Source organism: Colius striatus, chromosome 24 (genome assembly GCF_028858725.1).
Source record: "Colius striatus isolate bColStr4 chromosome 24, bColStr4.1.hap1, whole genome shotgun sequence".
NCBI classification, from domain to species: Eukaryota; Metazoa; Chordata; class Aves; order Coliiformes; family Coliidae; genus Colius; species Colius striatus.
This window is the reverse complement of record NC_084782.1, coordinates 883,618-954,535: the sequence shown is the minus strand read 5'-3', so window position 1 is coordinate 954,535 and position 70,918 is coordinate 883,618. Positions and strand designations below refer to the sequence as shown.

The 70,918-nt window shown below is 46.5% G+C and overlaps 2 protein-coding genes across 2 annotated transcripts in view; both read right to left on the bottom strand.

Moving 5' to 3' along the window:
• The window catches only part of MATN1 (matrilin 1), an 18,361-nt gene extending 202 nt beyond the window's left edge, over positions 1-18,159 (bottom strand). Inside the window, exons 1-7 of the mRNA XM_062014550.1 lie at positions 18,072-18,159; positions 13,903-14,249; positions 7,845-8,067; positions 5,219-5,344; positions 4,520-4,933; positions 2,515-2,667; positions 1,469-1,549 (exon numbers count right to left, since the gene is read on the bottom strand). Coding sequence (XP_061870534.1) covers positions 1,469-1,549; positions 2,515-2,667; positions 4,520-4,933; positions 5,219-5,344; positions 7,845-8,067; positions 13,903-14,249; positions 18,072-18,159 — 1,432 coding nt within the window. The remainder of the gene's footprint in view (positions 1-1,468; positions 1,550-2,514; positions 2,668-4,519; positions 4,934-5,218; positions 5,345-7,844; positions 8,068-13,902; positions 14,250-18,071) is intronic.
• Positions 18,160-27,399: 9,240 nt separating this feature from the next.
• On the bottom strand, positions 27,400-54,558 carry LAPTM5 (lysosomal protein transmembrane 5). The gene is made up of 8 exons (XM_062014477.1): positions 54,391-54,558; positions 44,616-44,709; positions 35,079-35,155; positions 33,901-34,029; positions 33,260-33,385; positions 32,631-32,726; positions 29,242-29,334; positions 27,400-28,298 (listed from the first exon to the last, which is right to left on the bottom strand). Exons 1-8 carry the CDS (start codon positions 54,475-54,477, stop codon positions 28,224-28,226), a joined length of 777 nt encoding a protein of 258 aa, XP_061870461.1. The 5' UTR covers positions 54,478-54,558; the 3' UTR covers positions 27,400-28,223.
• Between the last annotated feature and the right edge of the window lie 16,360 nt (positions 54,559-70,918).

Sequence of the window (70,918 nt, the reverse complement as noted above, 5' to 3'; positions counted from 1 at the left end):
ATTGATGGGAGCAAACAGTGTCCATACCCACCTGCACCTGTACATTGACTATGAAAGGAAGAGTAAAAAGTGTGAGGATGATTGGAGTGTGTTTTGAGCAGTTGACAGAGGATTCCTGACCTTGAGCAGGATGGATTGTGTGAAGAGGGGAGCTCTTTGTGACTTGATCTAGGTGGACCAGCTTTGGCAGGGGAGTTGGACTAGATGATCTCTAAAGATCCCTTCCAACCCTTAGCATTCTGTGCTGCTTTGCCTGGAGTTATATGGTGAGTCACAATTTTCTGCTCTTTTCACTAATTGCTTTCCATCATGTGCCTGGAAGCAGCAACCCACTGGGTGAGAACTGCTGATTTGCTCTGACCTTTTGCCCAACTTAAGTCATGGATCTCACTCATTTGGGGGTAAAGAGTAGAAAATACAGTGTACAACTGACATAGCAAAGCACACAATGTGTGAATAAATCAGAACACTGCTTTTAAAGTGATATTCTCTCCCTATTGTCTGCAATGCAAAATCTCCCTAGCCCTGCCTGAGCCACCCCAAGGTATCACAAATTACTCTCCCCATAAGGACTTTGAACCTTAGTCACAACTTTTTCCTTCTTCTTGTTTCTCTTTTAACCACTAATCCATGGTCCTTGTGCAACATGACAAGACACAGCATGGCAGAATGCTGTCCCACAAACTCAGTCCATGTGGGATCCAGCTCACCTCACTGCAGGTATTTGCAGTGAGCAGTTACATGAGAGTTAGTCTCCCAGAACTGAGTTTTAGTCCCCTAGAACTGAGTTTTAGTCCCCCAGAACTGAGTTTTAGCCAGCTAAGAGAATTCAGACCTACCCATCTGACTACTGGACCTATTCATCTGAATTTATCCAGACCAGCAACTCGACAGTCAGGGGTGGTTGGCTGTAGAAGACCCCCTTTCCCTTCAGTCCTGGGGAGGACTTCAGGCAGCCATCTCAGATGTTTGCACTGTAGACATTTACCTCCAAAAAAAGAATCCCATCCATGGAGCTTTAATGGCTGAATTAATCAGCTGCAAGTGTACACCAGTGGCTTTGTCTGCTCCCAGTCCACAGTTAGCTGCTCTCAGCCCTCACATTCTGGCCTGCTTCATGGGACCTGCAGCTTGCAGAGGCAGCAGCAGCATCCCATGCATCATCCCATGCTTCTTTCTTAAAACTGATCTAGACCTCAGTGCTTACAGCTCATTGGTCTCTTGCAATGGTTTGACACAGTCTACTTTGGATCTACTGTTTTCAGTCTCCTTAATCTGTGTCAGACCAGACTGTGGTGCAGGGAATCTTCTTGTTATACACAAACATAACCCAAGTGCCTTGTTTCCCAACTTCCTGAACACCTACCCAACCTCCTTCCCCCACCAGTTAGACATTCCCCACTGGTACCTCTAGAGAAGCACAACTCAACCCACCAAGTTCTGGACAAAGACAGCTTCTGAAGGATATATTTCTGCTGCAATGAATTGATGAGGTCTTCTACTTTTGTCTGGAACTTCACAATAGCTTTACATTCACATGGATCTTCCTCTGTGGATCAGAATATCAAGAGAATAAGTTAAATGGCACAAATAAAAAGGGAGGGAGAGGGATTAAAACAAAGTCACTGAGACAAATGAAGTAAATGAAATATCATTCCTTCTAATTATCTGACTGATCATTTCTGGCTTTAACCTCAGATAACTAGAGAATTTCACATCTCCTTGTTATTTAGGGCAGGCTCTGTACACAAAAAGTCTTTCCCAGTTTCCTGAAAATCTACTGAGCTCTACTACTGGTCCTTAAAGTTTGCCCCCAAAGTTTGAATGTGACCAAATGCAAAGTGCTCAAACACAAGTGCCCCAAATAACATTTCTTTTCTCCAATGACATCACCTGATTTCTTATTCTTGTTTTGTGAAATGAAAATTGGAAGCACTGTTTGTTTACCAGCTGGGAGTCAAATCTTGTTTGGGCTTTGTTTCAGTGCTCCATTTCTTGAGCAGGCAAAGCAATGTGCATGAATCAGTTTGCTAATCTAAGTCAATAGCTGCCATATGTCCTTCAAGAACAATTAACTTAAAATGGAATAGGAGCAAAAAAAGGGTCCTGAGATGACTGGGAAAAGGAAAGAGATGTTTACAAGATCACATTGAGTCTGCTCAACTGCCCAGTAAATGGAAGGAGTAAATAGGAGAAGGAGTTTTTAAGGGAAAGGATATCACCTGCACAAAACCACAACAGGTTCTGGCAAACAAATCCTTCATCCAAAATACATTTTTACTCTTTTGGATGCTGCAGCCTGGATTTCTTTGCATTCTCAAAAGATATTTGGATATAATATGTTGGGTGTTTTGATGTAGCTCCCATCACCTTGTCCTAGGGTGGACTCCTACTCTTTAAAGCAGCCATGGCAAAGAGAGTCTCTATTTTGCAACCCTGGAGACACAGGACCCTGGGGGTTGTTGTCCTTCTCTGTGACTAAATCCCCCCTTTCCCTCAATCCCCCACTCTCACCAATGCAGATTTTCATTTGTAGCTTCTTCCCGATCCTGCTGATGGTTCTGAAGTCAGCTGTGTAGAAGTAGTGCTCAGCTACTGGTTCTGAAGCAATTTCCCTCAGCTCATCCTCAACTGCGTTGCCAACTCCCACAGCAAACATCCTAAAGCCTGTGAGCAACAGGAGCCTGTCAGTTGGACAGCCATGGAGCATCTTGCTGCTATGGTACCAACCAACTCAGTTTGTACATCCTTGCTCACCTTCTGTGCCCCAAGTCTCCACACAGCTCTCCAGAAGTTAACTGGGAAATTAACCCCTTTACCCTCTACTATGATAGACTTCTCTCAGATCAGTCACTCAGGATTCCAAAATGGGGGATTTTTTTTGCAGGAAAAGTCTTACTAGAATTATCCAGACAATAACAGCTATCACCAGAGCAATGGTGTGGAGATACAAGAAAGGCCAAGTGATCGTAGCACCCTGAGAGGATTGTGCATTCAACCAACATGGAAGTGATAATATAGGAAAAGGAAACAGTGGAAGCTTTCAAAATAGCCTACAGCCACCATTAATCAGCCTATGGCAAAGTCCCCTGTGCCATGGAGACCTGTAGCCACCATTCATCAGCCTCTGTAGTGGCCAAGTCCCCTGTGCCATGGAGACCTGTGGGGCAGCAAGGCTGGAACTGAACCTCTTTCTACAATTGCAACTCATATAGTCTGTCAAGATCAACCCACAGCACAAGTTAGGGAGATGTCCAGGTCCTGTGGTTCACTGCCCAGAGACTAATTAGCCACCTCAGGCTTAATAATTGAACTGAACTGCAGTTTTCCTATTGACTGCAATAGTGATACTAATTAACCTCTGTTTTGGAATATTTATCTCTACTTGTCCATGTCTAGACTCTGGTAACATTTTCCCCTCCTCCCCTTTTTGCCTTGTGTTTCTACCCCCGAATGGATCCACTATTTCTTTTGATCAAAGATCACCTCAAGTTTGGACTCTAGTTACAACCATCTTATTGTTTATTCCACTGAAATAACTTGTCTGTGTAGGGACAAGGGAGGAGAATTAAACAAGGCAAAAAGCTTTATCATCACAGGGGAATAAATCCTACAGATGCAGTTTATAAAGACCTTTTGGTTTTTAAGAGCTGAACGTGCACAGAACGTGTCAACTTGCTTCGTGTACAGCAGCTTGTCATGAGTCTGTGCCTGGCCTTTATTATTATGTGCCTTTAGTCCCATCTAGTGGTAGAGACCGAAGCCAAAAGGAAGGAGAGGATTTAGCAGCTCGTGAGTGTATTCCTATGGGCTGCATCCATCTACACAGAGAGAGATGTCAGGAGACTGGGAACTTGCTCAGCAGGTCAGCAAAGGGGCAGATCTCAAGACAGTTGTACTTCATTGTGTTTAGACATATAAATACATCAATATGTAGCCACAGTGCACTTGTAATATTCCAGTAGATGCTGAAGAAAGTTTATTATTGATGTGTCTGGGATTTGGACAGGGAGCCCACAGATGAATCCCTTAATCTATGTTTCTACTTTATTGTTTTTAAGGCTGATACAGCCAAGCCACACTTGAGCCCTGCAACTCCTGTTATTCTTCAAGGGGCTCTCTGATGCTTGTCTTTGCCTCACCATGAGTGCTGCAGATGCTGACCTGACTTTCATCACCAACATCAGATAACTCCTCAGCTTCTCCCTGAGGTTTCCTCTGTGTTTGTGTGCATGCCATTGCATCCTGCCCAGCAGAGAGACCTCCAGCAGACAGAGAGACTATGGGAACAAAAGCCAGCTGCTGGCAAACCAAGACTCATCTGAACCCCAGTCAGAGTTTCTCCAAGTTCTTTATGAGTGTACAAGGGCAGTCAGGCAACATTCTCAATAAAGTTACTCTGTAGTAACTGGTTTCTATGCTAAGAGACATCTCCAGGGGAAGGGCCATACTTGGGCTGATGCTAGATCAGGACCTTATCCAAGAGAGAAACAAGCCCTTGAGAATTCAAGAGACCTACCTAAGTCTTTGGCTTTCTTAGCAGCATCAGTGATGTAATCTTGTGACCTTCCATCAGTGAAGACAATGCCCACCTTGGGGACCCCAGGCCTAGCTCCATTGGCGATGGAAAAGGAGCTGTCAACGAGGTACTTCAGAGCCTGGCCTGTCATGGTTCCTTTCTCCATGTAGGCCATTTTCTTGACTGCTGCTTTGATGTCCTTCTTGGTCTTGAACTGCCCCAGTGGAAACTCCTGTCTGACAGAGCTGGAGTACTGAACCAGGCCAACTTGGGCCTGTTTGTCTGACACCTCCAGCGAGTCCACAATTTGGTTGATGAATTTCTTCACCAGCTCAAAGTTCTCGGGCCTCACACTCTTGGAGCCATCAATCAGGAAAACAAGATCCAGAGCAGATCCTAACCCACCACTGCAAGCTGAAGCAAAACATGAGAAGAGGGCAAAAGAAGAAAGCAACTAAGACCCCAGTTAATTATGCAGGAAAAACCTAACTCTAGTTTCATTTTATCACTAATGAAATAGCTTTAATCAATCAAAACTCAACAATTCACACTAATGTTTCCACAATAGTTCTTGGTTATTAGTGCAGGGTTTCCTCTTCTGCCTTTTCTGAGCACAGCTTCTCCCCTGCCTCAAACCTATCCCCAGCACACCACTGCAGATCTCAGCTGGGCTCAGGGCAAATGAAACCCATCACATACCACTGCAGGTCTTCCCGTCGCTGTTGAGTGTGAAACCCTCTTTACAAGCACATTTGTAGGTTCCTGGGGTGCTGACACAGATCTGCTCACAGTCATGGTCTCCAGTGGCACACAGGTCTGACACCACTGTTAAGAAAAGTTGCAGGTGAAAATCAGAGACCACACCAAGGCTTCTCAGCCCAGGCTGTACTCAGCCCATGCACAAAGCAGGGTATTTGTCTCACACACTCAGTGAACACTAAATCCCCTTTACAGCAAGACTAAGCAGCAGAGGCCATTACTCTTGGATGCTGACCAAGGTACAAAAGGCAAGGAGAAATTTTCACAAGTCTCCTGACTCCAAGGCACAGTGAGGACTAGAAATTGTTTCCACACTGAGGGCAAAAACCATCTGTCTGTTGAGCATATCACAATACCCTTCCCTCTCCAAAGCAACTGGATGAGATGTGGTTTCCAACCTGCCATCTGGGCTGGCCAATACCCATTTTTTTCCAGTGATGTAGTACAATTATGATTAGTGAGTTCAGCCCTATGCACAGTTGTCTTTCCTGGATGGGATTCATACTTGGAATTCACCTCAGAGCTACTCTTGCACATGTAGCTTTCAGATTCACTCTCTACAAACATTTCTGCCTGCTGATCTTAACCTGGGTGTGACCCCCAAGGTGCTGGGCAAACAGAACCTGATTTACAGCAGTCTGAGCCAGCAGCATTCAGTGACTGACAACACTGTCACAGCTACAGCAATGATGATGGAAAACAAACTCAAAAGTAAACAGATCTGGTTGAAACAAATACCAGGGGAACCTGTGCAGAAAACTGAGTGTCTCAGAACAATGGGAGGGAGTGCAAAGTCTTTCAAAGTTCAGTGGCTTCTGTTCATTCTCTCAAGTCATTTGCATTCTGCTCTGCATGTATTTTGTACTTCTGGCCTTCTCAATTCACATGTCTGCACGTTGTGCCAGCTCTGGTAGATCTTTCCAGCATATATGGAGCTCATATCATTAGGAATATTACTAACCATGCAGATGGCTGTAACGTTGGGCTCTCAGGTTGAGTTCTTAGAAGCCTACAGAGATCTTATTAGTCTAACCAGTGGCTGCATGGCCAAGGCTCTCCCTTTTACCCATGTGTTTGTTGGTTGAGCATTATGGGAAACAACTTGGACAGTGCTGCACAGTTCTTCCTCCTGTCAGTACCCACAAACTGTCCTTTGCAACAGCAGGTGGTGTTTGGGTACATCTCCAAGGAGGGTTTGGTGCAGCTGCAGCATGAGAACAGCCCACTTAGCAGTTAACATGATGCTATTCTCTGTCAGCTATAATGATCTTTATCACAGCTCTTCCCTTGGATGTATCTCTGAGGGTTTGTACCACAGGGAGAACTTTGTCATCTGCATGTTATGAGCTTGAGAACCAAAGCACAGAAAGGCTTTTTTTTTCTCTCTTTATATTTCTGAATGACACCAATGACTCAGAACACATTGTCAGGCCACTCTGGCTCTGGCTGACTCTCAGCTTCAGGGCAGCCAACACAAACTCCCACAAATACTCATGGCCTGGATTCCACCTTCTCAATTTTTTGTCTCTATTTTCCCCTTGAGCACAAAGCATTTGTTCCCCTCTTTCACGAGCTCCTGGTGCAGTGACACCTGATTATAATCCATGACTCACTTTATACTCCTCCTCTTTCCAGAGAAGGAAATTTTCCTTGATGAAAAAAAAAACCCCACCTCAAACCTGCTCACCCCAATAATTTTCAGCCTGAAAGTTGAATCATGACATTTCACACTTCTTGGACAAATTGGTCTCAGAGAGTTTTACAGGTCCATCTGTGTGCATGTGTTTGCAATGCCTTGCCACAGGCACCGTGTCACACCTTTTAAATAGTGTTGCCACACGTCTGTACTTGGATGGGACGGGCCTGCAGCACCCCCAGGCCTCTCCTGCTGACACATCAAATGGATATGTATAGACCACCTCCTGCAGTCTTGTGGGTACATTTGGAAGTAATAAAGCTTTCTCACTCCATTCACCGGTTCATGTAGGAGAGAATATGTGTTTGTAGGATACTCAGGTTCTTTTTATATGCTGTGCAGGAAGGTATTAAATACTGCAACGAGCCAGGAGAGTTTCCTGCCTCACAAGGCTTGCAAAAGCAACAGCATAGTCAGGCAAAGGCAGTTCAGCCTCCAGCAGGGAAGTGAAACCATCCCTCACTTAATTGGGAATTCAGGAGATGATATTGGTTGGGGGAAATTACAAGACAGATTCTCAGAACTGCCCAGAAAAGCTTAAACATGAGGAGAATGATTTTATCTCTATAAAGATCATGTTTTTCAGGTTCTTTTTCAATGCCTCAAGGAGTACGTGGGTCATGTTTACAAACTCTTCTGTGCCAATGAAGTCTGGAGACTTCTTTAACTAAAACCTGAAATTCCCAAACCAAAACCCACAGTTCTTGCAAGGCAACTTCCAAGACCATCTGCCTTCCACCCTGCTCTGTCCTTGGAACGAGGAAGCAGATGGATGAAGGATGATCACACAAACAGCTTCCACACGGAAAGCTTGCTGGCAGCCACTTGCAGCTCTTGGCTAAGAACCCAAATGTTACAGCAAGGACTTACCACAGAAAGCTTCTTGAAACTTGTGGGTCAACTTCTCTATAACGCTGTAGCTCTCCACATAGTCCACGTGATCGTCCAGGGGCTCGCTGGCAATCTGCCGCAGCGTGTGCATGTCCACGCGGCCAACCCCGATGGCAAAGATCTCGATGCCAGCTGCTCTGGCCCTGGCTGACACGTCCTGAACTCCATCCTGGGGACGGCCATCCGTCACCACGATTGCTACCTGCACAGAGCAGGGCAGAGGCAAGGTGTACACTTCAATGGGTGTTAATATCACAATGGTAACAAAGGTTTTACATGTCCGGAATGAAAGACAAAGGGAATGGCATCACTTCATGCTTGAGGGCAGGGAGGCTCCTCAGAGAGACCTGGACTGGCTGGATTGATGGGCTGAGGGCAATGGGATGAGGTTTAACAAGGCCAAGTGCTGGGCCCTGTCCTTGGGTCACCCCAAGGCCAGGCAGCTCCAGGCTGGGGCAGAGGGGCTGGAAACTGCTGCAGGGAAAGGGCCTGGGGGGGTTGGTGCCAGGGGCTGAACAGGAGCCAGCAGCGTGCCCAGGGGGGCAAGAAGGCCAAGGGCAGCCTGGCTGGGCTCAGCAGTGGGGTGGCAGCAGGAGCAGGGCAGGGATTGTCCCCTGTGCTGGGCCCTGGGGAGGCTGCAGCTCCAGGGCTGTGTCAGTGCTGGGCCCCTCACTCACTGCCACAGGGACACTGAGGGGCTGCAGCGTGGCCAGAGCCGGGCACAGAGCTGGGGAAGGGGATGGAGCACAAGGGGCTGGGCAGGGGCTGAGGGAATGGGGGTGTTGAGCCTGGACAAGAGGAGGCTGAGGGCAGACAGCAGCACTCTCTGACACTCCCTGACAGGAGGCTGCAGGGAGCTGGGGGTCAGACTCTGCTCCCAAGTGACAGGACAAGAGGAAACAGCCTCAGGTTGCCCCAGGGGAGGTTGAGGCTGGAGCTGAGGCAGAACTGTTTCCCTGAGAGGGGTGTCAGCCCCTGTGCCAGGCTGCCCAGGGAGCTGGGGCAGTGCCCAGCCCTGGAGGGATCCCAAAGCCCTGGAGCTGAGGTGCTGAGGGCTGTGGGTCAGTGCTGGGCTGGGCAGGGTAAGGGGAGGGTTGGACTCCATGATATTAAAGGTCTTTTCCAACAAAATGATTGTCTGATTCATCCCTCTTTTCCCAAGAGCACACAATCACCCGTTTATTTAGGGTTTGTTTCCTTCTGAACTGGAAAGTTTAAACTGATGGGGATCTGACTGATTTAATTAAGGGACAACTGGTGCATCTCACCCCTAAGGAAACCAAAGTAAAGGTTATGTTCTTCACAAGCAAAGTAATGCTCAAGCCAAACTCTATGTATCCTCATGAACACCCAGCTGACACTAAAGATAACTCAAACAGTGTAGGACTTAAAAGAATCTCAGGAAATGTCCTGGATACATAATGAGATGAAGATCCTTCCCTGATTTATAGAAGGAGAAGCTGAAGCAGAGAGAGGGGAAGAGATCTGGCGAAGGTCACGCTGTGTGTCACCAGCTGCAATGATTTCTGATTCCCTGTTCCACAATCAATAGCAGATATGAAATCTCACCCCTACTAATAAGAGCATTAAAATGACAGCTGGTTAAAGTGGCAACTGGATTTCACTCTGGATTAGACAGAGCCCGAGCCAGTGAAAAGCTTTCTAGAGTCCTGCTCCTGTTGCTAGATTGTCCATTTTCCTCTTTATTTTTCTCCAAAGTGGCCTTGTCACATAACCTTAATTTTTGTTCTTTGCCAATTCATCTGCTCCTGCCACTTTTCCTTACAACTGTTTTATTGTGACACCACTGTCAACTCCAAAGCAACTCATTGGGATGCAATGCAGTATGGAGAAATAGAACCAGTAAAAGCAGATGAGCTGCTAGGCAGAAAAACCCCTCCACATTGCAAGCAAATACCCTCAGTAATGTAGAAAGAAAAGAAACAGCACATGAAAAAGGCAGAAGAAAAATCTATCTGGCAGCAATAGTGAGTTTGAACAAGCTATCATCCAATCAATAGGGCAGCATTTGCTATTCTCCTCCGTGCCATATATGCTGTCCATCTTTCTGAAGATAAAGTCAGATGCACACTTAGGACAGTGCAATGGCTGTGTTACATCCTCAAGTGGAAAAAAGTCGTCTCAGGTAAGGTCAGGAGCGGGATTCTCATCCCCATATGTCCAAGAAGCTGTTCAGATGAAGTGGCTCCTTCCCCTTCTGCTCACCCTTCAGCTGAGGGACAGCTGAAAGCTGCAGTCATCAGCCTCAGAGTAATCCTGCTATATTAAAGCAGCCTGCTGCCCTGTTCAGAGCTTTCCTTCAAGGCAAAACATGGGTGACCAGGGAAAAATGTAGAGCTTTTCAGTCTGGTGCAGATCTCTCAGGTTCAGGTGTTTATCTGCACATCCTAAGAGCTGCAGCACCACAATTCTCTAACTGGTTGCTTCCAAGGGGAAGAAAAATACTCAAAGATCAACCAAAAGGAGCATTTGGATTGTTTCTGGCCCAGTGGCTGAGCCAAGGAGCAGCACCAGCCATGCAGTCATGCTTTCTGCCAGGAGAGAGAGCCCTCGGCTCAGCCACTCTGCAGCTGCCCAAGCAGCTCGAGTGCTTCTGCAGACACCCAGCAGCTCTGAGACGGGGGCTGACAATTAGAGCTTATCAAAAGCCAACCTGTCAGGAAACAAGATGTATTACCAGGTAGCTGCTGTGAGCAACACCACCCTAGGAGCAGGTTTCTGTCAGGAGCTGCGTGTCTCTCTTGCAGTGTTTGTCACAGGAGGGAGGTGTTGCATGTCCTCCTGGCATTTCTCTGTCTGAATTAAGTGATTCTCCAAGTTTAATCAGTTCCTTTTGTTCCTCATGTCAGGGTGGCAACTTCACATAGTCCTGAGCCCCAGATATGACCCAGGAGATGTCTGGTAGCAGCATCCACATCTGGATCAGATGGGAAAGGTCTTCATAATGCACCTGTGTGAAAATCTACTGTAGAACATGCAAAATTCATGGTGCTGTTGGAGAAAAGAAAAAATCCTAGCTACAAAGGGTCTGGAGCAGGCCTTGGGAATTGATGAGTTAAGCCATAGCTAAAATGGCTTTTGATAATTGATCTCTAAAGATCCCTTCCAACCCCTGTGAGTCTATGACTCTGTGATAAAATGAATGTACCAGTGAGACAGACCAAGTACCAACCAGCCAGGGAGCCTGTCTGAGACTGTGACCAGGACCAGGTGCTTACAGACAGAGTGCAAGAAACAGAACAAGTATAATATGATTTTCCTATCACATGGAGTTATTTTGACAACCAAGAAATCCTGATTGTTTTTCCCTAGGATTCCCCCTCCAGCCACTTGCCCTCCCTGAGCCACTGAGCTCCAACATGGAGAAAAACCCTTCCTTTTCCTCTTTTCAAACCCTCCTCCAAATTCTTTGCAGTCACAGGGTCTGTGTAATTCTCTGTGTCGTGACCTTGTCTGATTTAAAGAGCTGCCAGTCCTGGTATGTGGCTTGGCTGGTAAAGAGCAAGAGACAGGTTGGAGGAAAGGAGCAGCCGCTGCACCCTGGAAGGCTGATGCTGCTCTGCCTCGGAGGGCTGGTGCTGGCCTCAGCAAGTAGCCATGAGAGAATTAAGGAAGGATGAGTGCTTTTGCTGCCTCACACAGCTGAACAGGATCTTCAGTTTTGCCCTAAGGAAACTCAGAAACTTTGGATTTTCAAGGGCAAAACTTGGACTCATTTTCACTACCACCAACTTTCGGGATCCTTTTTATTCTGTCACATAGAAATCCCCCATGTTCTCATGACACAATTTATTCTTGCTTAACTAAGACACCAGAGCATTCACAGGCACCTCCAGGAATTCATATTTCAGGCTTGCCTTGTGTAGGCAACCCAGCAGCTAATGAGGTAGCTCTGTCTCGTTATGCAGTGTGTAACGTGAACGGTGCAGCGGCACTAAAAGGAGAATTGGGCAGAAAGTTGAATAAGCCCTTGATTTGCTCAGCAATTTGACAATCTAGATGTTGTTCTTCCTAAAAGAAAGATAAAAGTAATTGGGCACCCCTGTAGTTTTTGATGAAGGTATAAACAGGCTTTGCTCTGAGCTCCTACAGAAACAAGTTGTGCTTTTCCCTGTCCTGGAGTGACATTTGCAGCACAGAGCACAGCAAGAGATCTTGTGATGTTTTGACCAGTGTCTCACGTGGCTGACAATCATAGCACAGATTTTCACAAGGTCTTGCTGGATTTCTGCTGTGTGGAGGAGCAAGGACCGTGTCCAATGCTTCTGGAAGCCTCAACTCCCTAAATTACTGCATGACCTATTCATCCTTCCAGGCAGACGACAGGGCCACTCTGAGGGTCACAGCATGAGGGTCACAGAAGGGAAAAGGTTGCTGGGCTTCAAAGTACAGTGGGAAAAAAAGCATAACTAAGTGGGGAACCAAGGAATGCAAATGATTGTGGTATCTTCTACCTTGGAGATATTCAAAAGCCATCTGGACATGGCCCTGGGCAACCAGCTCTAGGTGGACCCATCAGTGTAACCTCCAGAGTTCTAACCTCTTCTGTGATCCTGCCCCTTTGGTCAGCTCCAAAGTGGAAGGAAAGAGGAAAAGCATGTAGTAGTTCTCTTCTAATGGCTAAGATCAATGATTAAAACCATCACTACTACTCTTCTGCTTTTTCAGAGATCCAGGAAAGAAGTTTTCAGGGAGACAACACAGCTTCAGAGCTCTTTGTACCCCTGTCCACACACACTGATGCTTTCAGCCATGCTACTGCAGCAAGTCCCTCCCTCAACTTGATTTGCTTTAAAAAAAAGTGTTTGGATATTTAAAGTAAAGGCTGTTTGGTGTATTAGCAGGACACAGCAGCTTTTGTGAGAGTCGAGATGACAGGAAACCACAAGGATTGCAAAAGCATGTTGGGTGAGTTGTCGGGGAGCACAGCTGCAGAGTAGATGTGAGCACGAGAACAGTGTGTGGGTAAAGGGGTTGCTGAAATGCTGTGGAAGAGATTAGTTAGATAAAGACCCAGCCATTTTCATAGGCAGCTCAGTGAAGATGTCTCTTCAATCTACAGTGATGGTCAATGCTGCATGTAAGGTGTCAGGCTGTGTGAAGAGAAAAATAAGGACTAATACTGAATGCAGTGTAAGAGTATTGTACAAATTGAGACTGTGTCCCAGTCCTGACCTAAACATGGTCACTGTGTCTTAACATAGACATTGGGAATCAGGCAAGGACAGGAGGAGACAAATATGGTGAGATTTCCAAAGGGCATGAATGGATTGTGTAGCACCCCTAGAGGAAAGTGGATCTAAAAAGATCTCATTTGTTCCATTGGGAAAGCAAACAATAAGTGAATCACTGGGAGCTGCCTTCATGGGACAAGACTAGAAGTCACCTTGACAAAGTGACCTGCTTAATGGATTAGGGAAAGGATGAAGCAGTGAGAAGTAAATGTCTGTTTGCCTGTCAGTACTCCAGAACTGAAATGCTCCTGTGGGCTGCCATTCAAAACATCACCATTTTTGTGTTTTCTTTGCTATTAAACAATTTCAATCAGTGTAAGGATTTCTGAGAAGCAGAAACAGCTATTATCATCTGGATAAATTCTGTTTCAGCTCATCTGTCTGGTTTTGTGCTAAGCAATACCCAACCAAACTGAACACTTCCCATTTCTGTGTTTCTCCCAGATAGAACAGCGCTATTTGTGCCCAGCCACGATCCTGCTTAGAGGAGACCCCCAGTTCCCACTCTGCTCATTTTCTTTCATAGGGTGCTCTGGATAGGCTGAGATGGCAGGAGAGCTCTGCTGGAAACCTGTTGCCTTCCCACCAGCTGCCCTGGAACAGTTTCCCTACAGGAAACATCTCTTTCCCATGCAACATCAGAAAGAGCTCTTCAGTGAACTCATCCGTGGAGACACTGGGCAGCGCTGAGCTCTCTGAGAAACCACCTTTCTTCTTCTTCTGATTTATGCAAGTCACAGGGGAAAAAAAAGGAGGTTCCAAGAAACAGATAATTTGCTTACCTTGTTAAAGTTGGGAGACCTCACCCTGGCCCCTTCTGAGTCACTAAAAGCCCTGCTGATGGCAAACTGGATGGCCAGGCCTGTCATAGTCCCAGTGGAGAGTGGCTCTATCTTTCGGACCGCTTGCAGGAGCCCAGCTTTGGTTTGGTAGGCCTTGAGGGAGAACTCATTCTTGACAGCACTGGCATAATTGATCACCCCCACTCGAGTGGAGTTGGGACCCACGTCCAGCCCCTCGATCACCTGGGACACGAAGACTTTGACTTTCTCAAACTCGTGTGGGCGCACGCTGCGAGAGCTGTCGATGATGAACACCAGGTCGGTGGGTTTGGTTCTGCACAAGGTGCCTGCACAGGATAAGGAGGAAGGAGAAAAAGAAAAGAATAGTATCCTAGGAGGGAAAGAATAGACTTGTTAGAGCAGCAGCTGAGGGTAGAGGGCCTGCAAGCTTCAATCCTTTCTCTGCCTGTCTCAGAGAGGTCCAGTGAGACCACTTTAAACTTAATATTCCTAAACGTTCTTTTTCCTTTCATAGCAAGCATCTGTAAGAAAAGCTCAGTTACCAGTTGACAACATGTACTTCTGAGGGAGTGAGCTGATGAGATACCAGCTCTGCACTTGTGGGAGCAGGTTACCCACTTGTCACTCCAGGCTATTGCTAATGTCTACATGAAAGTTAATTCACTTACAGCAGTACAGAGGGAGGAATAAAGCTGTGAACTGGAGCCTGTGCAGGCACTTCTGCATCAAAGCCTCAGAAGGAGTTATTGCATTTCAGACATGGATAAGCAATCCACGTGGATATTAATTAATGAGATTACACCTTTGCCATGCATGACCAGAAGCAGGCATGAAACTCAGCAGCTTGCATTCAGTTGTGACTCCAGATACATGGATTAAATAACCAACATTACATGAACCAGTCTCATCTTTTCCAGCTAGTGGCACTAAGGATAAAATACTGTAGCACAGTGAGCACCAGCACTGTTTTATTTCTGTAAGCTGGTGAGGGAGAATCCAACAGAAAGAGGTAGAGCCACATTATTGACAGGTCATCTCTACAACACCATAGTAAGACAAGAACATCCACTGTAGAAAGTCAGTGGCATAAACAAGAAGCATTAGCAAAGCAAATTGCTGAGAGATTATTTGCTGAGAGAGCTGAGGGATTATTTGCCCTTGTGGGCAAGAGGCCAATGGCATCTTGGGATGCATCAAGAAGAGTGTGGGCAGCAGGTCGAGGTAGGTTCTGCTCTCCCTCTGCTCTGCCCTGCTGAGGCCTCATCTAAAGTCCTGGGGCCAGTTCTGGGCTCCCCAGCTCCAGAGGGACAGGGAACTGCTGGAGAGAGGCCAGTGCAGGGTCACCAAGATGATCAGGGGATGGAGCATCTTCCTTATGAGGAAAGGCTGTGGGACCTGGGGCTATTTAGTTTGGAGGAGACTGAGGGGGGATATCATTAATAGCTACACATATCTCACTGGTGGGTGTCAGGAGGCCAGCAGCACTTTTTTCTGTTGTATCCAGTGACAGGACAAGGGGTGATGGGATGGAGCTGGAACACAAGAAGTCCCACTGAAACATAAGGAGAAACTATTTTACTGTGAGGTGAGGGAGCCCTGGCCCAGGCTGCCCAGGGAGGGTGTGGAGGCTCCCTCCTTGGAGGGCTTCAAGATCCACCTGGACACGTTCCTGTATGACCTGATCTAGGTGGGAGCTGCTTCTGCAGGGGGGTTGGCTTCTATGATCTCTAAAGGTCCCTTCCAACCACATCATGCTGTGATTCTATGATTCAATGATTATTATTACTATTTTCTTTCAATTTCTCATTTACCTGCTGCTTTTTCCACCCTCATTTTCCACTGTGGCAAAACAGAATCAGGACTGATTCTCTTTGTTATGATTTTCTAAATGAATTGTCTCATTTTCCCACCAGATCTGTAGCATTCTGTTCTTTTAATTTTTTGTTTCCTAACATTCAGCCTGTCTCTGTGGGGGCATCAAGTGCTCTGTTAATATCTGATTTCCACCAAGATGGATGTTATAGGTTATATCAGAGGAGAGTTCTGCAGACAGATTTCTAAATATGAGCTTTTGAGCCAACAAATCTGTTCCAAATGATGACATAAATATTACAGCTAGTCCTCATTGTGAAATCTAATGGAGCTTTCAGTCTTTCAGACAGATGAAAATAAATGCCCTGTGATATATCCATAAAGAATATAATCAAGTTGGTTTCCTCAGAGACATTAATGCTGCATCTGCTTGTGGCTCTCAGAGAGGTCTCTCTAAAAGATGCTGTGTGTAGAAGGGAAGAGGACAGTGGTTACTTTGTCAGATGCTCAGGTTTCCACTGAAATGAAATATAACCTTTTCCCATATGGGTGACTTTCACTTTGCCACTATCATTCATTACAAAGGAAGGAAAAAGGCTCATCTAGCAGCTCATCTACAGTATTGCAAATGCATTTACTGGGGATTTGGTTATGTCCATTTTACAGGTGAGAAATGAAGGTACAGAGAAAGGCTCCAAGTCTTGCAATCAGTTCCTCCAGAAATAAAGTACAGATTGCCCCTTGTTGCTGTAGCTAATGAATCACCTCTGCTTTTACTGACAAACCAAGGAAGAAAAGCTTGGGGGTTTTATTTCCCCAGGAACAATTGGATCCAATTGAAGTTTTGAAGGATTTGGATCCTTTTTGCATGGCAGCTCTGTGATTTTGCTTTAAATAACCTTTTTAACTTCTCTCTTTTTTTATCAATGAGTGTGAAATATATTTCAGGGAAAGCAAGAGAAAAGATGAGATCTCAGATGGGAGCTTTGGGGTTGCAGCCTGTGTGGTCACAGCCACTGTGGACACATCAGGGTGTGTAGGACAGGCCTTGGTTACCTCCAGGACATGAGGGTCAGGCATGTTTGCTCTGATTGATACCTTGACACAGCACAGTTTACTTTAAAGATGAATTACACCAGAAATAAAATCCTCCTCTAAAAGAGTCCACCCTTAAAGTTATTCAGGAATTGCTGAACTTCATGCACTGATTTAGCAGAAAATAACTCTTAGGGCATCTTTGCCATATTCATTCAAAGAGCAGGAAAGCTGCCTGGCACCTCAGAATTAAAAGGTGCTTGTTTTAGAAACAGCAATTGCTCACAGCAAGGCTGAGCTGAATGACTGGTCTGTTTAGTTCCCTGACTTTGGTAGTACTCAGTGATTCTGCAGCAAAGATAACTCTCCCTTCCAACTTCCTAAGGAGAAACTGGACAGTAAATCAGGAAACTCCCCTTCAGAAGCAGCAGCTGACACTGCAGCCACTGTCACACCTGCTTCACAACGGCCAGGCTGCCTGGGTACATGCATTATGCATCACCATAAGATCATTCAAACACTTTTAAAACCCAGTAGTCAGGTGTTTTTGCCTTGGCCACCTCTCCTGAGGTCGGTTCCCTAGGTTGGCTGGAGCCTCCAGCATCATCCTGCCCCTGGCACAGGAGAGATGCTTCCTGGCTACCTGACCCTCCAGCCCTCCCTTTTGTGTTCAGCACTTGCTGACTAATGGCAGACAAGGAGTTAGAAACTGTGTAACCTGAAGAGCCAGCAGATCATCTCCCATCTGGCTGCTCTACACCCCACTTGGAAAGGCAAACTGAGCAGGATTTTGCTCAAGAATGAATGAAGGAAAACCTAGGAAAGGCCCATCCTCAGCAATCTCACCCACACCTTCCTGCTCAGTGAGGTTAACCAGGGCACGGACTGTCTGGCCAACTTCTCCTTGAGCTCTCAGCAAAACCAGCCCTTTGCAGAGCTGCAGAGAAGAGAAGCAGTTTTGGAAAGCAGAGGAGGGCCCTTCTCCTGCCTGGGCCTCCTCCAGCCAAAAGCAGTGAGCCCTGAGGCTGCTGCTAGGCTGGGAGCTGGGGCTGACCTGAGCCCACCTTTGCTGTGCTCCTGTACAAACCTCCCCCTGTTTCTCTCAAGCAATGTACCAGGCAGAAGAAAACACATCTCTGGGCTATGCTGCTTTGGGGAAATATTTGACAAAGCTCCTTTACTTCCCTGACTGATGTTGGATATTTCTTCTTCCTTTATCTCCTTCCCAGCCTCAAGGCAGGCTGGTGGCAAGGAGGTGGAGGACTGACACCAGGCATCCTGCTGCTGAGCTCCCCACTTACCTCTTGGCTGTGGAGGTGCCCCACAGACTCCATAGCTCTGGAGGAGAAGCAGCAAAGAGAGCAGCAAGGCAGAGAAAATCCTGTCCATGGCTGCAGAAGAGCTGGAGGCTGGATGCAGAGTGGTGAGCAAGAGCCTTGGCCCAGAGGTATTAACCTGCCCTTCCTCGAGGAGGCATGAAGCCAGCCCCTGACACGTGTGAAGGTCTGGGGGGGGCACTGAGGGGAGAGGGACAAGCAAGAAAGACTAGGAGAAAATATTGCATGAAGGTGGGGAGGGGGAGGATGTCCAGCCCTGCCAGCCCCCATCTCCTCCACAATGGCTTCATTGCTCTGCAAAGGGGATGGGAAGCTATAAAGAGACCCGCAATGGTGTGGTATGTGGGGAATCTGGGACCGTAACAGTGGGACCAGTGAAACCAGCCCTGGGGAACTGGGGTTAACCTGTCAATCACCAGCTCCCATCTGCAAATCCTGGGCTTTGCCACAGTAAGCAAACGCTCTGTGGTGTGTTAGGCTTGTGTCCTTCCTCCAGCACAGCCCAGGGAGGGAGCAAAGCTGGGAGGAGGGGAGGGGGGAACGGGAAGAGCGTCACACAAATCATCTCTCAGTCTCTGCATTTGCCAAGTGCAGGGCTGGAAACCAGCCCTGGGATCAGGGGACTTTGCTTCCCTGGCTTAATTTGTGAGCAAATGCTCAGTTTTTTGCAGGAGGAGGGGAGAGGAAAGGGAGAGCAAGGCTTGGGGAGGCAAGAGTGAAAGCATGGGATGCAGAACAAGTTTCTTCCTGCAGGAAACAGTGACTTCTCTATGAGTCTGTGGCCCCCTGTTCAGGGAAGCAGAGAGGGAGAGAAAGAACTCAGTAGCCTAATCAGATAAATAGACAAGAAACTCAGGATAGACAGAGAGATTAGAAGTTTGATTTACTTCTTCCAGCGTAGCATTTGGGTCTGTACACACGAGGGAGATCCAGCTCCTCCACAAAAAGCCAATAAGCTGAATCAACAAATAAGACTGATCATGTTGCAAGTGAGCAGAAAGCCAGTGTTCTCTTTATGGAAGAGCAGCAGGGAGGTTTGGTACCAGAGGACATGAATTTAATGATGGGTTCATCACAAAGAAGTGCATCTATTTTCCTTTTAACTACTGTATTACACTATTGTCAGTTGATTAAAGCCCTTCTGATGGATTAGTCTTTGCTCACCTTTCCAGCTGCACACCCTTGGAGCACTCAGCCATTTAATCTGCATTGTGTTAGTGCAGTGCCATGGCAAATCACCTTTAATTCAAAGCCCAGTTTCTCTTCCCTTACACAGAGTCACTCTTTACTCCAGAAGTGCTTCAACAGAGACTGAGAGCTCATGTGGAGAAAGGCTCTTTGATTAGGCACAAAAGGACCTGTCCTTAGTCAAGTTGCCAGGCTATTCTTAACTCTTTCAACATTAGAAGTGTTAATTAAAATATTAAAAGATGGCTATTTTTCCTATGCAAAATCAGCATGGATTTGGCCCACTACTGTCCTCCCAAGTATACATCAGCATCTCTGGAGATAGCTAAAAAGAGCAGATGCTCCAGATGAGCTTTTTTCCTGCTCCCATTTCACTTCTCTCCATCACTGAGGCCCCTTTCCAAACTTGGTGGCATTTTCTTGTATTTGCTTGTTCAGAGCCCTTGGGATTAAAAGGGAAACCATGCAGGGTGTGAACACAAAGTGATGTAAATTGTGAGCATGTGGTAGTATAGAAAACACACACACTCCTTCACTACACATGTGCATGCACAAAGAGAAGAAGAACTTCATGGCTTTCCATGGTATGTGTGCATTGATTTAGGTGAGTGCTAACATACAGAAATGCTATTCACTGGGATCCCTGGGTTTATATATGCATGGATTTAGATGAGGGCAAACATATACAACTACTATTCATTGATAGCCTCGTGTGCTGATATGCACACAGGTTCTGTTTGCTCCCCAAATGGTTAGAACAGCTACACTTACACAACTGTGAGGGAACACAGTGAAATAAAAGCACAAAATCCATGAGACTTTCCCTCCAGCCCTGCCTGTGATGAGGTTCCTCCTGTTGCTCTGCCATACATACAAGGTTGTATTGGTGCAGACAGTGCTTGCTTACCATGAATGAGGATCATTCAGAGCCTTCCATAAATGAAGTCTCTAAGGCTGTCCTCACTGAGGAAAACATAAAGTTTCTCTGTGCCATTTTGCTGTTAATTAGCAAAGAAAGATAAATAGATTTCAGGTGGATATTTTCACTAGCAGAGGTTGTGGCACACAGGCAACATTAAAGCTTTGAAAACAAGGTGAGAGGCAGAGGAGTGCTGGGCACTATAGGTCTGCATTTATACCTCTGGAAAAGCACTGTTTATTTTTAAAATACGAAACATAATTTTTCCCCAGGCCTCTGAAAATGAAAACACTGGATTCAATATTTCAAGAGGAAAATATGCATTTAAAGCTCTTCCCAAGGCTGCTTGCAACATAAACAGCCAAATCATTAACGGCTCACGCTGGCCCCACAGCGCCCCGGCCATTCTGCAGAGCCACTGTTGGAGGCTTCACGTGTCCTGGCACACAGAAGGTCTGCCTCTCCCTCCCCAACACATTCATATCCATGTCTCCTTACTAAAAAAGCATTTCTTTTAAATAGCAGGTCCTCTCTTTCCTTCCATTGCTGGATGGTCAGCAGAAGATCCTGGTCCTTACCTTGCTCCTGCTGAAATCAAGTGCTGCAGCCTAATAGGAAATCGTTGGGTACAGATAAGAAGAGACTCCCTCCCCCCTAAAACAACAGCCTCACTGTACTTTTATCTCAGTGCAGTTGGAGCAGAAAAGGCACACAGATGATTTGTATCAAGGCAAAGAAAGCAATTAACCAGGGAGGGTGTGGAGGCTCCTTCTCAGGAGGTTTCCAAACCCACCTGGACACGTTCCTGTGCCCCTGATTAAGGGGAACCTGCTTTAGCAGGGGTTGGGCTGCAGGGCTCTTCCTACCCCTATGAATCTGTGATAGACAACACCTGCAGCCCTCTTCTGACCTGGGTTTGGTCCCTGGTCCCTTGCTCTCTACATGTCTGTTCATTTGATCCATTCTCAAGATGGAGAAATCTCCACTCCATGATGGGCTGATCTGCTCTGCTCCACCAGCACTCTGGGTCAAAGTGCTTTGCTGATGACTGAAGCCTCCATGCTCCCAGCAGTTGGTGGGCAGAGGGGCTGGAGCTGCTTGGGCCATCACTGGTGTGAGACAACAGTTCCTGATACCTGTTGTTGGCCAGCTTAGATGGATGAGCCTAGCTGTACTAAGCTTGTCTGCAGCCTCTGCGTGTCACAGGGAGGATGAGAAACACTCAGCAGCGTGGCAGCAAGAAGCTCACTGTCTGTGATTAAACTGTTGGGAGACTTCAACTGGAAAATAATAATATTGTCAGTGCTTAGCAGGGCTGGAAAGATACTGCAGTGCCCTAACAACTCACCCAGCCCAACTACAGCCAAGGCTGCTCTAACAACCCACACAGCCAAGGCTGCCTGCAGCCTCGTGAACGAGGCTGAATTAAAACAAACAGCTTTCCAGAGGCAGTCAGGTCCAGCAGAAGACCTCAGCATGAAGCCAACTCCTCCTCAGCATGACCAATTGAGGAAGCACCATCCCTAACTTAGGCAAGAGAGAGATTTTCCTCAAAGCTCTGGTCCCTCAAAGCTCTGCACAATACCTCAAACCTCCTCATGGTTTGCACACTGTGCTGCATTCTCCTTCCAATCCTGCCTTGTTTTTCTAACCACCTTTCATTGGTTTCTAAAATCCCAATGCTAAAATACCTCTCTGCTGAATGTCTTCAACCTTTGGATTGCCAAATCTACCAGCCTTGGGATGGAGCAGGGAAGAGTAAAGCCCAGTTTAAGAATAAAAAGCAAGCACATACTCAGCTGGGCAATATTACAGCTGGGAGAAGTAGTAACTTCTCATTTGTCCTAAAACAAGCCACTCTTGATGGCATCAACCACATAAATGCATATTCTGTCTCTATGACTGTATCATAACATTTCACAGCAATGCAGATGAGATGGGAAAAGCCAAGATAAATGCCATTTTAGTTTCAATAGTGCAGACACGCTTTGTTTTCATCTGGCCTTTCACTTTGCCAATTTGTTTTGCTCAGGTTTTGTTTGCAAAGGGTTATTGTAGCTTTCCATTTGCATATTTCCAATAAACACACCATTATTAGATTTAATATCTTAGTATAAATTTCACACTGCAACAAACTGAAATGATAAAAATCAGAGTGAATCAGTTCCTAAGGCCCTTCCATGTAAATGACCCAGAACGATGCAAAGGGTTTTCTCTGGGAAGAAGGAAATCAGGCTTCAGGGATCTCAAGACATTTTGAAACTTCCAGTAGAGTTCAAGAAGGTGGCATTTAAAATATTGCATTTGTCTTTAAGAACTGAAAGCACAAGGCTTGTAGCCCTGCACCATAAATACCACCTAGAAAGGATCTGGAGATGTGGCTAAGTTACACTAGTTGAGGCAGCAGAGCAAGAAGGTTGGGAAAGGACAAGCAGCCAGATCTTGAGTAGTTTACTGTTGAGTTTTACTTCAAACCAACCTGCTAGTTGTGGTAAATAGTGCTCTCTTGCCATCCAGCCTTGCAGAAAACTCTGAGGTGCAGCAAAGCACTCAATAATTTTGTCTTTCTCAAGCTTCCTTTGATGTTGCCATGTGAGTGTTTCAGAAGTGGATTCCCAGCCTCCATTTCTCCAGTGCTCACTGAAGTGGTGACAAAAGCTGCTGTTTAGTCAAAGGTCCAATCTTTGTCTTTTATCCCCATGGTGTTTCAGTTTGGAGCAGGGACTGGGGGACTCCCTCCCAATCTGCTTCATTACCACTGAGGATATTTTCTGCATAGCCACTGTGTTGTGCAAATGACATTTACAGCAGTGCAAAGCATAAAACAAATGATGTAAAGAGTAAAAGACTGGGGAGAAATGAATGGCTTTAAAAATAACCCTTTTGACGACTCAGGATCAAAAGAGCTGCTGTTTATGCTTTAAGCTGCAAATGGCTGGCAAATATCCTTGTGCTCTGATGCTCTAAATAGTAAATGCTGTTTATGGCTAGTCAATGTTTACATTTTATGGGTCATATTTATTTCAGAGGGATTGTTTCTTTTTATTTGCCTGGTAACCTTGCCCACATCTTCCCCCCTGGGATGGAGTTGCCTCCTGGGATCTATTCCTGGCTCAACTGCTGACTGGGCAACTCATGTCCTCCTTCTGTACCTTGACCTCTGCACCTGTACAATGGACAATGTTGGCCAGGCCCTGGAGTCCCTAAGGTTATATCTGTCCTACTAAACTACTGGAATGAAACAGCAGTATAAGACATCATTTGTAAAGACAGAGATCTTGGCAGCTCTTTCTGAGGTGAATGAGCCAAGATACCAGCTGGATCAAGGCAAAGAGTACAAAAGGACCAGGGCAGGATAGTAATAAAGACTCTGGGATCATCCAATAATTTTCAGTAGCAGAAATGTTACAAAAATCCTGTGGGCAGACACATGGATGAGAGAGATCCTCATCTGGAATCCCTGGGGGGTGAGGGTCTGGCCTGATGGATGAGCTCACAGACGGGAAACACACGGCAGCAAAAGGATTCGGGCTGATGCATGCCCATGCTGCCAATTGCTGTCATTCTGGGCCCACCACTGGGGACAGCAGTTGCAGTGACTTTATTCAACTGATACAAGTGAGTAATTATCTTAATGAACTGTCTGCAGGAAAGCTAAAACAAAGCCTGTCTTATGAGGTTTGATTTATGCAATTATAATGACGCCTGTCCTGGGCTCTAGGGTCTGAATCCTGGAAGGTTTCTAGGTGTCATTCAAATCAGCAGGAACCAAGACAGCAAGAAAACTAAGAAGGGGAGCATGGTCCTTGTGATTCAGGGCAGTTCTGCAGTGACAGACTGCTGGAGAAACGCCACAAATCCATCACCTGGGATTCCCAGGGCCAGTCAGCTCACTGGCTTACGTCAGCTCGGGGAGATGCCAGGGAATGCTGCCAAGCTGCTGTCTTTGCCCTCTTCAAAGTCTATTTATACCTAATCATGGACATCAGAATACCCTTGGGATAGGAGAGACCTTTCCATCACAGTGGATGCTATGACTTGCTCTGCCTGGTTTTGAGCAGGGTTGTTCCTATTAGGTTACACGTGAGTTTTGCCAAGCTGCTGGCAGCTCCATCACGTTTGCAGATGCCATTTCAAAGCCTGATGGAATCCAGCACCAGAAAATTGCTTCTGATTCTCCCCAGGCTTTACTGACACTCCCTTTTCTGCCAGCTTTGGTGCTGTTTAACATCCAGGAGGATTTGCAGAATCGGTTGTTTTACTGACTTGCAGTGTCAGAGAGAGGTGTGGCCTGAATTGCTGGAGCCAACCTGGGCTGGTTACCTTCTGTGCTGGTTACCTTCTGTGCTGGTTACCTTCTGTACTGGTTACCTTCTGTGCTGGTTACCTTCTGTACTGGTTACCTGCACCAGGAAACATTTCCCATCAGGGCACAAGGTTATGAAATATGTGACTCAAAGGCTGTGAATGGTGCATGGGAGCACTTCCAGCACATGACTGGGGTCTCACTGGGAAGGAGCCTCAAGGAGGGCTATCTACTGTCAGTAAATCAACACTTCTGCAATGGTAGAGGGTACAACTCCATCTCCCTCAGTCATGAGGACTTCTTGCAGGAAGCCTCAGGGATTTTCTTGGACCTTCAGAGGCTTTTCTTGCAGTGACAGGTACTGAGTGTGGTTTTGAGAGCAGACCAGGATCACTCACACCCATTCTGCAATTTCCCTTCCTCCTGTGACTGGGTCCACAATATTCTATAAGTTGTTTCCTTTTCCTTTGTACCTCAGTTTCCCTTTCTGTGGAATAGGGAGCTCAATGAAATGTGTTTGGTTGTTTTTCAGAGCAGAGAGGCATCATTCCTCCAACTGAATGCAGTGGTACCAGAAAGCCAAAAGAACAAGAAACCAAATGAAGCAGAAGTGCTCAAGGCAACACACAGATTCTAAAAGTAGGAAGAACTTTTTCCACTGGAGCTTTTGCTCTGGGTCAGATGAGGGGAAAAAGCTAAAGTCAGTCAGGTAATCTAATGGATATCTCTGGAGTCTTGGGGCATCTCCACTTCCATGAGATGCTGCTGCTCCTAAAGATGGACAAATCCCTCTTACATATCAGTTCTGCCAGTGCTGGGATTGTCAGCTCAATCTGCTCTCTGCAGCAAAGAATTGCTGCTCATTTCTCCTCTCTATGGGAAAATAAGAGCAATGTGTGGAGCAGCATTAAGCATCCTTGTGTGAATTGGTTCTCAGCCTGTATTGGAGACACTCACATCAGTAACTCAGTTTAGAGAAGGAAAAACAACCCCACAGTATAACAGTGGCATATTAAAAAGAGTCTTTTATCAGTCTCAAAACCAGCATTGATAGCAGCATCATCTGAGCTATTAACAGGCTTGGGACAGCTTGTGTTCAGTTTGTGTTGGCCAAATCAGTTCACATTTCAGAAACCCCAAACCTCTTCCTGTCTAGAACTCAGCCCTGACCTGGCTGGAAGCTCACAATACATCTATACATTTAATCAGATTTAAGGGTTTGGGGTTTTTTTCAGCCAGGCTTTCCCAGAGAACTATGTAAAGCAACTACTGCATGAAGCAGGACTGCCTGGCTTGTGAAGAGCCACGAAGTACCAGGTTCCTTTAGAAGATCAGGTGTGTGCCCAAAGGCTCAACTCCTCATACATGCTGAAAGAAACTCCATCTCTGCAAGAGATATGTTGAATGTACTTGAGGAGCTTTAGCTCTTTTGTCAAAGTCAATTAAACCAAGAGGCTTAGGGAATGCTTAGCCCCACTGCAGTGACTAAATAGCCAAAAGTGTTATTAATGAGAATTCAATTAGAGGCAAAATTTGAACTATTTAAAGAGATGAAAAAGGATCTTTAATATGATTTACTTGGATCCCATTGAGGAACCTCCTTCTGCTTTGGAAGCCAAGTGAATTGACAGCATTTCTCCCAGTGATATTTTGGGCAGACTGAGTGAAGAGGCTTTTGGTCAGTTTTGGCCAGTGGAAGGCAGCCTGGTGAAGATGCCCCAGAGCTGTGATGGATGTCACACATCATCTCAGCACCTACAGACTGATGATGAATCTGGAGGAAAGGACTGCTTTCAAATACCTCCCTAAAATAACAGAGAGAAGCTTCACTGAGGCAGCCAAAGCCTTGGCCTCCTCCAGACCTGTCTTTGGGCACTGCAACCAAGGCAGACAAGGAGCTGCTGAGGAATGAGAAGCAGCCAGCTTCAGCATCCAGCCTGGTCTTCAAGACTGTGAGCAAGAGGGCTGACAGGTGATGTCTGAAAGGTATTGTAGCCTATTGCTTGCTCATATTTCAGACATAATGTTTTATCCCTCCATTAAGCAAGAAACTGGGATGGACTTTGATGCAAGAAACTGGGCTCTTCATATGCTCCTATAGGGTTTTCTGGATGAATTTTGAGTTTGTCTTTTGCTCTTTAGTCAGAGCTAAACAACTGCTAGATTTGGGGTCAGAAAAATTCTTTTCTGCTGGAAGAATTTAAGTGGTTTTTGGTTTTGTGAGTGACTTTAAAGATGCTTAAAAGCACCAGAGACATTAAGATGTCATTGCAGTACACCCTTCCAGACTTCATGACTGTTGTTAGTGCTCCTGGTCCCCTAAGCAAGAGAGATGAAGCACAGAGAAAGGGAATCATTGTGCCTCTTCAGTGATGAGAAACCAACTCAAAAGTATATGATCAACATCATTATCATCACCACCAAATACATAAATACACATCCAGGGAAAAGAGTATTGGGGCAGCACTGGCATTTCTTGTTTCTGCTTTGGCAAATCTTTCACTGAAGCTCGCTGTTTGGTTTTGTTTCAGAGCACAATAAAGACCCCACTGGTCCACACTGCATGATACTAGAGTAGTTATCAGTGAGCAAATGACACTTTTTCACACTTTTAAGTTGTTGATTGCTTTTTAAAACAACCCAGAAGGGTGGGGAGATGCTAAACTCCACATAGCTCTGGTCTGCCATCAGCAACACCAGTCACTAACGTTTACAGACCTGTGCAGAGTCAGTTTTCAATGTGCCACACAAAGCAGGATCTTTATCAGCTGTGATAGTGTACAAGAGGAAGGAATAAGCTGGATTTTTAGACAAAACTGCCAGGTTGGCTGTTAGAAACACAACCTTTGCAAGCAGCACACACAGGAGACAGCAACAAATTGTAGTTGTGCCTTGATGTTCATTTATTTTTCAGAGAGCAAACTATTGCTTCCTTGCAACATACTTCAGACAGCAAGGAAGGCATCCTTCACAAGTCAGACAGCAAAGTATTGAAGCCATTAACTTTGGGGTTCTTTAATTGAAACTCATCTTTCAAGTCATAACTAAAAGCAAAAAAAACCAAGAAGCAAATGGGTATAAAATAGCAGAGCAACCTGTGATGGTTCCAGTATAGTCTGGAGTATGCTATTAATCATCATCATCATAAGCAGACAAAGGATGAGAGCTGCATCATAGTTCATTTGAGATCTTCAGTCTTTTGCTGAGCCCTGTATCCTGTAGGGTCCTCATTAAAAGATGCTGGGTAGCAGAGCTTTGGGGATGGACTGTCTCAGAGAAAAGGTTTTTGCCTGTTTTCCCCCCTATTCCACTTGCTAAATGTCTCAGCTACTGTTAGATGTGAGACAGATGAAAACCAGCATCTTGCTGGCACAAGGAAAGCCTGAGAAGGGATCCAGGCAGTGCCCACACTTCACATTAGCCAGTGATGGGAACCCCTGTGATGCCTGGTCCCAAGTTCATTAATATTAGCACTGCAGCTTGATAGTACCAAGTCAAAACTGCCAGTGTAGAACAAGGCACCAGCTCTATACCAGCTCCAGTGGTTCACCACTACTTTTCCTAGGCCCATAAGGTGAGGTGGATTGTAATAAGCACGATGCCACTATACAGTAAGGACTTTTCAATGAGGCTGACTATCTGACAGAAGGGGTAAGAGACACCAACAGCAATACAGACGTTGTCTTCTCTCCATGAGTAGAGCTTAGATTGTTACATAGGGTGGTGGGGATTCCTTCAAAGGCAACTCTAAGGCTTCCTCATACGATGGCAGCACAGCCTGAAAGAGAAGACCATTAGTTAATGCTCTGAGGACAACATGAAGGGTTTTCAAGTCGATTTGATCTTGCATTTGTTTCTCTACCTAGTCCAAAGCAGGGCATGAGAACCACATGGGCTGTAAGAGATAAAGGGCAGAAATCCAGAAGTGTTTGGAGGTCAACTTCTCTTTATAACCACTTTGCTGCCAGTCCCATCTCCTTCTCCCAAAGCCTGGCTGCAGTAAATGGACCAAACCTCTTTAACATCCAGAAGATAAGCCTCATTGCCTAAGCAAAGAAGTTTAGACCATTGCAGAGGGCCAGGATGGATGCACAGCAGGGGCAAACACTGCTGGTAAGACAAGAATCATCACATTTGCCAAGTTTCAACAAGACAAATGCCTACACTTAGCATTCCATATTCTCCCTCTTTATTTCTTATCCATCTTTGCAGTATCTCATTTTTAGAAGGTCTTCAATAACTTTCCATTGTGTCAGAGCAGCTGGATGCTGCTGTTGAAGAGAACATCAGTAATCTAAGTAAGGACATCACCATTCATTATTTAGCAACCTGTTAACAAAGGGCAATGCATCAAATCTCTCAGACATTGGTTCAGGGAAAGGGGAAGGCAAACTTGTTTTTAAACTAGTTAGCACTATTAGGCACAGAAACCAAAGTTCAACTGAAATTAAAACCACAGCTCTGTATCAGAGAACAAAAGTGATACACTGCCCTTTATGTGCTCTGCCTGAAGCCTGGGGTTGTTCCTTGCAGGTACCATTGCCTTGGAAAGATTTTATACAAAGGTAATATAAGAAAGTTGAAAAGTGATTATTAGTACCTCTTAATGCACATCTGAAAGGTTGAACTCTCTCTCAGACCACCAAAGAAGTGAAAGGATGCATCTCATCAGCCTCAACTGTGCCTTTTCATGGTGTAAACCTGAAGGAGTCTTTACTCACCTTTTCAACTGCTTGTGGGTCAATGTTCACCTCCTCTCTCTTACTGGCTTTAATATACTTAAAGCAGCTCAGGACACATTTGAACATATAGGCCTGAAAAGGAAAGGGAAAGGGAAGTCAACAAGAGCATTCCCACTTTTACCATCAGCCTGTTATTGTCCTACTCTCGTCTATGGAGGCAGACCATGTGTTCCCAGGGACTTAAATCAGTCTCTCTTGATCCTTCAGTAGAAAAGTGACAGTTCCATCTATTCAGAGCAGTACAGTGATGTGGGAAATCAATAGGAGTAGTAATACCAGTAAATATAAAGCACATGCTTAAGGCCTCTGAGAGTGCAATGTCATTAGGTAGGAAAGGAAAGCATGTCTTTCATGTTATTTTTCTCAGCAGGCTACAAAGTATGGATGTCTGAGAAAAGCACCTTGAGCACAACATCCACTACCCAGAGATTCAGGACTCCCTGGTCAACAAGGACTGACCTGCAAGGTCAGCTCATTCAACTAAATGCTCTAGCTGCAATATTACACTTTCCTGACAAGGCTGCCTTGCACCTCACAGAGTTACAAGATGCAATAAATGGAGCTTTTGGAGAAAAATGGATCGATTGACAGGTTGTGGCACAAGAAAATAAGCAAAGCCTGTGAAACACAGCAGAGCAAGTAAATATTTTCCCTACTCTGTGCAGGGAGGCAAAGTCGTGTGCCTTTTGTTTTTATTGGCCTAAGACTCCACTTGAGAAACAGTTGGTACTTTAAAAGGAACACAGGGAGTTATATACCCCAAAAAACAAGCCATGTAGCTTAGGATTTCCTAGAACAATGAGGACTGTTTGCCTTGACACAAAGCCAAGACAAAGCAGGAGAACAAGGAATGAAGTCTGTGAACTGAAGGAATCCATCTGTCCAATGTCCAGAGATGAGGAGGCAAAGCTGCACTTTGAGCACCTTCAGGGAATACTGCAAAAATCTTTCCCCTTCCAAGAGCCTCTTCATGTGAAACCCTGAAGCCATCATGTAAACTGTACAAAAACCCACCCTCATCCCTCAAAGAGACATTAATACATTTAAAAACCAACCTGACAGGAACACATCAGAACAAAAAAATCCCTTCTTTGATTTTGATTCTGGGAGAATTTGCTGCAGTGTCAATCCAGGAACTGCACAGGAGTCAATCAAGTGGAATAAAGATTGCTACAAACAACAGCAGGTTGGAGCAGAATGGGTTAGTAGCCACAGCTTAGGTAAAGGCAGCCAGTGACCTGGGGATCACCCCATTACTGGCTGACTCAAAACACTCAACAGTCACTGTAGGATACCCTGCTCCACACTGCACTGAAGAGGAAAAACTTCACTGGCAGCATTGACAATACACATGGATGGGAAGCTTGTTCTAGAGGTCAGGAAGCTACTTCAGAAGCAATTATAGAATCAGAGAATCATTTGTGTTGGAGAAGCCTTTGAAGCTGCTGCAGTCCCAGCCCTGCCCTCACCCTGCCCAGCCCAGCACTGACCCACAGCCCTCAGCACCTCAGCTCCACGGCTTTGGGATCCCTCCAGGGCTGGGCACTCCCCCAGCTCCCTGGGCAGCCTGGCACAGGGCTGACACCCCTCTCAGGGAAACAGTTCTGCCTCAGCTCCAGTCTCAACCTCCCCTGGGGAAACTGCAGCCCCTTTCCTCTTGTTCTACTTGTTACTGGGGAGCAGAGCCCGACTCCCAGCTCCCTGCAGCCTCCTGTCAGGGAGTGTCAGAGAGTGCTGCTGGCTGCCCTCAGCCTCCTCTTCTCCAGGCTCAACACCCCCATTCCCTCAGCCCCTCCCCAGCCCCTTGTGCTCCAGCCCCTTCCCCAGCTCTGTGCCCGGCTCTGACCTTTATTGCCCAAAAATGAACTCGAGGTGCAGCCTCACCAGTGCAACAGGACAATGTTCCTTGCAAAGAGGGGTGTTACATGAGAGAAGGGAGTTTCAGGAGTGTTACCATCTTCCTCCCATTGCCAGAAGAATCTTTCCTGCTAAAAGGGTGAGCAAAGTCTCACAGGTCTCATATGAAGTCACTGACACTTGTGTGCAGTGGGGCAGGTGCCTCATCTCTTCATCTGACTGTTGAAACCTCTAGCTGAGTTGTACCATGATGTGGGATGCAGATAACTATTTGAGGTTAGTAATTGCAAGTTGGCAGGCAAACAGCAGCAGACACACAGAAGCAATATTTTAGTGTAAGAGCAATAAATGCTTGTGATGGCTCATTAACCAAGTCAGTTTATGCAAAAAGATCCTGGGCCAGTCCAACACATTGAGATACCACCTTGGTGTGGGCATTCAGTGAATTGGAACCAATGGCCTTTAAAATGGCCAAATGTCAGTTTTAGCTCTAAAATGCCTCATGTTGTTGTTACTTTCCTCATCAGATCTTTATCACTTGGAAGGAACCATCTCATGACAATGGTTTTACTACATAGGGAAAAGGAGAAGCATTGTCACTAAGCTTAAAGGAAAGGGTCCCTAATGGCTTGTTTTGGGGAGGAATCATGCCTGTCCATCTGTTTTTAATTATCCTTCCCCCATCCTTCCTTCTACAACCTCCAATGCAAGAAGTCACTGCAAGTTGAGCAGCCTTGGAGCTAATCCTGTGGAAAAGTCAAAGCAAGTGATTTGCCAGGTCAGTGAGATTTCTGCTGAAGACCAATGCTGCCAAATGGATTTCAGGGTTATCTCCACTCCTATTGCTCAGTTCATGCAAATATTAAAAGCTGTGCTAGCATCACATCTGCAGTGCAGTCACATAAGACACTGCACTCCACACTGGCTTGTCTGCCCACTTGGGAAGAGTCTGAATTAAAAAATGCTATCCCAAGTAAGAAGGAACATCTTTCACTCTGACAGAATCTGCCCAAGTGCCTGGAAAGATCTGGTCTTCTTATCTGGCCTGAAATCCCTCAGTGAAAACACCTGCTCTCTGATCCATCCAAGTAAGAAGAATAGAAAGGATCTCACAGTGGAGTTTTCCTGAGATGTAAGCAGGGTTTAGCAGCTCAGAGGCTTTAATTAGCTTTTGAGGTATCAGTGCACATAACTCTGCTTCCATCAGTGCAGATGCAGTGACTGACTCGAGTGGGAGCCCCAACCTGCTGCTTAACCACCTGATTTATTCTGGCACACAATAGGAGAAGAGTTTCTTGTATCTGTTTTCAAACATCTCACCCTTCTAGAGATAAACAGGCAGGAATAGTTTCTGGATCTAGGAGAGATTTTGCTTTGTAACTCACACACACAGAAGCACAAGATGAGTGACTTCCATATTAGACCTGCCTGAGAGACAAGTAAAGCCCAATTCCTCCTGTCTCCCAGGCAAGAGAGTTTCATTTCAGCCTCACCAGACCCCAGCCATTTACCTTCAGGAAGAGGACAGCAATGAATGCAATGGTGAAGGTGACCATCACTTTGGCATACTCCTCTGTTGGTAACTTCTCCAGGGTTGGCAAAAAGCCCTGCAAAAAGAGGGAGAGAGTCTCAGCCATAAACTCTTGTTCCCACTACCAGGGTGACAGTGGTGGAGACCTCAGTAAGTTTCTCACCCTGGATCTGGAAGGAGGGACAGGCCACCCTCCTTTCCTCATCAGAATGAGTACAAGGATATCTCTTTTACCATTTACACTCCTTTGCCAAGTCCTTTCAGCAGCCTATTTACATGAGAAGTGAAAGGATGACTGTTTAATGAAGACGAAAAGGTGACAGTTGTCAATGCAGGCAGACAGGCTCTGTCCAAATCACTGTGCTCTGCAATTTGCATCCTCAAGATTCTTACAAGAAAAACAAGTTGTGCTTTTAAGAAACACAGGCATAAGCAAGCTGTCAGTCAACAACACCAGGTTGGTAAGAACATGCAGAAAATCCTCCTTTGTCATCAAACAGAGAGGTCCTGGGTGTACCAGAGACAGTTTACTTTGTCCTAACAGCCACTGAAAGAAACTTCACAGGGGTTCACAGCCTGAAAAATCAGCTGAGTTTGCTCATAACCTACCCCATTGTCTGAAGACTTGAGGCTGAGATAGGTGGGGACCTCCATGTAAGAGCTGCAGAGGGTAAGAATACTCAGGCAGAAGTCCAGCAGCTGCAGAGCCAGGAAAGGGATCTTCGAGTGCCCCTGCTGCAAAAACAGCAGGCAAAGGGAATTGGGGTGTAATTACAAGACTGTATCACTTCTATAGATTGCTCCATGTTTTACACAGCCTGTGCTCTGTTCATATTGACAGCCTAAGCTATTTAATTCACTTCTACTAGCCAAAATGACTGAATCATCTCGTTGGGCTCCTTTATACAAGCTCCACAGAGGAGGCCTCTAGCTGGAGCAGTGATATTGCCAGCTCATCTCCAGCAAACCCTTCCTGGCATGGGCACACCCAGAACACCCTCCCCAAAGCCATGAAACAGAAAATACAATTAAGAGGAAGACTCCCAGACATGAGTAACTAAATGATGTCTCAGGTATCACTGGTTTTCCTCACAATCCAAGGATTGCATCTTGTCCCCTTCCCTTGAGCTCTTCAAGACCCATCTGGACACGTTCCTGTGTGACCTGATCTAGGTGGGAGCTGCTTCTGCAGGGGGGTTGCACTGGATGAGCTCTAAAGGTCCCTTCCAGAGAAGTGAGCTGTTACCTACCATGTGGCTGAGGGAGGACACAGAAATGATTGCTGGGACTTGTATGTAGGAACTGAACATGGTCAGGAGGCTGAGGAGAAAGTCTATGACTTGCAGAGCAAGGAATGGGATCAGGAGACGTTCCCTCCTCTGAGAAAGAAAAGCAATGAAAACACATATGTTAATGTACTCCAAGAGTAAACCATTCCCCACAATTTCTGCACCTAGTTCCACTTACTATGGTGACAATTGAGGCAGAAACAATGAAAGGCATCAATAGTGATTTTTTTTTCACCCCCTTGGGAAGTTTGTGTGAATTTTCACTGTGACACAGGCATTTGATCCCATCAGAGCTGTCATTCTGCTGCCCCCACAGTGTGCCACTACAGAGAGAGCTGGCTTCCCACACCAATCCATGGGCATTTCTTCTCCTGGAATAGGAAATGAATCCCCAAGGTACCAGGGAAGCTGCAGTTCCCTTCTAGGATCTGCCTTGACAAAAGAGCAAGGAAATGGGGCAAGAAAAGACCATTTCTAAATCACAACATTCCCATTCCTTAACACATCAAATAATCTGGATGGAAATGTCACCCAGGTTTGGTAAATGTGGCAGTTAGCAGCCTTGCAGATGAGCCTGAGACTGCAAACCAGCTGCCTTGCCCCTCCTACCATCCTAACTCACACCTACCATCCTAACTCACACCTACCATCCTAACTCACACCTACCATCCTAACTCACACCTACCATCCTAACTCACATCTATCATCCTAACTCACACCTACCATCCTAACTCACACCTACCATCCTAACTCACACCTACCATCCTAACTCACATCTACCATCCTAACTCACACCTACCATCCTAACTCACACCTACCATCCTAACTCACACCTACCATCCTAACTCACATCTACCATCCTAACTCACACCTACCATCCTAACTCACACCTACCATCCTAACTCACACCTACCATCCTAACTAACATCTACCATCCTAACTAACATCTACCATCCTAACTCACACCTACCATCCTAACTCACACCTACCATCCTAACTCACACCTACCATCCTAACTAACATCTACCATCCTAACTCATATCTATCATCCTAACTCACACCTACCATCCTAACTCACATCTACCATCCTAACTCAGAGGCCTCAGCCAGCAGCTAAATGTCATTTGTGAGGCACATACCTTCACCACACCAAGGAGGAGGTTGAAGCTGATGATAAACAGCATGATGATCAACAGGAAACTGGTGATGACATCAGCTAAAAGTAACAAAAGCAATCACCACATTACTAAAAGTTGGAGTTAATGTCCCAATTCATTCACACCTATAAGGGAAAGTTACAGTCTGAGAAGCTGGCAGAAAGAATTGTGTATGTAGAGGGATGAATATCAGGCAGCTAGAAGTTAACCTTCCCCACCTCCCTCCTTTCTACAGGCACTTTTTCACCTGTCTCTGAAGATTCTGTTTCTTTAGCCATTGGGTTGAGCAGGGTGTGAGCTCAGGCACATGGGAGCCAAAAGCCTTTATTTCCTAGATTGAAAGTGAAAATATCCCAGGCCACAATATTAAAGTTAAATGAAATAGGAAAGAAATATATTAGCCTTTAGCTAATAATTAATGTCTGAGTTGGAAATTACTTTGAGACTCCACGTAACCAACAGTGATAATCTGGTGAAGGATGTGCAAGATTCAAAGCAGACAAGAAGCACAAGTTAACCACCCACCCACTGCTGGTATGGACCACAGCTTCAGGGGGAACTATCACAGAATCACAGGATGGTGGGGGTTGGAAGGGACCTTTAGAGCTCATCCAGTCCAACCCCCCTGCAGAAGCAGAGTCACCTAGATCAGGTCACACAGGAACGTGTCCAGGCAGGTCTTGAAGTCCTCCAAGGAAGGAGCCTCCACAACCCCTCTGGGCAACCTCCCAGACTCCCCCACACTCTCTGTAGCTGGAGGATTCAAAACTCCCATGAGAAACAAATGTGTGAGGAGAACAAGATGAGACAGTAGCACCTTCAGGGCTGGAGGCAACATTCATCAGCTATTTTGGGTGCAGGAAGGTGCATCTGGCCACCAAACCCTTGCTTGCCATGCACAATATACACATTTGGTCTTTGTGGCAGTTTAGACTGTGTGAGGTTTTTGGTAAAGTGGGTTTACAACTAAAATAAAGGGCAAAACACTGCTCCTTTCTTTATCTGCCTCTGCTTAACACACAATCCTTCAGTGTCCCCTACAACTCGTGCTCCAATTTCTTTCTTACTGCTTTACCTGCATTTCAAATAGCAACAAGTCTTGTTTGGGCTCTCCAGCTCTCAAGTGCTTGGTTTAGTTTTTTTAGAGCCAAACTTTTCACTTTCCTGGCTTTGTAAAAGCAACTGATCCTTTCCACAGGTACATTTCTCAGCCATCAGGAATGTTTGACTCCTTCTCATCATCAACTGCCCTATTTATTCCATGGCTATTAAATGCCTAGTGCCTCATTCTCCTTTCTTCCCCTTTCACTTGCTCTCAAACAAGCCTGGAAATCCTGCTCTAGCCTGTTGGATCCCTGATACCATCCAGCTGCTCTGAGATCCCTCACTGCTCCATAGTACTTCATTTTCCCCATGAAAATGCTCCTCCACCTCCCCCAGCTTTGAGTGTTTACCAGGAGCTCTGGTACCAGATGACATCTTTAGCACATAGGGAAGCATTTCAGTGCTTGGGGTGTACATCAAAATGTCCTGAACTCCCTTCATACCTTTGCTGACATTAGAATAAAGCAATTTAAAGGTATTGAGGCAGAGAACCCCATCCCTCTTTTTCAGGCAGAGAACAGCAATGCTACTCTTTACAGTAACACAACATTTCCATCAGAGCAGTCACAGCTCTATTGTAAGTTGGCCAGTTACTCTGTTTGAGGGAGCAAATGCAGACAGCCCAAGTCCAAGGCAGAGTGATTTTGGAGAAGGGCAGACCTACCACCCAGTGCTGCCCATGACATCTGGCTGTAGATGAGAGCCCATTAGATGCAGCGGCTGCAGCATATGCAAACTGTCAAGTACTGCATCCAGGCTCTGCTAAGCAAGATGGACAAATGGCAGCTGAAGAAAAGACCAAAAGACTACTCTGAGAAGCTCTGGAAAGGGTTGTAGGGGACCTGCCTGGCAGCTGTGCTGAATCACATCTGGCAGCAAGGGCAGGTTGCACCAAGAGCAACACTCCTCACTCCTTCCTCTGCTAGCAGAGACTGCACTCCATTTCCTTTAAATGTCATTTCAGTTTCATTGAAATGCATTGATACTTTGGCTTCCCTTTCTATCTTCTCAAGAATTAGCAGCACACTTGGGTCTTCTGTAGAAACGAGATTTGCTGATGAGGAACCTTTAGTCTGAAAAGAAGCTCTGACCAGAACTTCCTTCCCTGAACACGAGAAGCCTCTTAGTTCCTGGGGTTCAGAGAGAAAAAGCCTTTGGGGAGGCTGCATCCCTCAAAGGAACCAAAAAGAGCTTATTTCAAGAGAGGAAGCAGCACTTCATGAGATGCTGCATGTGGAGGTGTCAGATACTCAAGACCTAAGGGAGGGATTAATAGTATCCAACAAACACTCAACCTACATCAGGAAAGAAAAAGAGGTTTGGTGGCACAGAGCAAGAGAACAGCTTTTACTTACAACCTGGTGAAACACCCAAATGCAAGATCTGTTTACCACACAGTAATGAGAACTGAAACACAGAAAAGGACAAAGACTTAGGAAACAGTAAAGAAAGAAACCCCAAATCCAGCAAACTCCACATGAGGATGGCAATAAAGGGCTTTACTGCAGAGGCTGCTCCCAGCTCACAGCTCACAAGGGAAGAGCCTAAGCTTCATGGCAGAAAACCATCTTGTAGAAGCAGGAGAGTAGTGACATATGAGGGTCTGGTTCTCAAAGAACCAAAGATTAACACAAGGACAGCATAAGCTCAAAACAAACAAAAAAAAGAGAGCTTAACAAAGAAATCAGACTCAGGCTCTCCAGGAACACCCAGTGAAAGGAGTCCCAGTCCCATTAAACCCCAAACTGCCTAAAGCCATTTTCTACTCAGAACCCACCACCAGAAGTTTGCCCCAGAGAGGATTTATCCCTTTAACATGATGTTTCCTTGGATTCAAGACAGCTGTGTTTTTCTGCCTTTCTACATGGTCTCATGCTCCAGCTCTCTGGGCAGGCTCACTAATTAACTGAGCAATTGGGTGTTGCTGCTGCAGTCTAATTGCTGGCAGAACCCAGCTGAATTTTCCAAGCAAAATCCAGATCAAAAAAAAGCCCTAAACAAAATAAGAACAAAAAGCCCACAACCCAACAGACACAAAAGGACAGAGAGAAAAGGAAAACCAAGAGAAAACAAGTTTCCACAGACTGTCTGCCTCCTAGTCACAGCAAATACAGTCATCTTTGCTGCTGGCAGCAGATCTCTCTGTTCCAGGGATGCTTCAGGATGATCAATCCAATGGATGTGATCTGATCGAAGATTCTGCTTAGCAAAATGATCTCCTTTGCAGGAGTACCTGTAACAGATGAGCTTAAGGAATCATTCCCTTAGCTGGTGGTAGCTGCTGGCTCTTAGCCCTATCTGTGAAACCCTCTGTGAGATGGGAATGAGGTACATGTTGTAGAGAAGCCAAATGCCACCTGGAACACTTTGCAAGGGCTGGCAGAGTAGCAAGTGACTTTCCAGAAGCAGCAGTAGATTCCTGGCTATTCCTGTGGTTTGAGGCACTTTGCAGCCTCTAGTGACAGGATTACTGACACCACCTTCCATGGAGGCTCCTTCCTTGGAGGGCTTCAGAACCTGCCTGGACACGTTCCTGTGTGACCTGATCTAGGTGACCCTGCTTCTGCAGGGGGGTTGGGCTGGATGAGCTCTAAAGGTCCCTTCCAACCCTACCAGTCTATGATTCTATGATTCTGTGCTCATCATCCACTGGCTAAAAATATGAGATGTTTTTCTATCTCTCCTGTATTTCCCTTAGGATCACAGAATCATTTCAGTTGGAAAAGATCTTTATCAAGTCCAACCACTTCCATGCTCAGTTGGCCTCTGCAGGATGGATGTTTATTTATCTAACCTTCAGAAGAGGGAAAAATTCAGGAATCTTGCTTCAAGCTGGAGCACCTGTATAATCTCCAACAAGGGGGGAACATTCCATGGTTCCCCTCTGTTCCTCCTGCATGTTCATCTGGGTGCTTATCCCAGGAATCATCTGCTTTCCTCTACAGCACCTTCAAAGTACCAGGGTGCACAAGGAATAGAATCATAGAATGGTTTCAGCTGGAAGAGAGTTTTCAGCTCATGGAGTGCAGCCTCTGTCCCAGCCCTATCACCCACCAGCCCATTGCCCTCAGTGCAACATCCAACCATCTCTTAAACACCTCCAGGGATGGTGACTCCAGGGTTTGTCCCTGTAGAAGGTGTGTTGGCTCTCTGAGGGCTGCTATTGCAGAAGAGGCAATTGTTCTACCAGGAAATTCTAGATAAAAGGAAGATAACTCTTACAGTAAGTGGTGCAGTCTTCAACAAGGATGCAGAGTGGAAATCTGCACAACTTAACTGGACAAAGCCCTGGTGAAGCTGCTTCAGCTTCAGAGTCAGCCCTCTTTCAAGCAGGAAGATGGACTGGAGACCTCCAGTGATCCACTTGACTTTTGCTCTGATCTGACCATTACAAAATGACAAAAAGCTGCTTTTCACAAAGCCTGCTTCACTCCTGCAGCCTTACAGCATCCTGCCCACAAGAACATTTCAGCTCCACAGTCCCATGCTGGCAGTGGTACTTCATTTCTGGCAGAGAGCAGGGTGACAACTCACCCCTTTGAGGTGCACCTCTTTATAAAAGCACACAGCAATCAACAAATGCATGAAGATGCTCTTTCTTATGTTTTACTTGACTCTCCTAGAGATCACAAGGAAATTAATGAGAAGAAATATATATGTGTGCTGTGAAGAAATGCCATTTACCTTGGGCAGGTGGTATAATCAGAATGAGAGCACATGGCACAGCCCACAGAGCTGCAAGTAGGTATTTGTCCTGCTAGCAAGTGGTACCCAAAAACCTCACCCAGGCAACAGGAAGGGAGAGCATTTATTTGCCAAATATTCATTATTAACTTCACATGATGGGCTTTGCCCTGAATGTTGCAAGGGAAGGACACTTGAATGAGTCTCACTATTTCCCATGAGTGCAGAGAAACCCCTTTCTCTTTTATGGCCCAAGAAACCCTGACAAGAAATACAAACAAGGCTTAAAAACCAGCTTCAACCGTTGCATTCCCAGCAGTGTCTGATTTGGTGTTGCTGATAAGCTGCAGGGAGTTGTTTCTGGACACTCCAAGCTGCTTTCATAGGATGGGCAGGACCAAAAAGGGAAAGAAGCCTCCCAGCCTCTTTAGCTGGATTCTCTTTTCATCAGAGAAGGAGGGAATGTCTTCTGCATGGGCAATGGTATGTGTAGGAGATGGTATATACTGTGCACTCAGGTCTTCAGGCCTAACTGAGGGTGTTTTTCTTGGCTGACTGGACAGAAGGTGAAACAACTTTTCCAGTTGAACTTTGTCCACAGCCTCGGTTTTTATAGTCATTAATGAGAAATAAAAGTGATTAACAGTCAGATTGCACACAGGGATGAATTGAAGACATCCTCAAGATGTGACCTGTGGCAAAGGCTGGGGTGTAATCTCTTCAAGGCAGAAAACCACTCATGCTGGCAGCTTAGAACTGGTAAGGAGGTTTTAATTGATATTTTTTGGGGGGTGGATTGCTTTTTTTGGTTTCATTTTTCCAGCAGGAAAATCTAGTCTGCCAATGCTCATGTGCTGGCAGGAATGAGACACTGCCAAGAAGGCTTGTGCTAGCAAGGCTTCTCAGCCCCAGGATGAGATTTGGAGGAAGCTGCATGGCAAATACACATCCAAATCCCTGCCTTATGTTACACAGAGCACAGAGATGTACACCTAATTCTTCCCAATTGCAGCTGACTGCCCTAAACCATCGAGCAGCAAAGTCTGTGTCCTGTTCCCTCTGCCTGGACAAATTAATCTTATGTTAATTCTTATTAGTTAGGTAGCAAATTTAGATGAGTCTAGCCAATACCCTGGCATTGACCTCACTAGGAGAGGGAAAATCATCTTCAAGGCTCCTCAAGATAAAAGAAAACCTGTGGCACCTTCCCATTTCAATGCAACACTGTCAGCAGGCACTGTATTAACTTCTTGGGTCAGCTTGCACTGAAAATGCTCTCAGTCCTGTGTGGCATCTTGTGAGCCAAGACTGCAAGGGACACAGCATCCCTCTTCTAAGGGCAGCTGACACAGTCACTCTTCCCCTGGCAATCACAAAACCCTCCAACAATCCCAGTTCTCCTTCTCCTCCCTGACCATCCCCATAGAAGTGAAGGCTCATTCCACACCCTCAGCAAAACACACTGATGAGAAACCTTGAGAGAGCTCTGATTCTTTATAAAGCACACCTAGATGTATGTTGTTCCTCCTGTAGCACGTGAAAAGCATTTTCCCAGCCTTGCCTTGTTTATATTCTTGGGCCATGACTACAGCTTTAGCATTAGATATTCTGAGACGTGCTTTAATCTGGCAGGATCTACAAATAGAGCAGCAGATGCTGAGGGCATCAACAGAACCTCTCCCCAAATTGCTCTCCAACTCTTCCATCTGGGTTTTGAAGTCAAATTGAACTTTTTGCACTGCTTTGCTGTATTGCTTCCCTGCTAGCTGCTGGAAATAGAAGGGTTGCACTGTGTTTGTTCCAAATATAATCAGAAAATACAATCTCCCAAGCAGAGCCCTTTTGAAATGCTTGGGAAGAGAAGCCAAGTGGAAGTGCTGGGGATTTCATTATAAAGTGTTCCCTTTTTTGTGTGTAGGAGGCAGTGGAAGAGGGGGAAGGGGGAAGACCTGTCATTTTGATTGTGTAGGAAGAGGGGAGGGTTGTTAAAAATGGGGCCAATTTCACTAGGAATGGTTCTGCTCTTAAAGGAAACCCTCCAGGTTTGCAGAGATGCAAATGGTTTCATATGGAAATTATCTGGAGAATCTGGCTCACTGGTTTGTTTCCTTTTCTTTAAAGATTGCACTTAGATACTCTAATGAAGGTTGAAATCATTGGCCTTGGATGATCTTTCTGCAAAAATCCCCAGTGAAAACCAGGTGACATTTTCACATCACTGTCTGTGGGAAAGTATTCTCATCTGTCAATATCCTGTTCAGGTTTCAGCAGTTCAGGCCTCTGTAACAGTCAGAGTTGACATTCACACATCACCATAGGGAGAGAATATCTCAAACTATGAACTATGAACATGAGCAGCAACGTGGCCTCGTGGGCAAGAAGCCAAAGGCATCCTGGGGGCATCAAGAAGAGTGTGAGCAGCAGGTTGAGAGAGGTTCTGTTGCCCCTCTGCTCTGCCATGATGACCCTCATCTGGAGTCTTGTGTCCAATTCTGGGCTCCCAGCTCCAGAGGGACAGGGAACTGCTGGAGAGAGGCCAGTGCAGGGCCACCAAGATGCTGAGGGGACTGGAGCATCTTCCTTGTGAGGAAAGGCTGTGGGACCTGGGGCTGTTTAGTCTGGAGAAGAGGAGACTGAGGGGGGAGCTCATTAATAGTTACAAATATCTCATTGGTGGGTGTCAGGAGCTTGGGACATCCCTTTTTTCTATTGCAGCTAGCAACAGGACAAGGGGTGATGGGATGAAGCTGGAACACAAAAAATTCCATTTAAACATAAGAAAAAACTCTGTCAGTGTTTGAGTGAGGGAGCCCTGGCCCAGGCTGCCCAGGGAGGGTGTGGAGGCTCCTTCCTTGAAGCTCTTCAAGACCCACCTGGACACGTTCCCGTGTGACCTGATCTAGGTGGGAGCTGCTTCTGCTGGGGGGTTGGGCTGGATGAGCTCTACAGGTCCCTTCCAGCCCCCACCATTCTGTGATTCTATGATTCTATGAAAAGCATCTGGGAGCCTTGGTGGTGTATTGCAGGTTGCCCTGCTGGGAAAGCCCTGCAGAAAGCATTTTTCCATAGTCATCCTGCAAGTCTACACTTGGTGTTGAGTTGAGCCACAGCTGCAGAGGGATCACAGAAAATAAGCCTCCAACCCACCCAGACCTCACTACTTAGGAAATAATGCCTCATGTGGAAAGTGTGAACTAGGTGGGACCTGCTTTAGCAGGGGGATTGGACTAGGTGATCTCTAAAGGTCCCTTCCAACCCCCACCACTCTGTGACTCTCTGTGAACCCCAACAGCAGACCTTTGCTTGGTGTCCTGTTATCAGGACTCACCCAAATGTCCATGTTTTGCTCCTTGCTGATCCTTTGGTGGATCACAGTGGTGCCTCCTAAAACCCAGTGGGGTTCTTTTGAAAACTGTGAACCCATCTGGTCACAATCACTTCACCCAGACAGTGACCCTGCCTGTTTTGGTGTTTCCCACCATGCCTGACTCCTACGCCAGGTACAAGTGAGTTTGGGATGTGCAGGAGTCTGCTCTACTTGGTGTCCTTTTCCTCCACTTACAGAGAGCCTGTCTGTGCATGCTTGCTGCCTGGGGAAGGACATACTTGGGCAAGCAGGGAACAAGCAATCCTTGCTGCTGGGAGTTGTGTTTTTCTCTGTCTATGAGCCTTCTCCAGGGGGAGGAACAATGCAGGGTGTGGGAGGATGGTTTCCTTCTTTCTGCAGAGAATGGTTATCTCCACTTGTGGTTTTATACTGAAAAGTGACTAAGAAAAGCAAAAAAACACCCTGTGTCTGTGGCTCCCAAACAGCTTCATGGAGATTTAGCCTGGCTAAGTAACATCTGAGGTTTGGGGAGTTCTTTTCTTTTCAGTGGCACCCCACATGAGAGATCTGCCAGGTCTCTGAACGCTCAGATAGATCCTTCCAAGCTCAAGCTGTAGGAATTCAAACATCTGTAATGAATTTGGTGCTTGTGACTATTTGTGGGCTGTAAAACAGCCAGGCTGCTTCCTCCAGACAACCATGTTCTGCAAAGACCAGATAATCTGGGGATGGGGGCCAAAGGGATTGGGGGATAGGGAGGTGAGCTAGTGTGGCTTCTCTGAGGGGCCTCTGGCTGTGAGGTGGGAGATCCCTGCGTGGCATGGTGGATGATGAGAAGAGGATGGCTCCATGGCATAGAGGGCAGAGTATTGCTGGCAACATCAGGTAGCCCATACACCCATGGGCTGTGGTGTGGGGCTGTGATTTCCCCCCACTTCAGGACCTCAAGGTCACTTGATGAGGGCCCTTGAGGAGCTGGTCAGACGCTTCAGTGCTTTCCCAGGAGAAGCCTAATGTGTGAAGAAAGTGAACAGAGTGTGTAAGGCTTCACTGACCTACAGCTGGTGAAAAGAAAGGCAAGAGGGAACCAGGGTTGTCAGAAGGAGTGGGAAGGCTGATGGAGTAAGAGGGTACTGGAGAGTTTGGGCTGAGGGCCTGACCCACTGAAATGAAGACAACTTCTCCAGGCTGCATATTTCTCTCCAAAAAGCCAACACAGCTATGGTTGAAACCCAAATCAAAACCTTTAGAGCCCAAACTTTGTCTCTGGGTCAGAGCATTTGGCTCATTTGCTCTGAATACCAGCTTCCCATTGAGTAAAAAAGAAAGAAGGAGCAATGCAGGACCTTGGGCTCCCTCTCAATCCCACAGACCTTTGCTACTTTTTCATCTCAGTGACCTACCAAATCTGTAGTAATCCTTGTCCAGGTCTTTGCAAAAGCCTTTCCTGCCCGTCACCTCCAGGGAGTACTCAATCAGCAGCAAAACACTCATAACCTAGGAGGACAAAAGCAAAAGACACAATTCAGTGGGCCTTGGGCCAGCTTCCTATCAATAAACCTGTTTCCAGAGAGCATGCAATGGTCACAGTCCTAAATGCAGGATGAGTCTTCCAAGTGAGACAGTCACAAAGGGTTTCAAGTTGTGTACAAGGAAATACCGAGGCAAGAGTTACCAAGTTATTAATGGTTTGGGTTTAACTGTCTTTTTTCCCCCCCTGGGAGCTTGTGAAGGAGGATGGAGATATTACAAAGTTAATGAGTTTTGTTTCAATGTCTGTTATCCAGAAAGTCCTGGCTTTACAGGTTGAAATTGCATTTTGCTTCAGAATTGAGCTAAATGTGATGACAGCATTTTACAGCATAAAAAGAAACACAGAAAGAATGGAGATCTCTCTGCAAGGCTGGCTCTACTGCTCCATTGACTAAAATAGATTTTCCCTTCTCATAGTTATTTGAGACAAGTCTCCAGATGAGATTTATTCACATAGAATCAAAATGGTTTCCTCCAAGTTTACAAATTGGACTGTCAAAGCCCAGACTCCAGGGTTCATTCCAGTCTGAGTTTAGCAAGCTGTGAGATGGAGTGAGGTCAAGAGCTGTGCTCTCAGTCCTAGCACTGAACTTCTACGTCCAGACAGTGGTAATCTGGAGTGAAAAACATCCATTTCTAAGCCTCAGGTTAGGGAAAGCTCCTGATGGATGTGGGACACTGAGCAATCAGAGGCAGGAGGGTCTCCATAAAGCTGGAGACCTCACCTTGGAGCACCTCACACTGTTAGGTGCCAGGTATTTCTGTTCAAGTAAAACCAGGAGATGAGCAGCCACAAGGCCATGTACCTCACCACATCCCTCCTGGGGACAATCCCACCCAGCCACTGTGCAGACAGCACATGCCAAGGGGACTGAACCTGTTGAAGATCTGAGAAGTGCAGGGCCACAGCAGAGCATCAGTCACTACCCTCACTGTTGGCACTTCACATAACACCTGTTGGGGTAAAGGATGACTATGATGCCATTTGTTGCTCCTTCATCACCTTTCTGACTGTGCTGGAGTGTGTCCAGAGATGGACAACAAAGCTGGTGGAGGAGCTGGAGAACATCTTATGAGGAACAGATGAGGGACCTGGGGCTGTTTAGAGAAGAGGAGGCTGAGGGGAGACATGATCAGTCTCTACAACTACCTGAAAGGGGGTTGTAGTGAGCTGGGGGGGTCTGTCTCTGCTCCCAAGTGACAGGATAAGAGGCAATGGGCTCAAGTTTCCCTAGGGCAGTTGAGATTGGAGCTGAGGCAGAACTGTTTCCCTGAGAGGGGTGTCAGCCCCTGTGCCAGGCTGCCCAGGGAGCTGGGGGAGTGCCCAGCCCTGGAGGGATCCCAAAGCCGTGGAGCTGAGGTGCTGAGGGCTGTGGGTCAGTGCTGGGCTGGGCAGGGTGAGGGGAGGGCTGGGACTGCAGCAGCTTCAAAGGCTTCTCCAATTGTAATGATTTCCATGATTCTATGACAGTTTCAACACTGTACAGTGAGCTGGCACATATCTGGCTGCACCACTTTCCTCCTTTCTCTCTGTTCTCTGCTGTTCTCTCTCATACTTGATATGATATTTGTTTTTTTCCTGCACTTTTAGGCTGTAGCAAGCTGGAGCACAGCATGGGCTGCCAGTCCTACACCTACAGCTGCACTTTCTAAAGGCAACACAGTGAGTGCTGTGTTAAGTTGACTTAACAGTGTGGGTGGCTGGGGGGAAGCCTGCTGCTGTGACCTCTGAGGATGCAGGAAACAGGAGCTTGTCACCCTGCAGCTGCATCTCATGTCTGGACAAGTTCTCTGACCTGTCTGCTGCTGTGCAAAGAGCTGCCACTTCTTCACTGCCAGAGCTTTATTCCTGTTCAGGAGGACCTCCTGCCCCAGTAACAGGGCAGAGCTTGAGAGCAGAGGAGTCACAGCAGGAGAAATGCACAGACCAACGTGCCTTGTGCATTTTTGTCCTCAGAGATGTAGGGCCTGAGTCTGCAGGAGAGGAAATCCTGAGTGTGTGCAAAAACTGGAGAAATCTCTGCCAACATGACTCTTCACCCCACCAACACCATGTCCAGCATTGGGAGCAGCCATTCTGCAGACTGCCAGTGATAGGAGCCATCAACAAAAGCTAACATCACCAAAAGAGGTTGTTGTGAAGAGGTGCAGAAGAGATCTCTGAGCATGCAGGGAACATGAGCTTGTCACCCTGCAGCTGCATCTCACGTCCAGACAAGCTCTCTGACCTCTGCTGCTGGGTGTTTTCTCTGGAGTGCACAACCTCTGTCTGTGAGCCACCTGAACCCCACACAAGTTTGCATCTGTCCCCAAGATCAACACAAGCTCAGGTGCTGTTGAGCTGAAAGAAGTTTTCCACAGGAGCTGTAGCAACCTCTCATCTCAACAACAGCTTTCAGAAGTGAAGCAGGGAAGGAGGAACAGGAACTCTTGCGGTCTGTGCTCGTGCTCACAAACCCAGCAGCTGCAGGGAGATGAGACAAACCTCACTGCTACAAAAGAGAGCAAAACAGAGAATGTTTTTTGCCTTTTGCAGAGCAAGGGCTGGAGGTTCCACACCAGACCCAAGCAGAGTTCAGGCAGAAGTGACATCAGTGATGGGTGACATTGCAAAGCAAGTAAAACAAACAGGCATGGAAAGAAAGGCTTTGGACTGCCCCAGAAATGGGGAAGCATGGCTGGGAGGGGAGGTCTGCAGCAGAGACAGGAACTGAATCACACAACCTTAAAAGATCATCCAGTCCAACCCCCCTGCTCTCCTACTGTCCCTGCAGGAGCTGCAGAAGACCTAGAAACTAGCTTTGGGAACACAATTCATCAACTTTCTGTGCCACACACTCTAAGTACACTTTCTAGAGGAGCTGGAGCACATCCTCCTGAGGACTTTTTGCTTTTAGAGTGAGCATCCACCATGTCACACTCAGTGCAGTGGGGACTGGGACCCTGTGTCCCACCACCAGCCTTCTCTCTGAACTTACAATACTGCCTACAGCTTGAGAAGGGATGAGTCATGTTTTCTCCTGGCCTGTCTGACACCAGGTTGCTCAACAGCTACATGAGACACATTGCTTTTTCTTTCTCAGTTACTTCTGCCTTGCAAACTTGGCAGTTTGGGAGGCTGATAGGACAGGGAGAAAGATCTAAATCTCATTATATGAGGACACAAGAAAGTGAACGTGGATTCAGTGCCATAGAAGCATTGAACCTTATCAGGGATCAAATTGCATTGATCTGGTGCTTCTTTACATCTGATGGTCTCCCCTGAGAGATAAAGGATCTCCTAACTAACTCCACATGGAGCTCACACACTGACTTCAAGGGCCCTAACTTGTCTGAGAGGATTCACACACATGATCCCAAAGAGATTCACTTCCTTTATTGTTACTGTTGGTCAAAACCCTCAAAAGTCAACATGGGAAATACAGGAAGAAATGGCTTTTTCAGCTTTCTGTTCAATGGAGGCCTGAGCAAAATGGATAACCTGAGCCCTAAATATCAGCCTCATTCCTGAAAGACAGGGGAGTGAAAGCAGGACAAATCCCCAATGCCCCCATCCCAAATACATTTACAGCCAGAGCAGAGCCAAAGGCTAAACCTCGGTATGAAGAATCAACTCTCATGTCTATCAAAGAAGGGAAGAGTAGAGCAAAAGAGGCCCTGGTTTCCCTGCTGATGTTGAAATCAGCCACACAACCAGAGCAACTGCAGTCACATAAAACAAGTGCACGTCAGATCAAAAGCCCAAGCCCAACCTGAAGGACTGAGAAGACTTTCAAAGTGAAAGCTGGTTTAAACTTTCCATTTAAAAGGGCTTCTGCATAGAATGAGCCACAGAACTGCAACGAGGTAAAACAGGCAAAGATCCCCTGTGAGGACCAGGATACATCTCCATCACCTGACTTGGTTCTTTGGCATGTGCCAGTCTCATTTATTCCTGTAGAGAACACACATACAAGGTGATGAAACCTCTACAGTGGGTTGCTCACCTCAATTTGAGAGGGTAGAGGAAGATTGATATGGTGTCTGCCCAGCACTCCTTGCTCTGCAGGGCTGTATATATTCTCACTCAAAATTCACCCTTCAGCTCCAGAAGAAAGCAAAAAGGTTCCCATTTCAGGCAGACAGGGCTGCTCAGACAAGCATCCAGTTCCCTTTCTTATTGCTATGTCATGACAAGACAGAGGCAAGCTTAAAATGGGAAATTTCACCCCCTGGCAATTTACAGCTCACTTGGTATGTTACAGTCTCCCAGTCCCTCCAGGACACAGCCTTTAGTGTTTCATCTCCAAAAGCTGCAACTCTGGGAGGACACCTCTCATCTTGTTGCTGCCTCTGTTTAAAACAGAGTGCTTCAAACTTCTTGGTACAGGATCTGTAACACCAGGAAATGAAGTGACTTGACCAAACAGTGTAGGGCTGAGGTAGAGGCAGTCATTAAATCAAGGCAGAACCTGAACAGCCTGGCACACACAGCCCCAGTTCCCTGGTGAATAAGTTGGCTGCAGCTGCAGTAGGGTTAAACTCCTATTAAAGACTCTTTTTTTCCCCCTGAAATATGTACAGCTTCACTAATCACCAAATAATTTACCTTCATGCACATGGCTTTGGTGTGATGGCTGCCCCTTCTTTTTGAGGGGAGTTTCCACACTGAGTGTTTCTGCAAGAAGAGCTTAAAGCCATAAGGAACAGGGCTCACAGGGGATGGGGAAGTGCTGCTCAGACAGTGCATTGGGATGCTCTGAAGGTTTCTGACAGTGGGGCACAGAAGCAGGTGACACCCAGCACTTGGAAGGCAAATAGCACCCTATAGAAATGCTGAGCTTTCAGTGCTTTGCCTTCTCTCAGTGTAAGGTAGAAGTGGTTATTGTGGCAGGGTGGCACGAAGTGAGGAGTTTGGTTTCCTTTCAGAACATTTTGTCTTTTCCTCCCTGCTGCCTCCTTCTTCCCCTCTTGTTTGTGCAACAGAGATGCTCCAAGAGCAGCACGGGGTCTGCTGATATCTTAGCCACAGCTTGATGAAAGAACAATGAATTGCAGCACTGTACCAACACAAGTTACATCCACAGGTGAGAGCTGGACCTGGGTAAGGTCCTGGAAATGAGACTCTGCTCCTTGAGTGAAAGACCTGCCAAAGAGCCCTTCTGTGACTGAGGCCAGACCAAGGTATAGACATGCTGCTTTTTAACACCTTTGGCTGTTATTAGGGATTAGTAGCAAATGACTTCTAGGTTTTCTGCCCTTGCTGAATGCACAAAACAAAGTTTCTAGCCTTGTTCTTGAAGCCAATGAGCAGAAGGACAAGCTGCTCCACGCTTCTCACCTGCATGTCACCTCACAACACCTGGTGAAGCTTTGCTGATCACACAACTCTGTGCCCTCCTCATTCCCCCCTTTCTCCTTCCCCCTTTGTTTGAGAATGCCCACAATCTATTCCAACTGTCTACAGAGAGATCAGCAGTGAGACAAACCTAATTTATAGGAGGACAAGACATCACTACAAAGCCTGAGAGCTTGTGTTTGATGGCATTACTATCACCCAGCATCACTATCATTCATCACTAGGACTCACAGCAATAATTTATACTGATACAAACCAACAGTATTGATGTGGCAAATCATACAAGTCACTGCTGAGTTATAAATCCCCTTTTTCTTTCCCCCCCTCCCTCTGCCCAGATGCAGCTACATGATCAAAAAGGTGGAGAAGAGGTAGAGGAACAAAATGATTGCTATTCTGTGTTATCTCTTAAAGAAGACAGACAAGACAACCTCCTCTGAAAGTTGATCTGTTTTCTGAGGGGTCCTGTGTAAAAGAAATCCACTGAGTTGATGCAGCAGGTACATACACAGTGGGAACTGCAGGGGCTTGGGGAATTACAGGCTCTGCTGTCACAGTGATGGTCACTCTGTCAGAAGCAGGACTGAAGAGCTCAAGGCTCAGGCTGCCCCTGCCTATCCCCCATGGTTTTTATTGGCTCAAAGAGCATCTGGGGACCTTATCAACATTGATAAATACCTAAAGAGTGAGGATGGGGTCAGTCTTTGTTCTGTGGTGGGCAGTGACAGGACGAGGGGCACAAACTGGAACACTAAAAGTGATCCGTGATCCTATTCTCCTTAGTCTAAACCCAAATTGCTCACATGTCCTGCATTGACCTTGCACATCATGCTTGTGCCTATCTCATGGTGATCACTATTCTGGTTTTGCAGTAATGCACTGCAGCATTTCAGAGGGTGAGTCCAAAGCCACATGCAGCTGCTCACTGGGATGGTGACTGAGCTGCTGTCATTTCGACACATGAGGCTGCTTCCTACCCAGGCAGCCCTGGCACTGGGAACTACAATGTGGGCAGAGGGAGAGCAGAGCAAGGACTCAGCTGAGGCTCTGCAGCAGCCACTGTAAAAGCATGGTGAGCTCTCAGGCTGAGTTCATGTTGCTTGCAAGTTGTCAGGTGCAAGGTGAAGTCAAATCATGCCCTGGCAGAACAGAAAGGGGCCACATGCAGGTGGCTTTGATTGCAATGTGAGAGTTTGGTCCTTATTGAACTATCAGGTGGAGTTATTGCTGCTGAGTCCTTTCCTGTGAATGTACTTAAGATGCTGTGGGGGCAAATCTGTTTGAAAAATGGTCTGAGTCAGCCACATTCCCAGTTTTGTCTCACACAAAGAGGGTCAGTGGGTAGCTGCAGCACTAGATCCCTGATTGCTCATCCTGCTGTGCTCAGCTTGCTCTCTGGCTTGGTTTGAACCACTGCAACCACTTTTCTTCAAGATGGATGTGCCCCAGAGGAGGCTGACCCTAAGGCAGGCAGCATCCCTTGGCTTCAGGGCCCAGGTTCACTCCTTTACCCTCTTTCAGTTAGCAATGCAGAGAATCTTAAGTGTTTTGGCACAGATACCTACCCTTTCATTGCTATAGGATGAGGTATAACCTACAACTAAGTATACAACACAGCATTTCTGATTTGAACCATGTCTCCACTGCTAACAGTCAGGGGAAAGATAACATTCACAGCAATAGAACAGACTGTGTATGAAACAGCCTCTGATCACAGAGCCCTCTTGCACTAGAATTTGTCAAACAGAAATGATTGGAAAGCAAACATCAGCAGGACAGAGCTGGAGCTCATTAAACACAACAGCTAGCAAACATGATAGCTTTCATGTAACCTCAAGCTCAAGAGTCTCTGTGGTACTGACCACAGAAGATGCACAGGTTAAGGGACACTCGTCCTGCTTCCAATAACCTTCTCTGAGCAGCAGCTGCTGAAGACAGGCTGAGAGCTGCTGGGCTTCAGGGCTGACTCAGGACATCTGTCTTAGGATTACTGCCTTTGGCATTTTGCAAAGAAAAGCAGCTTCTCTTGCCTGCTCTCAGTGGACCTTTGAACCTCTCCTGCAAAGTCTTTCCCTCTGAGCACTGTGAAGGTTTGCTCCAAGGCTCTCTGCCTTTTCCTCTTCAAAACAGACCTGGTGTCTTATGCAGACCCACCAGTTTTACTGAAACAACACACCTTTCAAATGATGTCCCTGGCAATTCAACTTCCCCTGTGAGCCACCAGCACTGGAAGGTGCTGTCTCCTCCTCCTCCATCACCCTGCTGCAAGCCAGGAACGTCTGTTCTTAGTGGCATCGTGGTGAAACACTTATGAGGAAACAACCCTGTGCCTCAGCTCAAAGAGAAAGACAAAGAAGGCCCCTTTTTTTGTGATTCAACCCCCCATCTAGGAAAAAGACCATTGATTTTCTGCACTTGTGTCTCAGCACTGGTAACAGCTCACAGTGCAGGGTGTCCTTGTCAGGCCCTGTGTGGAGTGTTGGAGTTCCCCATCTCATGGTTCCCACCTCTGCAGCACACACCTTTTTTTGCCAGCTCCTCTTCAAATCTTGGCTCTAGTCCCTGCCAGAGTCCCATCTGTAAACAGTTCATGCCCCTCCCTCTGTGATGGCTGTGTGTTTAATTGCTTGTCAGAAATTGCTGTGCTGCAAACTCCCAGCTTTGAGATGATTCCATTTTTGTATCTTGGGGTCATGAGAATGAACAAGAAATGCAGCAATTTCTTTTTCTATAAAGGAGGGTGATTGTAAGGTTTGAGCTTGTGGCAAGAGAGGAGTAGCCTGCCCAGAGTGTAATCTGGAGGCTTGAAAAGCAGAAAGCAAAAGAGTTTATCAGATGGCACGATTCTTCTAACCAAGCTCATCATCTTTTTGAGGTCCCCAAAGGATTAAAACACAGTATGGAAGTGCCAACTACAGCACTTGGCTTTCAAGTGATGCCAAGGGACAGAGGGTGGTGGTTACATTGCATGGACATGCAGGGTAGACCCAAGTTTCTTTCCTGCTCTAGGCTGGCAGGAGACCATCTCTTGCCTCAAACTAGAGAGGCTGCACAGTGCCCAAGCACAGCAGCTCCCTCACTGCCTCCAGCAACCCACAGTGCTGCTGACTCCAGCTGTTTATAAAGCCCTATAACCATTCACTGCATGCTTTCCCTTTATCTTGCTATCCCCCAAAAGCAACTAAGCTGATCTCCAGCTTTCTCTGCCTTTCATCCCATGAGCTGAATCCTCCACCAATGTCTGCAGGCATGGCACAGTGGAAGCCAAAGCCATTAAGCCAGCACATTGAATGGGTGTCTTGGATTTGTGAGAGTGAGGAGAGGGCAGTGGTGCTGTGAGGATTTGCTCAGGCAGCTCAGATGGTTCCTGCTGCTCCAGGAAAACAGACTGGTGCTGCAAAGAGACCACAGCATGTCCTTTACATGCCATAGCTGCCATACCCAGCATGTATTTGGAGGCTACAGCTCCCCTCACTCCACCTCTGCTAGACAAGGAGCTGGTTAAGACCCCCCATTAACCATTACCACCCTTCAGGCTCCCAACCCATGACTGTGCACACCAAGTGTGACAGATGAGAGCCTTTCAAGTGCCTCTGCCATGCAAGAAACCACATCCTCAGTATGACTTAAAACCACCTGAAAGCATCTCTGTGCAACCAGGTGCTGTGGAAGAAACATCCCTCCAGGCTCTGCTGCCTCTGCTTGCTGCCACCTGTACCTACTCCTGAGCAGTTACACCAGCTGCTTGGGAGCTGAACACGGCCACAGATCCAAACAGAAACCAAAACACTGCTTATGATGTCCAGCTGGCCATAGAGAGAGAGAAATGAGGCAGCTTTCCCATCCACCCTTAGCTTGCCTGAGGCTCACTTCCCTCCTCCCTCCAGTGAACCATCACTGCAGCACTCCCACAGTTTGCATTGCCAATGTGCTGCCTACTTTCTAACCAACAGCTCCAGGTAGCCAGGCTGAGCCCTGGCCAAGCCACACACCCCCTGCACAGGTTGGAGCTCCTGCATTAAGCTGCGAGGGAGAAATAGAAAGCAGAGAGAGTTTCCACAAGCTCCAATTGGTAGAGCCAGAAGGGAAAAAAATGGTTAAAACCACCTCTCCCCCTACAATAAATTCCTTCCTGCCCCACCCCCTCTCCCCCTGCCACCTTGTCCTCTTGAAATCTGGGGTTTTTACCCATTTCTGGGAACACAGAAAAGTCAACAGTTGGGAAGCCTCATGATCTGCAACAATCAGCCTCCTGCAAAGGTTACACCTCCGCCTCGCTCCTCTCCCCTCTCAGTCCTGTAACTTACCATGTGGAAGATCCCTAGAGCGACTGTTGCTGTCTTGATGTTGAAGCAGCAGCATTTGGGGGGCTCAGGGGTGCTTTGGGAGGTCATTTTCTGGTCCCTCAGTGAGTTAATGAGGTTGAATAGGCAGCAACCGCCCCGCTGCAAAGCGAAAGGAGCAGTGCAGCTCCACTTCCTTCCTGGGCTATAAATGTGTGAAGTCATCTACAAAGTCACATGAGGTCTTTGATTTCTCAATAATAAAGCAAGCAGAAAGTTGTGTTGCTTTTCTAGCAGATCTTTTTAACCACTTGCACATCCCCGAGGGCAAATGGAAGCACAAACGCTGCTTGGGGCAGGTGGGTGAGGTGCATGGGGAAAGGGGGGGGATCTGAAGCAAGGAGCAGCTTTGTCCTTCAAAACCCATCAGGAACAGAAGCAGGGGGCCAAGAATTTCACCTTAAACTTGACCCTCTGTTTTTGCAGTGAAGGACTCAAATTCCTTCGCTTGAAGCAGCTCGTTCCTTGCCAGCAAAGTCGCTGCTCCTTGGAAGTGCTGCTGGGAGCTGATGCTTGAGCAGCTCCTGGGCCCAGAAGGGTGGTGGTACTGCAAGGGACAGGGTTATTGGCTGAGAGATCTGCAGATTTCCTCCCAGTTCTTGGCAGAGCTGACGTTGATTTATGTTAGTCAGCTCCTGGGAAAGCAACAAAGAGCTCTGAGCCTGGTGACTCAGTCACTGCAGCTCGGCAGCCTCTGCTTGAGCTTACTCAAACATGTTCTTTGCTGGGTGTTTATTACCATTCTCAGAAAATCTTGTCTCTTTTCCCCTTTCTCAACTCTAGGGGACAGAAAAGTCACCCTTTAGACCTTTTATGGAGCTGATTGCCCTGGGTTTCTGGCTGCCTGGGCAAGGCCTGATGTGCCACAGCAGGGCAGCAGCTCTCCAGCAGGTAAGTGTAAAGATTTGGGCTCACTCAAGCACACTCTCAGGGGGCTGGTGTGCCAGCATGCCTGGGTTCAACATCCTAAATGCACTCACTTATTGTTCTGTGCTTCCAGGAGTGCTCCCAGCTAGCCCCATTATCAGGGCCCTACAGTGCTTAAGCAGAGGGGGCTTCTTGATTTTATGAAACTAAGGGCACAAATTCCACCTCAGTGTCAGGAATTCTCTCTTGTGTAGCCCTCCCAAGCCTGAAGCAAGTACTACACATCCAGCAGCCTAATGGCAAGTGTGCTGGAAAGCTTCAGGTTGGCTGAGTGGATGTTCCCAAATGGAAGTTCCACAGTGATGTGCTTTGAGAGAAAGCCAGGACTTTGGGGCAGCAATGGTGTGAAATGTTAGCTGAATCTCCAGGATGCTGCATCTGAGGCAGGGTCAACTCGTAACTTCATCACATGGTCCATAAAAGATTGGCCATGCTTTGATGCCCAGGGTCATCTCTACACCAAGGGCAGACTCACTGCAGTTGGGTCCTGTTGCATATTCCCTTGGTTTGCTTTGGAATCTCACCAAATCTGACAGTTTATTGTTGAAGTCCCAAGTTTTGAAGTCATGTGGTTCTCTGTCTCTTTATTTCCCCCCCTCTTTCAGGATTCCTCTGTGTTTTTCAGCCTTGCACCTGTGGGAAGCTGTTCACAAATAAGAGATAAGCACAGCTGAACAGAAGAAGAAATGGGATTCTCTTTGGGTAGGGGGGACTGTTTGGTGATTGCATTGCATTCTAGTCAATCTCACAACAAGCTGAGGAAAAAGATGGACTCCTGTTTTGCAAACACCTGGTGACAGCAGGACAACTCCTGCCCTGTGGCTGGCAGGAGGCTGAAAGCAGCTTTGGGGTAGCCCTGGGGAGCAGCCCTGAGTCAGAGCTCACAGTGCTGTGGGGGACTTGTGCTCTCCATCATTCACTGCTTGAAGAAAAATGCTCAAGTGGAAAAGAAAAAAGGCACCAGAAGGTTTGAGCATCATGGTAGAGAATGGAAGCTGAGCTGCTTTAAAGTGACTTCTGGGTTACTCCAGTTCAAGGCTGCATGGTCAGTTTGGTGTGTTTTATTTTAATCCATGGCTTCAATTCCAGCTGAGAATTTCCTCATAAACCCAGCTGAGCCCACAGTAACACATGCTCACCAAGACAAGAGAGATCTGCCTTCCCTTCACACAGCTTTCCACCCAGGGGCATCTTTAGCCCTTTTGTACAGATGGCAAATGGAGAAACACGTGCAGAATCGCCCCAGTTCCTGGCCACACTGCTGGCCAGAAGGTAACTGTGCATTCACAGGCTGCCCAGTTTATGAGGAGGGAATCCATTGCAAGGAAAGCATGAAATATATAGGCACTGAAATTATAGTGTTGGCAAAAGATGGCCTCACTGTCAGCTGTATTTCTGCAATCCACTCCAAACCCACCTGGCTTCTGAACAGCTCCAGGATTCCAGGAGACATTTTTTATGCAGACTATGTTTGGGCTCACTCCTCCCCAGTCTGAGCTTTTACAGGTTCTGCCTCTTTGGGAGTTTTTGGAGCAGGATTGGGAATCAATAACTTCTCCAGAGTACAGTTATGGGTCTCCAGTAACAAGAGACCTCCTGCAGCTTCCTACCTTCACATGCAAAGGCAGATCCATGGCAGAGGTAAAGATTTTGTTGTGCATTATCACAGGGTTAGGGCTGAAGCCCCCTAAAGGTCATCTCCTATTTGTTTTCTGCTCCATATCTTTCTAGAAGTCTTTATTTAAGTGTGACAGGTAATATTCTCAAAGCTCTTTATCCACTGAGGGGGCTCATTTTTGCTTCCAGTGGCGTTGCTGTAGGGTTGCAGGTTTGGGGATTTGTTTTCTCTTTTAAAACAGAGGGATGGCCACATCTCCTGGGAACACTTTGTGACCTCAGCACTGTTGGTGGGTGTTGGTTAACTTTGAGAACCTCAGTGCACAGTCTGTCTTGCCTGTTGTTTTGCTTTCTTAAGTGAGAACCTCGCTGTCTGGTCTGAACTGTTCACTGACCTCCCCATTACTTAGGACAAGAGGAATTTCTGCTACTTTCCTCCTTACTCATCCTAAGTTATGAGCAGCACAATGCCTTCCATCTGCCTCTGTCTTGGAACCCTCACCCTGACCACAGCCTCTGCAATATTCGTAGCTCTGAGGACACTTTGCCTCCCTGTGGTCATGTCTCCAGCTGAATGAGTGCAAACACCTAATATTAGTCTGCAAGCCTAAAAATTGTCTTCTCCCAAGACAGACAGCTCTGTCCCCTGTGTGTCTCCACAGTGACAGCCTGCACTGAGCACAGCAGCAGGCACTGGCCCTGCAGGGCTCCAGAGATGCTCAGTGCTGAGGCAGCAGACACCCACAGTACCACTGTTCGTGTTTCAGTCAACGTATTCATTAATGGCCTGGAGGAGGAGACAGAGTGACCCTCAGCAAACTAAACATGAGCAGCATGGACAAGAAGGCCAGTGACATCCTGAGGGCATTAAGAAAAGTGTGGGCAGCAGGTCAAGGGAGGTTGTGCTGCCCCTCTGCTCTGCCTTGCTGAGGCCTCATCTGGAGTCCTGTGTCCAGTTCTGGGCTCCCCAGCTCCAGAGGGACAGGGAACTGCTGGAGAGAGGCCAGTGCAGGGACACCAAGATGATCAGGGGATGCAACATGTGTGTGAGGAGGAAAGGCTGCAGCCCTGGGGCTGTTGAGCCTGGAGAAGAGAAGCCTGAGCTCAGGAGCACCTCAGCAACACTGATCAGCACCTAAAGGGTGGGTGTCAGAAGGATGAGGCCAGGCTTTGCTCTGTAGTGGCCAGTGACAGTACAAGGGGTAAAGAACACAAACTAGAACATGGGAAGTTCCACTGGAACATGAAGAACTGGAGCTACATCAAGCCACAATAATGTTTGGAGCATCTTTGGGGAAATAGGGTTAAAAATAACATTTGGTTTTAAAAATGGATCTGTTTAAGCATCTTTCACTTACAAATCAGTTGCAAGTACAGGCTTTGCTTTACCTTCTCCACATGAAACACATTTTCTTTGAGGGTTGCCTCCCCTCAAAGCCATTTTGTGGGTCCAGCTGAGTGAAGGTGCAGGAGGATCAAGTATTTCCTGCTAATATGAAAAGCTGGTTCATAATTTGGACCTGACTGTGCTTGAAAAGTGTACTTTCCCTTTGCAATACCCCCTCTCCTTTGAGAGGCAGACAGAGGCTTGCTTGTGTATTTGAGCATACCATACCCAAACTTAGCTCTCAACGTGTAAAAACAAATACAAAGTGTGGCCCAGGCTGGGCCAGTGGCTTCAAATAGTCCTGAATGCCACTGCAGAGCTGGCTGACAGCATTATCCTGAGTGGTGCCTTTCAGTGTTCTGCATACCAGCCTCTTCAGACAGCCAGGCTCAAAGATGAGTGTTGTAGGAAGGCAGCCTGCTGCAAGGAACACAGCCTTGGCTTTTTCATGGAGTTGTGGCTATATATGCTCTGCAGAGCATTGCTCCTGACTGCTGCAAACAACCCCAGGTGGGACCTCTCACTGGAGGGGTCTCAGTCCTTCAGCTTGATTCACAACCCACTGCTGTCAGAAAGCATCTCCCATTAAGGCATCTCCTCGAGGAGAGACTGAAAGGAGCCACGTGCAGCTCTCCTTTGGACTCGAAGCAGCAGTGCAGAGCTTCTCAGGTTTGAGTGTGCTACTAAAGGAGTTGAGCCAGAGTGTGGGACAGCCACTGTGAATAAATCAGAGCTGCCAATTTGCCTGCATTGCTCAGAAGAGCATTAATACAGATGTATGTTCCCTGTCTAAACCTTCATGCCTAATTCAGACATGGTTTCAGGCATGCACTGTCCTGGATAAGGACAGTTGTGGAAGAAATGACAACCCTGGAATCAGTCAGTCAGGTTAGGAAGATGAAACAGTTACCCTAAAAAGCCTGTGCTGACTTCACAGATGAGGAGGCAAAGTACAAGGAAATTAAGAAGCTTTTCCCAGAGAAACAACTGGCCTGCAACAAAAATGACTTGTGCTTAAGCTTCCTGCACACAAACCTCTAACACCCTCCCTCTAGCAGGCTCCCAATTTCCATGCAGCCCTGATGCTACTTAGTCCTGGGTCTGGCTCCAGCCAGTGGAAACATCTCTTCTGTCCTTCCTAATTGGCTTCCTCCAAAGCATTTCTTCATATATTTGCACTTTAGAAGCAGCCAAACAACAATGTGAGAGCCTTAATGAGAGAAGTGCTGCATGCCAGCAGAGCAATAAATCTCCAGCAGACACTGGCATTGGCTCTGCTACCACAAATTTCTGTTGCAAACCAGTTGGGTTCAGGCATCTGCTGCTGCCAGGAAAAAGGGAGAGTTTGGTTAAGTGGCTTCTGCTTGTGGAGGCTCCTAATTCAAGCAAATGCAACTCCCTTTGCAAAAGGAGGTTTGTGGAAATGCAGCTAGCAAATGATGCAACAGGAGCTGGAAGATGTGCAGCCACTCAATTGTTGCTGCTACTATTGCAGAGGAAAGCACTGGGGGGAGGGCAGTGAGGGGCACCTGGGGCTTTCTTCAGCAGTCTGTGGGTCATGCAGATCTGCACCGGCTTGTGAGCTGTGAGCAGAGCTCAGTGAGTGCTGCCTGGGGCTGGGGTGAAGGGTGCTTGTCAGCCAAAAATACTCCACCATCAGTGAGTTTTTACAAGCCAGTGCTTTATCATAGAATCACAGAATCACAGAATAGTGGGGTTGGAAGGGACCTTTAGAGGTCATCCAGCCCAACCCCCCTGCAGAAGCAGGGTCACCTAGATCAGGTCACACAGAAGCATGTCCAGGCAGGTTCTGAAGCCCTCCAAGGAAGGAGCCTCCACACCCTCCCTGGGCAGCCTGTGCCAGGGCTCCCTCACCTCACAGTAAAACAGTTTTTTCTTATATTTAAGTGAAACTTTTTGTGTTTCAGCTTCATCCCATCACCCCTTGTCCTGTTGCTGGCTGCTGTAGAAAAAAGGGATGTCCCAACCTCCTGACACCCACCAGTGAGATATCTGTAAATGTTAATAAGGTCTCCCCTCAGTCTCCTCTTCTCCAGACTCAACAGCCCCAGGTCCCACAGCCTTTCCTCACAAGGAAGATGCTCCAGTCCCCTGATCATCTTGGTGTCCCTGCACTGGCCTCTCTGCAGCAGTTCCCTGTCCCTCTGGAGCTGAGGAGCCCAGAACTGGACACAGGACTCCAGATGAGGCCTCAGCAGGGCAGAGCAGAGGGGGAGCAGAACCTCCCTTGACCTGCTGCCCACACTCTGCTTGATGCCCCCAGGCTGCCATTGGCTTCTTGCCCACGAGGGCACGTTGCTGGCTCATATTTAGTTTATCCATCAGCACTCCCAGGTCTCTCTGGGCAGAGCTGCTCTTTAGTAGGTCAACCCCCAGCCTGTGCTGGTGCAGGGGGTTGTTCCTTCCCAGATGCAGGACAAACATCTTCATAATGAACATCTCCAACTCAAATCTGGTCAGCTGAACCCCACTGCAGCATCTGGTCTTGCAGGGGAGTGTTTCTTGCTCATAGAGGCAGTGAGTTGGGTTCCTTTGTTCCTTTTATAAACAGTGGCCAAAAGATGAAACCTTGGGTTTGGAAACAGCCACAGTAAAACTCATGAATTAGATCACTGTGACATCAAAAAAACCCCAAAACTCCTTCAAATCTGTTTTTAACAAGGTGAAACCTGATATCCCAGAGAAAGTTACCCCATCTCTACTTTAGGTTCTGCTTCTTATTGAGCAGACTGTGTTCCATCAGGGATGTTTGGGGGGACAGGTATTTGTACTGTGAATGTGGTTACTGCACAGCTGGCTTGTGTAATGCTCTCCCAGGACCTGCCAGCCATGCTGACCTGTCTTTCTCCCAGCTCTCCAGCCCTTGCCTGCTTTCTGCAAACCCTCACTACGTCCCCAACAAAGGCTTTCACCCTGACAGCTCTTTAGACCTGATGATAATACTCAGTGAAAGGCATTTGCCAGTGTCAGACATTATTAGCTTCTGAGTAAGAAAACTGGGAAAGCCTCCTCATAGTCCTGCATAGCCAGGAGCTCTCTAAGGCCTCAAAAGACAAAAATGATCATTTTGCTTATTCCTAGTGACAAGAGCAATCTATTCATTGGTGTGGCTTTCATCCATCAGTTCATTATGCTTTATGTCTATGCTGATGTGTGTTTTGCCATTTGCAACTTTCTTTATCACTGTTCTGTGACACACTTTATTCATTGCACCAGGATTTATATCTGCCCTGTTACCTGCTTTATCCTTTCATTATATTTTATATCAGCTTTTCTATGCTTGATGTCCACGCAGCCTCCCTCTAGATACACCTTACCACATTTTATGTATTACTTTACATGCCTTCTGGTTTACTCAGACATAAAAAATAATAATCCTGAGTATATTTAAGTGCTCACAGAGGTAACAGACTATTGTTTTCATTCAGCTGGATAGAGGAAGCTGCTGTGTTAGCTTTTGTCTGCAAAGCTATGCAAGAACAAGACCATCCTTTGGTTTTAAATAAGGCAGCAGTTTCATCTAAAGAGTCATCCAACATGGATAAATCAATAGAACACTACTTCTGGTTAATTGGCATTCATATGAATGGATGGTGGAGAGATCCCTCCCAGCTTGACCCAGCCTTGTAAAATTAAATATGGGATTCAACTCCCAATGTGCCCCCTCTTCTCCAGGCTGAACAGCCCCAGGGCCCACAGCCTTTCCTCACAAGGAAGATGCTCCAGTCCCCTGATCATCTTGGTGTCCCTGCACTGGCCTCTCTCCAGCAGTTCCCTGTCCCTCTGGAGCTGGGAGCCCAGAACTGGACACAGGACTCCAGATGAGGCCTCAGCAGGGCAGAGCAGAGGGGGAGCACAACCTCCCTTGCCTGCTGCCCACACTCTTCTTGATGCCCCCAGGCTGCCATTGGCTTCTTGTCCACCACATTGCTGGCTCATAGTTAGTTTATTACTCACCAGCACTCCCAGGTCTCTCTCTGCAGAGCTGCTCTCCAGCAGGTCACCCCCAGCCTGTGCTGGTGCAGGGGGTTGTTCCTCCTCAGGTTCAGGACTCTTCACTTGCTCTTGTTGAACCTCAGCAGGTTCTTCTGTCCCCAGCTCTCAGCCTGCCCAGATCTCACTGAATGGCAGCACGGTCTCTGGTGAATCAGCCAGTGCTCCCAGTTTGGTGCCATCAGGGAGCTTGCTGAGAGTACATTCTGTCCCCTCCTCCAGGTCATTGATAAAGATGTTGAATAGAACCCACCACTGGTTCCCCACTAGCCTGTGGCCTCCAGCTAGACTTGGGGCCATTGATCACTACCCTAAAAAAAGCCATGACCCAGATCACCTCCAAAATGGAAAGGACAACTGGGGTACACAGGAACCTTGAGGTGTGTCCTACCACACCTCTGCCTCAGAGCTCCTGCAACTTTGGGATTGTCTGCTTCAGATGTGGCTGAGACATGGGGGACCCACCTACGTGCAGGAGCAAGCACCAGCCATGTACCACTGGAACATCACGTCTCCAGGCTCCTGCAGCATCAGCACACGTATTTGTGGATGTCCTTTGGACTCAAGAGGACTGAGGGTGCTGGTGAGTGCTGGTCTTCTTCCAGCAGAGAGGCCAACCCAGGATCAGGTCAGGCCAGGAGACAGAGGCACACACTCCACAAGAGCAGTTCACATCCAGAGCCAAATTCACCTTATTTGAAGGCAAAGGAAAACCCTGTTCCACAGTTCAGACCTGGACCCTGCCCATTGCAAACCATGGGAGAGTTGCCCAGTTAGTGGGTTACTGCTTGCCACAACAGGAAAACAACACATATCTGGAGCTTAGTCACCATAGAAAAATCTTACCCCTTTTGCCTTTTCCATCCCCTTGATGCTCACTGTAAGCAGCAGCAATCACCTCCCACTAATGACATTGCTGTTCCTAGGTCTGATTTACTCAAGACACAAACAAGCAAGCAAAAAATGGATTATTTTAGCTGCAAAAAGGAACAAGGCCTCCTGCTGCTGCATTTGCAAACCCCAAAAGATTTATTAGGAGACACCAGAAAAGGTGAGTGTGTTGTGCACAAAGCTTGGCAGGACATACTATATGAATAACTGAACGACATGTCAAATATTTACACGTACATAGGAGTCTGTGTGGAGGCTGCTTCTGCTCCTTCACCCACTCTCAAGCTTTCCACCCAAACTGACTTGCAGCAGATACAGAAATGCTGAATATGTGGAGGTGGCCAACAACAATAGCCAAGAGATGTAGGAAAACAGGGATAATTTGCACAGCAGAGTGAAACCTCCTCAGCACCGTGGAAAGTCAACTGAAGTCTAAGCTGAGCTCAGGAGCTGCTAAGAGTCAGTGATGCTGATGAAGGGGTTGGAGGGAAGAAGGGCAAATGTGGGCTGTAAGGCTCCTGTTTCTTGATTGAAAAGGAACTTTTCACCAGCAACTTAGTAAAATGTAAGTTCTCACTACAGGACTGTTGTCTGTAGCAGAACAAGCACCTTTGAAAGTCAGCAGAAAGGCTGTCAAAGGACTCTTGAGGCTGTGAGAGAGAAAGGAAGAGCCTCAGTTAGGAGCAGTGTGTTGCTGCAGCAGTGTTGTCCTCCAGGTAGGTGTCCTGTCCTCAAAACCACCTTGCAAAAAGCAGGCCAGGGAGGAGGTATCACTGCCATTGATGCTGCACTGCAAACCCCAGCTCTGTTTGGGAACCTCACCACTTCAAGAGATTTCCCAATTTCGACTCCTCAGATCTTTTTCTTGGATAAACACTATGATTAAAATGAAATTGCCTCTCAAATGAGCAAGCTCACAGGAGCTCATTGTGGCATTCTTGGCCTTTGGTAGTGTTTCTGCTATTTGGCCATAAGAACAAGCCTGTGCTAGTCAGGAAAGATGAGCAAGCCATTCCTTCCCCATGAGCATGGTGAGAGGCATCAGGCTATGTCCCATACCTACATACTGAGCACTCAACCCAAGCTGATCCTCCTGGAGCATGTGAGTAGGTGAAAGATGTCCTGTCAAACTGCTCAGATGTCCTGGAGCAGAGGAGGATCTCAGGGCTGGTGTCAGACAGGGTTCATCAGGACTGACAGCCAGACCTTCTCCTGCATCTCAGGGCACACAGGAAGGCAGAAGCCACTGCACTTCATCATGGGAGATTTAGCAATACAACTAAAGGGTATCTTTGCATGGTGCAGCCAGTGTTCCCTGTGCAAAGAGCTTCAGGAGATGGAGAAATGACAGAGAGGGACAGCAGGGTGGGGGATTTTGTTATGCAAGGAGCAGGGCACAGAAGGAAGAGACCTTGACAGTTGGTCCTTGCACTATCAGCACTCTCATCTCCCAGGAAAAAGAAAGAACAATTTTGGTGCAGCTCACAGAATCAGTTGGAAGAAACCTTGAAACTCCTGGAGTCCCAGCCTTCCCCTCACCCTGCCAAGCCCACCACTAACCCATGGCCCTCAGAACATCAGCTCCATGGCTTTGCAATAGTTCTAGGGCTGGGGACTCCCCCACCTCTCTGGGCAGCCTGGCACAGGGGCTGACAACCCTCTCAGGGAAACAGTTCTTGTAGGAAAAAGCTCCACTTTAAGGCATCTCTGCATGGTTGTGAGACCTCTGATCTGCCTGACTTGGTCTGTTCATGCCTGATTCCAGATCCTGCTAATGCCAGCCTTGCAGGCTGCTCTCAGATGGACACCCCACAGCAGGTGAGGAACTCAGTGAATTGCAGCTTCTGGGGTATCTTTTCAGCAACCCCCCATCTCAGCCTTGCACCTTGCTCTGGAACCTCAAAAACCTGCTGCAGCTGCAGGCAATGCAGCATGTGCTGGTTGGTTTAGGGTTGGGATCTGGGATGTCTGGATCATATCTCAGCTATGCCCTGACCACAGAGATGTCTTGAGCAAGTTACTGCCCTCAATCAGCTCCCTGGAGCCCACGAGCTGTGCAGAGCAGTTGTGTCTCCAGCACAGCAGTGGCCTCTTGATGTCACCGTAGTACAACTGATCAGTTTGTTGGCTCATGGCTTTGGATCAGGCTGAGAGCATTTTTAAGACAGTAGAGAGAAACCTTCACAGTGTTTTTCACCCATTCCTGAAAGGAAACATGAATCTGAAGAGGTTGCAAATGGTCTTTTCTTGAGTCTGTCCTCAGTACTATTGATCTTAAGATACTGCTGCAGTTTGTGTGCGTGGAGCACACAAACATTCATCTCTTCTGCCAAAATGAGAGCAGTCCATTTTCTCCAGAGGTGTGCACTACTACAGACACAGACCCTCTCATGCAGGTGTTCCATCTGCAGCTTTAGCACAGGAGAAGGACTCTGTGTCATGGCTGTAGAAAGGTGAAGTCTGAGCCAAACTTTAGAACCCCAAAAGTCAGATGAGGATTAGCTGGAACCCTACACAAATGTCTTCAAGCTTTGCAGAGTAACCCTAATATAAAAATGGGAGGGTTTTGTGCCATTTTCAAAAGGAAACATTTCACCTTCTCAAGCTGAGAACACATTTGACCTCAAAATATGTTTCAGTGTTGCATATGGTCAAAAAACCCACCATGTAGCAATCAAATCCAAGTATTCCACTTGCCCAGATTTTGACAGTCTAACCTTGCAAGACACCACGTTTTTGAGTCCTTTCAGGTTGATTTTGTTTTTCCTCTTTCCCTTCCAAATTTCAGAACTGCCTGAGGACCAAAACTGCAGTTATTCACAGATGTACTTTAATTAGCTGGAGCTTCTCTGTATCTCTAAAGAATCCAATCAATGATTACTCAAGTGAACTACAGAGGCCTTGCAGCAATTTAAGTAGGATAGAGTCCTTAAGCTGATTTTCTGCATAGAGATTAGTTTCATCCTGGTTAGAAACAAATGGAATATATCCTGCTGTTTCTGTCCCCTTGTGACTGTCCTTATTAAGGGTCTAAGCTTAAAATTCTTGGTCAGACCAGGCTCCCACTGAGTTAATGAGGACTTTGAATGGGATTTTGGATTGCTTTTGAATAGTGTGGTTGGAGCACTGTGGTTTGCACAAAGCAACCTTCTTTGTTCTCCTTGCAGAAGCCCCTCACCTTGAATTGCATCCATCTGTCATCCTGTAGCTCTGACATCACTGTCCCACCACACAACCCTGCAAAGAAACTCAGTGTTAGTGAAATGGCTGAAAGTGCCACCCTCCCTGGGCTGGAGAGCACTGACTCTGCTGATTTTAAGTTCCACATCAATTACAAAGATAAAGACCCATCTTGGTGCTCACTTCAAGAGGGAAGATACTTTGCTGCCTGCAACACTATTAACTTGAGGGAAATGATCTGACCCAGCACTTGGGCAATTTTACTTCAATGGGAAGTATTTCAACAGAGTCAATAATTCCATGGGGCTGTTCTTGAGCATTCAGCCACCATGTCAGTAGCTTTATCCTTGAGGTTTTAGTGAGTTTGCCTAAATTATGAATGTGAATATGGATGAAAATAGAATTTAGAGGTGAATCTTGGGACAGGTCCTGTTCAGACAAACTCAAGCTGGAGCCAGCTTAGGTACATATCTCAGCTAAACAAGAGATGCAGAAATGGAAATAGAAACAATTCTTCACTGAAACAAAGCTTTGCTTAAAAAACTCAACCATAATTATCACAGGGAGCTTCATCACTGTAAGTGGGATGTATAACACATCTAAAATTTGAATCAAAAGCTCTTTAAAATGTATGAAAGACATTTCTGTGAGTACTTAATGTATTTGTTGAACTAGAGAGTTGATTAGATAGTTTTTTAAGACCTCAGTGAAAGAGAAGGAGTAAAAAAAAGAGCTGCAAACATTTAGCAATTACAGAACCCTTCTTCTGAAGCAAAACAGACCAAGAACAGAACAGAATACAAAGCAACCACTTTCTCTTGCTACACTCCAAAACCAAAATGACTTAAGCAGAGTTTTTATGTAGCCCAGTAGGAGAAAAAAGAAGAGATTCCCTTAAATTCACTGATAGCTTCATCTGTTCTGTATGGACAGAGTTGGGATGGCCCAGTGCTAGGTCTCAAGGGTAACTTTCTATGACACACACAGAGGAAAGATCTTTTCTTTCCATATTCATTTGCTGTTCCCACAGATTTTAGCATTCCTACGTGGGTAGCAGCTCTGGATGTTTGATAGTAGCTCTAGAGAAAGCCTATCAGCTGGGAGTTCCTTTTGATCCTGGTAGCTGTCCAAAACGTTCTATTTCTTTCCAAGTTTTCTTTCATGTCTTTGAAATTCAGCCCAAGAGTCTCAGAAGAATTCCCTTCTGGCAACGTGTCCTCCTTCAGGTCCCTGTTGGACCTGGGAAAGGGGCTGGATTGAACCAGCTCTTGGCTTCACAACGCAGCCTTTCTATCTGCTCCTTTCCCTGATGGATACACTGAATGATGTGAGAAGAAAAGTTTGGCAAACTTCTCTTTAAATTTTGGATTAAAATTATTGTGGGGAAAAAGCTTTTTTCCTCTAAAGCAGCTGTGTCATGGAGAAATAGGGTCTGGTTCTCCTTTATTCGTGGTTGGATTTCTGAACAGGGAAAACTCCCTGGAATTGTTCTCCTGGTGCCATCTCTGAGTCTGGCTGCCTCTGTTTTGGGTGAGTGCCTCAGGATCCCTGGGCAAGGGCTTTGCTTGTCTGTATGGATCAACTCTTTGAGATCTAAAACCTCCAGACTGGGGAACATCTGCTGAAAGCCTGTGTCATCCTTACAAATGAGTTACTGTGGATGAATTATGGAGAAGGGAAGGGAATGGACTGTGTGGTACAGCGGAGCCAAATTTTGCCAGTGAGAGCCAGCAGTGACTCCACCAGCTCTGGCAAGGCAGGTGGGTGTAAAATACAGCTTTCCTTGGAGGAAATCCTTGTTTACACCTGTATGAGTCAGAGGAGCATCTTCTCTGTGAGCTCCATCTCTGCCAAGTCAAAGAGTCGGTGTGTGAGTACAGGGAATCCTTCACCTCTTCACACTCAAAGGGCCACCCATCTGGAAGCTGCTCTCCAAAACCCCAAAAAGAAGACACTCCTGGAAAGCTTCACTGACACCTCAGAGGAAGAATTAGAAAACCACATTATATGTATTTAGGGAGAAGCCTTGACCTCACCCAGAGCAGTGGTTTCACACCATGAGCAGTAGCTCCTAGCTAGGAAGACACTGCCACCTTTGCTCTCTTTGCTGGCCTCAGGTTTACCTTGCTTGCTGCAAATAGCCATGACCTAGGGCTTCATCTTGCCTAAAAGGTTCTTCTGAGGGGCCAGATTCTGCTCATTTTTTTAATTACTGTCTTTATAGTGCTGTTATTGGTATTATTCTATCTCCATTGTACCCAGGATTGTGAAAACAAGCAACCTCGTGCAAGCCAACGATCTCAATCCTCTACTACGAGTGGGTTTACTCTTGTTTTATGCCAGAATAACTTCAAACTCAATATGAATGAAAGGAAAAATCATTTATATTCCTGGCCAGCTTTTCTTCCCCAGCTCCTGCCCAGAACAATTTCATATCTATAAAGTTCTTTTTGCAGCTGTGGGGAATAACAGAGAAACTCACTCCAAAGTAACAGTGATATTGGCCCCACAATGTTAGATTTTCAAATGAAGAAATTAAAGCCTGGCACCCTGGTTTGTTTAGAGTAATACAAAAAAAACCAGCCTGAACTTTCTCCAAAACTAAATTAGCCTGCTAAAAAGTTGGGAAATAAATATAACTCATTTACTCATGTAAAGAAAAACGACTCAGGATTTGTTTCCAGTCAGGCTTCCTTGTTGCAGGAAGGATTCTGAAAAGGAAATCCCAAAACAAAGCACTAAAGGCTCATTTTACCTGACTAAAACCTTATTATTTTGCAGAACTGGTGGATTTTCTTTTCCTTTCCTCACTTAACAGATGTGTTGGGGGGAAAAAGAAAAGTTAAAGCATGCAAGATTACCGTGTAGAGAAGTTTTGATCTTCTAGAAGGTCAGAAACAGCTTCATTAGATGTGGAACTAATTATACCTCCAGGGAATAGGATTCACCTGTCCTAACTAACACTTAAAAGGATTATACAGTCAGTCCTAGCAGCCATCTAAGCTCTGGGGAAAGGTACAGAAGTGATGGAGATGTTTCCAGGTGATCTGTCCCAGCAGTATAGAGCCCATTTTTAACCAATGATCAGGTAAGTGCCAGAGTTTGGACCTCACATCAAGATGAAAAAGGTCCAATTCTTGTTAAAAAACCCACCAGAACCAGCTTTCCCTAGTTTCTTCAGTCATTGATTTTCAACTTTATCTTGTTTTTATTGAATACTATGTTCTAACTGCAGCTAAACACAGAAATGATCAAAGGCAGAAGGAAATGCTTACGGATGGGGTCCTAAATAGGTTCCCTACCCTGGGATTACTGGCTCAAGTTACTCTATATAGTTAGATCTTTGGGATTCCTTGCTCAAGAGAAAATACACTGCCTGTTCTAGTTTGTCCACCTTCACTTGTTAGCACTGTTGTATAGCCTTGAGAAAATCTGGGCTTTGTAAGTGTCAGCCTGCAAATGAGATCCATGCCTTTGATTGCTGGACATCACATTGTGTGGGAGAGCCAAACAAAGGAGATGCAATAAGCCAAAGGAGATGCAATAATTTCCTTTGTTTAGAAAGAAGGGTGGGTGTTTTTATTGTGTCTTCTCAGAGCATTTCTTTTTGTGACCAAAGAAATGAGACTACACAAAAATCCTTAAATATAGGAGTGTGGTTGAGATCTGGGGTGTCACCTTTTCTGCTGTTGGCTGCCAGAAAAAGGCTGATTAGACACCACTTCTCAAACAGTCACGTGAAAATTATTAGGTCTGATGGAATGAAAGCAATAAAGAAAGGACAGGCAGGACAGAAGTGCAGCACTTGCTGCATTCTGGAGCACAGAAGTATTCTAACAGAGCAAAATCTTTGGTATCTCCTGTTACAGGCTGATTTGACAGCAAAGGGACCGTAGCAGCTGTCAGTGACTTTATCTTTGGAGAACAGCTCTGGGTGTCCACGCCCAAATGTGCCCTTTTATCTCCCCAATTTACATACTAATTAATTACCTCTGCAGTCTGGCATCTCACATAGCAAGACCTCATTCCACTGGTTATGATTACACTCATATCACTCTGACCTTGACAGCAGCATCAAGACCACCTAATGCATCACTTTCAGGATTCCCACATATGTAACAACACGCTTGGTTCATCACAGCCTCACTTCACTAATGCCTCATAAGGACACTTGATGCTAAAAGGGTGCATTATCTCCTCTCTGCAAGCTCAAAATTTATGAGCTGCTATAATGCAGGATTAATTGCTTTCATTACTTCACTATATTAATTTTCTTATGTTACAGTAAACTTTATAGGCTCCTTCCTCTTCTATGTACCCTGCTACATCTGCTGAGGAGTTTAGCAAATGGTTTAGTTTGGTCAATTAAGATTTTCCTGGTTTAATGAGTATTCCTTTGTCACCATTATTTTTTTAAAGAGTTAATCTAACCAAATCCCTTTCTCCAGACTGTGCTGTGATGGCATCAGGTACTCA

What these genes read in the sequence shown, in the direction of transcription:
- LAPTM5 (XM_062014477.1), bottom strand. Translation starts at nt 54,477, where the DNA reads ATGACCTCCCAAAGCACCCCTGAGCCCCCCAAATGCTGCTGCTTCAAC. An exon ending in TGTCCTCCCTCAGCCACATG is followed by an intron (nt 33,386 to 33,900) that starts GTAGGTAACAGC and finishes CTGTTTTTGCAG; the next exon opens with CAGGGGCACTCGAAGATCCC. An exon ending in TCAAGTCTTCAGACAATGGG is followed by an intron (nt 32,727 to 33,259) that starts GTAGGTTATGAG and finishes CTCTTTTTGCAG; the next exon opens with GGCTTTTTGCCAACCCTGGA.